Source organism: Gossypium raimondii, chromosome 2 (assembly GCF_025698545.1).
Source record: "Gossypium raimondii isolate GPD5lz chromosome 2, ASM2569854v1, whole genome shotgun sequence".
Taxonomy (NCBI): Eukaryota; Viridiplantae; Streptophyta; class Magnoliopsida; order Malvales; family Malvaceae; genus Gossypium; species Gossypium raimondii.
This window is the reverse complement of record NC_068566.1, coordinates 4006946-4071251: the sequence shown is the minus strand read 5'-3', so window position 1 is coordinate 4071251 and position 64306 is coordinate 4006946. Positions and strand designations below refer to the sequence as shown.

Below are 64306 nucleotides of genomic sequence, written 5' to 3'. Positions count from 1 at the left end.
ATCAAGATTCTAAAGTGTCAACTAGAGGTGTAAATGAGTTTGAATTTGAATTGAAAAAAAAAACTCAAACTCGATTCTGTAACTATTGACCTGAGCTCAAGCAACTCAAGTTATTAATTGAGTCGAATTTGAGCTTAGTAATACTCGACTTAAACGGCTTGAGAGTCTTATCGAGTTTTTCATTTTTAATATATGCTTTAAACACTTATACTATTAAATTACATTATTGCCCTTAATTTATATTATTGACCCTAAACTTAATTATTGATTCTAGTTCAAGCTTAAATACTTACACCCTTAGTCTAGCTCGAGTTCGTGTGTAAGTATGAAAATTGATAAACAAGCTTAACCAAATTGAAGTCGAGCTTAAAAATAGATGTTCAATTAAGCTCGAGCTAAGTATCAAGTTTTGAATTGCAAATTGAGCTCAAACTTAAGCTTGCCGGCAATCAAACTCAGCTCGGCTCAATTGCACCCATAGCCTCATTGGCTTTGATCCTTTATTATTAATAAATCAAATTAATAACACTGTTAACTGTGAAAAAATCATTCATTCATGCCATTATAATTGTAAAAATATCAAAAAATCAAGTCATTGTTTCTACAACAGCAGTAGCGGACAATGTATCGGTTTAGATTTATTAATAATATTATAAAAAGTAAAGGATTAAATTTTACCAAATTAAAAGGATTAAATTCAAATTTTAAGATAGTGGAGGACTAAAACCAGAAGCAGACGTTATAAATTCAATACTTTTTTCACACAATTTAACACCTTTTAACAATCAACTCGATTAACATTTGTCTAATTTTTTTCAATTAACGTTTGATTATTAATTAAAATTTATCCTAATTTGTAAAATATTTTTTTCCTATTTTATTCTTCAACTTGGATGATATCGAAATATTTTTTCCTTAATATTTATACCAAAACCATTAGCTTCACCATAAATATAATTATAATTTTCTAATCATCGTAATTGTCATTATCACATAAAGTATAACATTTAAAAAATTAAAATTAAAAAAAGCCAGCAGAATCATTAAATGTGATTATTTCAAAGTTAATATCATACAAATTAAAATCATAGTATGGACCGTCATTTTCCGTATATATGAAACATTAATCTTGTTGTTCGCATGAACCATAATTAAAAGATTGTCCAAAATCTCTTATGTATTATTTATTCTATATTTTGCCCATAATTTTTGTCTTACTGAATAATAAAATTTAAAAATAAAATTCCAAAACCTCGGAAAATGTTCAACAAAAAACCAAAACCGTAGCAATTGGAATCCCATGTTGATGAATTTAATGTTATATCATTTATAAAATTTAATATTTTTATATTTTTAATTTCTTTTATTGATTTTATATTTAATATAATTTCTATGTGTAGTTTTATAAAAAAAAGATAAACTATTAAAGTAGTTACTTTTGTTTGTCTCAGGTTATATTTTAGTTACTTATGTTTGAAAAGTTACGTTTTAGCCATTTATGTTATCGTTTTGTTATGAAATGGTCACTCTGCCATTAAGATATGTTACCTCCCAAATAGCAGTCCAGTGTGACAATTAAAATGGGTTTTAAATATCCACGTGGATGTCCAACTGGGATGAAAAATTTTAATTTTTTTAATGAAAATAGAATACAAAATTTTACCCTAAAATCCAATTTTCTTCTGTTTAAAAAGAAACAACAGTTGAATTTTTTTGTTACCATCAGAGAAGAGAAGAGTAAAACAACAGAGAAGAAGAAGAAATGGATGCACCAACCTCTATACCTACTTGCTATGGTGATTGCCCACACAAATAAATCAATATGGAGCATGTCCTTTTTGTTTGTCGCATATACAGAAAAAAAAAACATAAAAAGATGGACCACCTTTTTGCAAAAAAAAAAACTCATAATATCTGAACCCAAAATTCAAGTAAAGAAAAAAAAAAAACCCCCCATTACTTATTGTAACCCATGCCTGGACCCTCTATTGAATCGACCCTTTGTTCTTTCATTTTGAAAAAAAGAAAATCTAACCGGTTGATGGAACGCTCAATTTGGTTTTTACTGTTTCCAATCAACAAAGATGGCTAAGAAAATGGATGGTTTTTTTAAATCAAAATGGAAACGAAAACTAAAAGAAAAAGGAGACCAAGAGTTATTTTTTTGCAGTTCAAGGATTAATCCGATGCATTGGTTTTGATTATTTCAGAAAACCAAAGTAGCATTTTCCTTTAATTAATTTAGAAAGATCAATTACTTTACTTGGTTAAACATCCACGTTGACATCTAAAACCCATTTTAACTATCACGTCGAACTGTCGTTTGGGAGGTAACAGATTTTAATGGCAGAGTGATCGTTTCGTAACAAAACGATAACATAAGTAATTAAAACGTAACATTTCAAACATAAATGACTAAAATGTAACATGATATAAACAAAAGTGACTATTTTAATGGTTTACCCTAAAAAAAATATTCATAGTTGTTGCCATTGTCGTTATTTTCTTTCTTGTTTCATGTTTTTGGAATCTAACTGTAATATACACGTTTTTGGTTTAGCATACGGCTTATATGTCATATTAAGCTTTTTATTTTATAGATTAGATTCGGAAATTCTCATGATTTTGTCTAAAAGAATTTTTATTTTATTTTAAATATGATTTGAATCTTTATATTTGTACAAACCTGGAAAGCTGAAATTCGCATCATAAAAATAAATTATATAATAATTTTTCGAAATATTAAATTTCGTTTAATAGGGCCACGTTAGGGGTTTGCAGAGAACTTAACTCCTTAACATGAAAATTTTCAGTTTTCAATTTTAATATTTTAAAATTTTATGAACTTTTAAGTTAGTATATATTAAAATTGTATTTTAACCTCTAAAATGATAAAATTTTGATTTAATCTTTTAAAATTATAAAGATATAAACTATTAAAATGGTGAAATTGTATTTTAGCTCTCATAAAAATATATAACTAAAATTGTCACCCAAAAAATTTCTAACTTCACTCCTACCGTTTAATTTTAAGAAACAAATGTTATTTTCAAGGGTTTTTTGTAATTTTAGTTGAAAATTACAAAAATGATTTTGAAAAATAAAACGAAAATATGTGAAAATTAGAAAAAAAGTTATTTTCATTTATCTTGACTAAAACAATATACCCTAATTTTAACTCGTATAAACACAGAAAAAAATTTCAATAATTTTAAATATCAAATTTGTTTTTCTAGTTTGAATCCATGTAAAGTAGAATTTTTTATTTTATTTGTTGCTACCTACAATTGTTGTTTGCTTAATGGAAATAGGTAGTGGAAGGGCTTGACTGTAATTTATAGTGACAACTACAATTTAGTACTACGGAAAATTGTGCAAACAAAAATAAAAAACACAAAAGATTTATTTACGCAATTCGATTTCCTTACGTCTATGAATCCTAGCTCAGTTAGTAATTTCATTATCTTTTATTCACAATAGAACAAGTAAATCACATTCTATCACTCCCAAGTATAGAGATTTCACATTTGTACCTAAATACTAGAACTTACCTCCAAATTCTCTCATTGAGAACTTCGGCAATAAACACTCCATGTTTACAATTCAGCTTGCAGTTACTCACAAATCAGTTCCTCAATTAATAAATTCAAGTGCTCCCAATAATCTCTCATGCAAAAACCTAGACAAGCCTTCTAAACATATATCAATCTCGGCTTGCTAACGTAAAGTCTAAGTGAATATAAAGTAACTCCTTGAAATAGCTATTACAACATTAACATTCAAATCATATTTGATCGAAGATATGCTTTCCAAAACCGACAAGGCAATCTCAACTGAATCTTCACATTCCAAATATTTAATTGATTCGCTCATATCCAATTCAATCTTCAAAAATCAAAGATTGATTTTCATAGATCGACCATAATATCTTCTAAGTAACAACACATTAATAGATCTAAACATTTTTTTCATTAAATTACCTTAGTGACAACCTACAATAGACACTACCGACTACCACTCAATTTCATTCTTCACATATTACCTTAACATTATTTATCATGTTCTTTTTATAGAAAAATAGTTACCAAACATATTTTTATTATTAAAAATATTTTTTTTTCAATTTATCAACGTGTTTTTCAATTATGAAAAAAAAAATAAAAGCTAAATTTTCTTAAAAACCAAGAATACAAATCTCTGTGCCCAAACCCTACAAAATACAGGTCAATCATTTAAACTTACAGGACATGAGTGTAAATAAGATTTTAGTGTTACAAGTTATTCAAGTTCGAGTTGAAAAAAGCTTGAACTCGATTAATTAATTATAGATTCGAGCTTTTAATCAAGCTCGAGCTCAAGCTTTAACATGAGAATTAATAACCAGGCTTGATTATATCTCGAGCTAAGCTCAAACTTAAAAATAAATGTTCGATCGAATCCGAACTAAATATAGAGTTTTGAATTTAGAATCGAATTCGAACTTGACAATATTCGAACTCAGCTCAACTCGATTACACCCTTACTTAAACTCACGTACTACGATTCCAAGAATTATCATAAAAAGGCAAACTATGATTCAAATATATGATGATAGTTCAATGTCAAAAACCCCCCTTCAAGGGTTTTTATATACAAAAGGAGCATAAGATTTCTCACAAAAGCTTCATCACACCCTGCAAACAAAATGGTTCTCTACACTCCAAACTCTCGCTTTCTACAGTTGAAATTAACATTACCAAAATCAATAGGAAATAAGAAAAAAAAAACAAATAAGAAATGCTTGCAAAACAAAGTTCTTTTATCTCTAAATGAAAATGACCAAAACCAAAGCTTCACCACCTCTAACTTGCTTCGTCACTGAGCTAGATGTGACACCAACTTCTAAACGTGACTAGGCTATAGCTCTGCAACACGAAATAATAAATCCGAAACATATATCACGGTTGCTTTGGTTCGCTACACTGTCTACATCAATGCTGTTGGTCCTTCAACAGTTCACGGTTCATCTTCGGTGAGTTGTACGTTGAATCCATGCTTTATGTCTGTAAAAAAAAGTCGAGGAACCAATATGATGTTCGGGATTGATAGCCAAAAACAACAAAAGCGTTAAGATGTTAATTTTTTACCTTTCATTGAGGGTTTCTTGAATTTAGCTTTCCTTTCATCTTCATTCTTCCATTCACTATCATCGTCGTCCTCATCACCCATTTCATCCCTTCCATCATTTCCTATATCACTTTCGCTAGCTGTTTCCCACTCGGAGTCATCGGTATCTTGGCCATACATGTCACCTGCATCACCCTCACAGTGCACACCCCCGAGTTTGATAGCTGCCTCTCTAAATAACCAAGCTGCACGCATCTGCTTCTTGACTAATCGTTCCGCATAATCAGGAACCTTATTTTGCCTCAACGAGAGATCGGGGTCGTTTGATTGCGAGCATTCATTTATGAAGAGAATGGCATCTAGCAAACTCTCTTTAGCTAAACCAAGCATGTCATAAGCCTGAGCTCTTCTCCATAGGCTTTTGGCATGACAGTTCAATGGGTTATGAAGACATAATGCACGTGTAGCATCACTTATGGCAGCCAAGGGTTGCTGCAATAAAAGATGACACTGAGCTCGATTACTGTAGAGAACAACTCGCTCTTTCTTGGATCTCATCGGACATAACGATAATGCTTCTGAGTACTTCGATGCAGCTCCAGCTATATTGCCTGATGAGAAAAGAGAGTTTCCTTCAAGCTTGACCACTAAAGCAGCAGCCTGTTTAATGTGGAGATCCTCCTTTGGTATATTCTTTTCCCACTTCAATCTCTGCCTTGAACTCAATAGTTCTTCAATTAGCTCTTTTGTCCGGTTGCTGACAGAGCTCCGTCCCGTCCCTTGGGATTGAAGACATTCCTGAAGAACATTAACAATGGTATCTCCAAGCTTTTTGTGATCACCAAGAGTCGTAATCTCTGCAAGGTCTACAAGAGCAGGTACTGCCTTATCGATCACCTGTGTAACAAATGAAGATAACTTATACGGAGAACACCATACCAAACAAAAGGCAAAAAGTACATCGTATGCTTCGGAAGAAGCTTGTATAGTTCAGGAAGGGGTACCAATTTATATTAAATTATTCTCAACAATAATAAGATACCTTATGACATGTGCTTGGATCTTGAAGCAACCAAAGAAGACAATCAATTGCCATATACTGCCAATCATCAGACGAGCAAGCAATATTAACCAACGCTTCGATAATGCCAGGACAGCTGGCAACAGATCCCCTACCAATCTTATGATGACAGATGGTTCTTAACAAACCAATACCAGCAGGTGAGTTTTCATTAACAAGTCCACCCCACATTCCCGGTAGTTTTACAAGAAATTCAGGTTTGCATATGGTGGGAAGAAACTCAGGTTTGAATGCGAAGCAATTAATGAGTTGAAGGGACCAACATTGAAGCTGACTAGCCCATTCTTCAGCTTTTCTTGACTCCATTTCAACACCACCCATGCCACGAGTAAGCAGATCGCAGTGATAACTTAACCTTCTATCAACATACTGATAGAAGTGAGAGTAAACTATTTCCAGTGAACTCATTGCTAGCTGAATGGCGACCTCAAGAATTTCTCCGTGACTTGCTACAGAAGGAAAAGTGCTCGTATATGTAGCCAAGTGTCCTAAAGCTCGCACTGCCACTCTTTGTTCAACCCAAGTCAACCTCCCTCTCAAAAGCTCAACTAAGGGAGGAATTACACCAGCATGCACTGCACTTTCCGCAAACTCTTCCATGTTCATGGTGTAGGATCCAATAATATGTGCTGCATAATAAGGAATGTATATATTTTGGTCATGAGAAAGCCAGCGGCGGTTCTTGAGACCCTTCCATATTAGAGCAGACATACACTCAAAAATCCCTAACTCGATGAATTCAGGGTCATTAGGATGTGCCATAGCAGTATTCCAAAGGCCACTGATAGGAAGAACTTGACCATCATCATCTTGTGAAGGAAGATCTCGAAAGAATTTCAGAATACTGGCTCTGCGCTTGCTCGGGTTTCCTTCCTTCATGACACAGAAAAAGCACCCGGGGTACGGACAATCTGGAGATGCCTTATCCATGTTCAGATTATTACCAGCATAAGATTCTTATAGCATCACCACATGGGAGTTAATATCGAAAAGCCTCGACACTGCATAACAATGATGAACCGAATTAGCATACTAGCTCGCAAAGGAAGAAACTTGTTTAAACAACATCGTAACAGCAGTAGCAAGACAAAGCAAAGGAACTTGACTCCCTAGTAATGGCAAGTATGGACCATCTCCCATCACATAAACCTCGCTCCTCCATCCCAAAGATTCAAACACGAGCTCTAGGTTAAATTTTCAATTTTTAACAGCTTGCAGTGTCCACTCGGAGACAATAGCCTAAGTTCTAAATACAAACGAATCCATCATTTTCTTCAATATTGACAAATTTCGACTAACACACATCCCAACCTACAGTTCCAAAAATTAAAGGGTATAGCCCCTATAAGCATGCAGCATAAATCACTAGTCCTTTTCAGACTATGTAAACTGATAGTAACTGAAACCGGCCGGTTCGGCACCTAGCGTCTTTGACGTTACATACAAGTTCTGTTGCTCTTGTAAATGAAAGGGACATTTTTATTTCTTAGTCAACAGAATGTTCAACTGAGAACAGTATACTCATTGTATAAGCTAACACAAAACATTGCTGCAAAATCATTTCAATTACTCTACAATAATCTAAATTTGTATGAAAAATCCAAAGCATAGAATGAACAAACATAATGCATAGATTATTCTGTTTATCACTTACCGCATTTTGCAACCACTTGGATCTAAAGTAAAATGCTTTGATTAACTAAATTAATCAAATCAGGTTCTTAATTAACATCCCAAATTCCAAATAAATAAAAATAAAAGTACTCAAAAAAATCAAACAATCCAGTGTAAAAAACAAAACCCAGAATTTAATCTTGAGTTTACATAGGAAATTGAAGAGAACACTGAAACAGGACACCCAAAAAAAAAAAAAGAGTTTTAGAGCAAATAAAATCTCAAACAGTAAATAAGAAAGCAAACCCAGAAATTAAAAGACAAAGGAAACAAGATGATACCTTGTAAGAATCAGATGCTGAAAAAGAAAAAGTAACAGGCTTTTCCTTTTTTATTTGCCTGTGGTAGAGCTTTCAGTTCTTTGCTCAAAATGGGAGCTTTCAAGAACTTAGAACAGAGATTGTAATACCAAGAAACCTATGGAGATGCTTTGGTTTCAGGTTTTTCTTTTGCTCTTAAGTTTGATTTCAGGTTTGGATTCTGACAGAGCAAAGCGAAGATCTTGTGTTCATGTAATGAAAACTTGAAGAATCAAAAACTAAAAGGAAAGAAGGAAAAATAAATGCTCAATAATACTGATTTTAATGCAATTGAGAAACTTCATTTTATTTTTACCAAAAATTATAATTCAATTTCACGAGATTTTTTGTTCACGCGCTGTAGGACCTACTGGAAAAGGGCATTTAAGAGGGGTTTGATTGGATGGTGTTGTGATTGTCGGAGTATAGCGCGTGTTGGAGCTATATCGAAAGGGTTTGTGTTTAAATGGGCCAGGCTTTTTCCCTTTTTTTATTTCGTTTTTCGGATTATTTAATTTTGATGCCTAATTGGGAGAGTATATGGTCCCATTTCCTTACACGCCTGTCTCTGGTCTTTGTTACCGTTTTGAAATTATGCATTGGAAATTACTAGAATATCCTCTTTTATTTGGGTTTTTATACCCTCTTATGTTTTAAATAATTGAATTTTTTAGAAAATAAAAATAAAAAGCGCATTTAAGCAATAATAATAATAATAATTTTAAAAATGAATATATATTGTTCAACTCAAATTTATTAAAAGATTGATATATTTTAAGAGTAATAGATCATATATAAACTAAACTAATTTTAATTTTTTTTTAAAATTAATTTATAGATTGAGTCTTAGTTCAATTGGTATAGGTATTATTATCAACATAGGAAGACACGGGTTTGAGTCCATTGAAGCGCATTATCCTCCTATTTATGGAAATAAACTTAGATACCAAATCACATACAAACATCTTCCTCTAAAAATTTATTCTGCCCATATTTGGATATATTTGCTATTATCGACCTACGTTATAGTAATTTTTTGCCCATATTTCTTGACAGATTAAACCGAAATTCGATAAAAATATCATGAAGGTAATATATTTGATATTAGGTTGTATTTTACTTTTTCTATTTAAAAAACTAAGTAAATTAGTTTATATATATTAGATCAAAGAGAAAATTTGTCATTTTTGTTAAAACTTATATCAATTTTTACTATTAAAAACTAGTATGTCTGACAAAATAACCAAACATTGACACGTGACGTGCCATATGTACCTCATGCTAAGACCAATTTTTAACAGTAGAATAAATGAAATTTTTAGTAAAAAAACCAATGTACTCTTTGATCTAACAGATAATGACTAAATTACCTTCTTTTAATACAAAGACCTTCACGTTGAAGTACTATAATTAGATCTCTTAATATTACCAAGAATCTCGCTCCAAATCAATTCTTATCGATAAAATTTTATCTAAAAAGTTTGATTAATTTTATCAATTAACTTTTAGTCCACAATTAATGTATGAGTTTTATTCATCATTCAAAAATAACAATAAGATTTCTTTATCATTAGATATAACAAAATTAACGAAACACTTATAAATAAATGTTAATAATTTTATTTAAATATAAATTTTAATTATAATTATATCAAGTTTTAAGTTTAGAGTTTATGACTTAGGATTTAAAGATTAAGGTTGACATCGGGTTTTGAGTTTAAGGTTAAATTTTAGATTTTGAATTCAATTTCGAGTTTAGAGTTTATGTTTAAATAAAGTTATTAATATTTATTTATAAGTTCTATACTCTTTTTATTTCAAATACAATGCGATGACATATTGTTATTCATTGATGATTAATGAGACTAATGCACTAACAATATATCAAATATTTATCTACTCATGATGATCAAGTCTTAGTTCAATTGGCACAATTATTATAACAACAACTAAGAAGATAATAAGGTCACAATTGAACAAATCGCACAAGCTCAAATTGACGTAACATAAAACCTATTAGTCCGAAAGCATCGTAGAGAGCAACAAATGTCCACAAACCACCTATTTGACACCGACGAGTAAAATCTTCTTGTGCTTCAGGGCCCCATAGTAACAATAAAGAATGTGCTAAACTATTAGCAGGTAGAAACTGCGGCCTTCCAACTAGGAGCTAGTCAATTTATGAGTATACCACGAAGTTACAAAGGTTGTACCTGTAAACCAACCCCCTAAAGAAAAATAGGCACAAGAAAAGAGAAATAGGCCGGACCAACCTACAAAAACGAATCCATAATATCAAATAAATTATTTTCCTCTTTGGTAAATTTACCAAGGGCTATAGTCATAGCAATCCTCCTATTCAACTACTTCAACTATTTCAATACACCTTATGTTATGGGGGCGTTGAGGATATTTAAGTGCGTCTAAATACGTATTTTTATTATTATTTAAAATTTGGAAAAATTATAAATACTAAGCTTTGTTAATAATTTATGTAGATATAATTTTTTAGTAAATCATTATTATTAATAATATATAAATTCCATATAAGAGTACAATATCAGTAAAATATATGGCTGCTATGTATCAGTATGATAGCTATGATCGCAGTATATAGTACTACCAGAAATAATTAATAGCAATTTATCTAAGCTTTTAATTTGGTTTTGGTTGGTTCAATAATAAATATGTATTTTATTTAAATAGTTGAATTTAAATGTATATTTTTTTAGGTGAAACAATTAATGTAAATTTTGATGGTTTTTTTTAAAAGGTAAATTCATTAATTCATTCAATGAATGGAATCATATAATTCAGAGAAAAAAATAACAAACATTCGTCGTAGATGGTGAAGGATAAACTCCATCAACACAAAAAAAGCTTTAGCCTCAGCATCAATAGAATATTATGACATGTTGACAATTGACTTTGTCAAGAATTAAGCACGACGTATCTAGAGTGATTGCAAGCACTTAATACGGTAAGGAAATCAGTCCCGGACGGTCCAAAGCGGTGAGCAAAAATCGACAAAAGAATAAAGCATTCACCAAACTAGAGAGGACGACAACAAAATCGTCCCTAAAATTACTTGTAAAACTAAGATTACATGCATAAGCAAGATTTAAAAAACGTGCTACAAGATCAGACAAAAACTCCTAAAACTGAAGACTTATTAAACAATGAAAAAACAAACAAAAAACATATAAAACTTAAGACAACATAGGTCCAAATCGACACGTGAAATTATTTATCATTCTAAAATACTCTCAAAATAGAAACAGATTAAGAAGTTGACGAAGAGCCACCCACCTTCTAAGAAAAACTACTGGTGGCTGGTGGAGTTTTAGCGAACGACAAGTACCGTCATTTATCCATCACAACTTGTGAAGACAACAAAGATACCTACAAAATAGATCTGCAAACTGAAAAGAGAGAAGACATGTGTAGTGAATAAGAAGAAGAAAGAATTAAAGGGTTGATGGGAGAGGAAAAAGGAAGGTGATAGCTAGACCGGAGGCTGACACCGCCGCTGAGCAAAACAAAAGATAATAAACAATTGGCTTGGAGAAAAAAATAAAAAAGTTTTTAATTTTTTATGATTTTAAATGCATAACAAATAAAAATATATGACTTTTTATTATTTTTTGGATAAGTTTATTATCAAAATTTAAGCTCGAGTTGGAAATATTATTAATCCAATAAGATAAAAGAAAATAATGAATAATGTTAATGTCACAATGAAATTTTTTATGGAATCATCCTTCTTTTTATTTTTAAAATGTATGTTAATCTCAAAATTGATATTTTATTTATTAATATCAAAATACATCAATAATGTGATAGTAGCAACAATGGGTAGATCCAAAGATGCCATGTACCTTGAAAGTCTTTTTCATGTTGAGAGTTTATTGTGTGTGAAACAAAAGAAAAAATTGTAAGGGTGCTCATGGTGGTGTGGGACTATAATTGATGGCAATTTTTGATTTGTACTTCAAGCTACTTATTTTTGGAAGACAAATGGGGGACCCCATGGTTCATGGTGTATAGGAGAATTTTCTTTTTTCCATTTGTTTGTATTTGTATGCATGAAAGGGAAAGGAAGATTTTGGGTTCAAATCTCTTTTTTTTTTGTAAATTAGACTAAAGTGATTAAACTATTAATAAGTTTACATTTTGGTCATTTAGTTTTAAAAAGTTATAAAAATAATCATTAAACTATTTGAAAGTTTTTATTGAAGTTACTGAGCTGTTAAGTATTTTTTAAAGTTTAGCCAACAAACTTCAAGTGATGGTTCAACAATCTGTACGATGGATCAGTACTTATCGATGGGTAGAATAACATGCTTTAAATCCAAGTCAATCTAACAATCAATATCGGGGGTCAGTGAATAAAACTATTTAGATTTTGATTTACAATTCGTGACTTTTATAAAGAAAAAACTGAATTGTAGACGATAAGGGGAATAACAACTTTCAATCGAGCAATGCAAACCGACGATAAGGAGGACAACAACTATTGCAAAATCCATATTTGAGCAAAGCTTGGACAGCCTTGAACAACCCAACTAGGCTTCCTTCAACCTTTCCAAACGGGCTTCAACAAAACTTTTTAGACCCAATCACAGCCCAAATTTCACTAATTCTTTGCTTTAATTATTATATTACACTATATTAAAATTTTGTAGTAAATAATTATTTATTAATTATATATTATTATAATATATTTGATTGAGTTGATTTTATTCATCAATCGGATCTCAACTTGGTTGTGAAATTACCAAAAATTCATTCTTTTATAAAGTAACAAACATCATTTAAAAGACATTTACGTATTTTTATATTTTGATAAATCTAAAAAATAGGTATACATCATCGGAATCATGAGATTAGATTTTTGAACTCAAGGCATCATCATTTTTACAATATCGACTTTATCATTTCAACTAAAATCATGTTTAATTTTCATAAATTTATTACAGAATTTTCTTAACTCATATCATGAATTGTACCATAATCCAGTATTAGATTATAAATTTGTTTGATTATTTGAGTCTTGATTGAAAATTATTTAAATTTTTATTAATGCCAATCCAAAATTTAAATATGGAATATTTTTGGGTTAAATAATAATGATAGCTTGCCACAATCATTTCCACTATTGTGAATTTTATTTAGCTCACTTATTAAATTGAATTAAGCATATATTAATGAAAATAAAGGTCTAATTTTAGTAGTTAATCATTAAAGTAATGCCATAATTTTTTTATTTTTTATTTTGCTATTATTGAATCATATAGGCAGTGACAACACTAGGGTGCAAGTAGGGAGCCTCCCCCACTCCTCAAACACTCACTCTAATTATTGGTAAAATTGATATTTGTCCCCCTACAAAAATATTTGAAAAGATTACTTTTTGACTCCTTGTAAAAATTTAAAATTCAATTTTAGTCCTCTAAAATTCTTAGCTTCACCCTTGCACACAATTAAAGCACATGAAATTCAATAAACTTCATTTAATCAATAATAAATTTATCTACTCGATATTTAAATTCAACCTTTAAAGTTATTTAGAAAAAAACATGTTTATTTTATGATTCATAAAGGTTAATCCTTTCGAGAGTTCGTGATTGTCTTTTTAATAATATTGTCTTCAAAATTCGAATTTAAATTATTAATATAAAATTTAAAAAAATCAAATTTAATATAAATTAGGAAATATAATGTCTTTACAGCTTTAAAAAAATCTTTGCTTTGGCACATTTCACCAAAATGCATGAAACCAACACTTTGCCATGTCTCTTGGATGATTAAAATTAAAATAAATGGACATTTTTCTTTCTAAAAATAAATGTCAAGATCTTAATCAACCATCCTGATCTGCATAATAATGACATTTAGTGGGACCCATTATTAAGAAATTTTGTGATTTGATGCAATGAAAGGTCAAGATTTCATCATCCAATTGTCTTATCTATGATTGAAAATGAAATCTGGTGGGGTCCATAGTTTAGCTTACTGTAACCGGCTTCATTCGATAATTACTTGTATCTAACACAACGTAATATAATTACGGGTTAATACAAGACACGTAAGCACTTTACTGTCGGTTGTACAAAAATCCATGCAGTCACCGACACACGTCAATAAAATCCCGTCGGTCCCACATACAATTACAGAAATAAACTTGGGTTTTGCTCACTCAGGATCTTCACACATCTAGTCTAGGTATGAAACACTGTCCATTACAAACTGGTTCATAGATAAAAATATCATGCTAGTTTCTTTACGGAGACTCAAATATAACCCTTTTTACTATTTAGTTAAAAAGTAAATTATTTTTTATTAAAAATTTCATTTATTTATATTGTTAAAGATTAGTGTAACTGCTGGAATAAATAAATAATACGTGTACCTCATGTTGACATATATGAACTAATTTTTAATAATAGTAATGGATGAACTTTTTAACAAAATGATCGTTTACTCTTTCATCTAACATATAAGGACTAATTTGTTAATTTTTGAATAAAAAACTAAATTTAATACAACACTTAATATAAGGACCTTTATGGTACATTTATCTGGTGAGAGTTGAAAATGAGAATTTTTTTTATAAACTCTATGGGTTTTCTCTATAAAAATATAGTAAAATAAATAATTATTCAAAAAAATGTCACTTTTAGATTATTTGAAGAATGTAGATTTTATTTTGACCATGTTATGTTAGATGATAATTGTGCGTGTAACATGTGTCTTGCTTTAAATTTAAAAAAATTAGTCAAATTATTACGTGTCATCTTTCTGTGAAGCCAATACATTAGGTAATTTAAGATTTAATAGTAAGAGAGTGTGTGAAAATTGCTAAACAAAAAAGGTTATGGTAGAATTATATTTGAAATTTAATTGTCCAATACATTCCTATTACATTCACCGTTGGAACGTCTCTTTGGGCAGCATTTAGGATAATAAGTTTTATTTTTGTTCAAATAGCACTTGGTATAATAAGGGTGGGTTTGGATGGGCAATTGGGTACGGTGCGGTGCATTTAGCTTACTTTTTGTCTCACGCTACAGTATCGCTACAGTATCTAATCTCACCGCCACCGCTGTTTTTACACTAACCGCAGGTAAACGCACCGCCCATCCAAACTCACCCTAAGTTAGGACAACACTTAGGACAACATGTTGGGACCTGTAAAGTCCAGTAAGTGTGTTGGCATTTTTTACTTTATTCACCTCGGTTAGTTCTCTATTAACAAATGGTTCTTGGATTGAAGTTTAAATTAATTTTCTCTTGGTTAGTGGATTTAATTTCAAATGGAATAAGAGAGAAGAGAGGTTGATTGAATGCAAATCTTATTCATATCCATTCAGAATTAAATCAATTTATTTTCTTTGGTGATAAAGCTAGTCATATTTACTTGGAGAGGAAGCATTTATTTCGAAATTCAAAAGGAAGATTTTATGTGGATAATTCCTTTATTTAAAATGGTGATTTATCTTAGGTTATTTGAAGAAGTTGCCAATATCAGGCTATAAATAGGTTGCATTGATGCATATGTTATGTGCATATTAAGTGCTTTTGTTGAGTGTTTTATTAATCTTTTGTTGGGTATTTTGGAGAGTAAACATGGTTGTAAGTGAGGTTGTTTGGGGTGAGCTATTATAACATTGGAGGTACTTTGTTAGGGTTACGATTATCCAATGTGTATGGGTAGATTAGGTTTTAACCAATAAGGTTACGGATCCATTGTTGAATAAAACCATTCATTGAACAAGACTCTATAGAGTAGGATTGGTGAATTCGAACCGCGTTAACAAATCTCATAGGCCATTTACTCTTTACTTAACTCTTCTTAAGTATTGTTGTTAAATTGCCTTATTTCAAACAGTGTTGGAACATTGATGCGTCGTGACCTAACTAAAAATTTGACTAAGGTAAGTGCACCTATCAATTAATAGTATAGCTACGGTGAGCATAGATATCGTTCCCACGAAGACTAAAAGTACTAGTAATTACCGTCTTTCTATTATTTAACCGATAAATTTAAGTGATTGATTGAAAATTAAAATTAACTAAATTAATTGCTAACGAACACGACAAAGAACAAATCAGGAAAATAATTGAATAATAACCAAAAAGTAAAACAATACATAAGAAAGAATTCACCTAGATTTCATCTATCACTATCAATCTAAATTATACAATTCTTTACTCAATATCTTGATCCGTAGAAATCCCTAAATTATGCTAATATCTCTTATAGAGTAAGAGCGACTAAGTCTAGGTTAATTAATTGAAATTTATTTCTAATTAAAACCCTTATTATCACATTAACTCATGCTATGGATTCTCCTATTAGATTTGACTCTAATCCAGTAGATTCATGTCGTCCTATTTTTAAGATTGCACGTAACTCCACTCAATTATGCAAGATATACTCTTAAACAGGGTTTATTCCTCCTCTGATTTAAGCACATCAAACATGGATCAATAATCTAGAAATATCAAACTAAGAATTAATCACATATAATTGAGAACAATATTTAAATATTTATTGCGTAAAATAAAAATCAAAAGACAGAATTCATCATAGGGTTCATCTCCCCTAGGTATTTAGAAAATTAGTTCATGCTTGAAAATAAAAACATCCAAAACATAATATAACATAAAGAAACAAAGGAACTCATGATAATCTCCTAAGAAATCACGTGATGGAAATCTACTTCAAATTTGGCTTCAATGATGTTTTTCGAGTTGTTTTCTTGAATATTCTATGACGACTCACTCTTATCTTCTTATTTTTGTCATATATACATCTTAGAATGCCCAAAAAACCTAAAAAACACAATTTCCCACAATTTAGGGTGCAAATTCGTGAAATCGACACGACCTACCACGTGATCGCGTGGCAGGCCGTTTGGCCACACGGCCGTGTGTTTAGGACGTATGGAATGGGTCAGCCTGTGTGGGTATTGTAAGCTGCTCCGATTTTTCGGTTTTCACTCTTTTTTTGCTCCTTTTGCTCTCAAATGCTCTATTAAGCATAAAAACATGAATTTAAAGGATTAGGAGCTTAAAATTTACAATTAACATCGAATTATCACCCAAAAACGCATTGAAAATGAGGTTAAAACATATTACTTTTAGCACTTATCAAACATCGAATTAGGACATCCAGCAAATTGAACACTTCTTCAAAATTGATTTAAGGTTATTGGTATTTGACTTTAATATGAATAATTGAGAAGGCAATTGGAAGATATGACCAATAGTTAAGGATATTAGACCCCAAGCCTATAAGTTTGATGACATTGTGCTTATTTGGATTAGCAGAAAAACTAATAGGGCGACTGATTGGATTGCAAATCGATCAAAAAGGAGAATGTGAATTCAAAATTTGGTGTTAGCACCTCCATCATCCTTGGTGCACATTTTGAGCAAAGATGGTAAGGTCATTGTTTTCTTTTTAAAGCTATAGTCTTGATATAAAGTTACATGTTTTGAAGGTTTGATTGGTTGCAATGATAGATGTATTTCTTACAAAAAATTAAGGCTTGATTCTCAAATTGGGGCTAATTTTTTTAAGGGTTGCTTATTTAATGGCCAAACCTTTTAAAATAATCATACAATGAACTAACCTTTGCAAAAGTGCTTACATGGAGATCAAACTTTTCAAAATGGTCAAATAAGAGCCGAACCTTTTTAAAAGTGCCCAAATAAGGGCATTTCAAATGTCACATATGAGGTTTCAAATTACATTTTTATTATTTTCTTCTTCTTTTTTCAAGTAATATTTGATTAAGTTATTATGCATTTTATTCTAAACACGTCAATATTCATCTAATTTTTACTACAAACTAAGTTGAAGTGTGTGAAATTTCAGCATTTTGTAAAGGTTAAGCCATTATATGATCATTTGAAAGGTTTGGTGTTTACGTGAGCAATCCCTAAAAACCTGAGCCTAATTTAAACATTTAACCAAAATTAAATATTAAAATTAAAACATATTTTTAAAATAAATAGGTTTAATTAAATTCAATCATTACAAATACTAAATTAAATAATGATAATTAATTAATTATGACGATTAATATAGGATTCAATTCCAACATGAGATCTCAACATTCTCAATGTCACAAACGCTTTTATTCAAAGAAGAAAACCATAATGGTTAAAGTACATGGGAAGTCCTTGTAGTATAAGGACTATATCAAATTAGTCCTCTATTATTAAATACTTCAATTAAGCATTTATATTGTTAAAAGAAAATCAAATAAATCCAAATTGTAATGGAATTAATATTTATAATATAAAAAACATTTTGAAAAATATTTTTTCAATTATAGTTCAAATCTCAAACAAAAGATTTCATTTACAAAATTAGAAAAACTTTAAATATATAAATAACATTTTATATAGTAAATGTTAACTTTATTCCAATTTGGTCTTATTTAATTCTTTTCAATAGTACAGGGACTAAATTGATTCATTTAATAATAGAGGGATGAATTTGATCATACCCCTATAATAGAAGTACCTCTCAAATACATTCACCAAAAAATAATAAAGCACACTCCATGTTGCGCGCGTGAGAATCTGGTACAGTATTTCCTTTTTGTTCAAAGGCAAGTCTATCCCAGGAAAATAGATTCCTTAGTTTCAGTGTCATTTAAATGACTGTAATCTAAAACTTGAGATTTGTGCCATTTATTCTCTACAACTTATAATCAAAATCTAAAATTTTCAAGACCCAGAATTTTTCAGATTATCGATTTTTAATTAGATTAATGTAATTGAATAAATTATTAAAAATATTCTCAAAAATCGATTTAATTATTTTGATGGTTAGATGCAATTGCTCTGACTCTTTATTTTAAATCAATATCTGTTTTCGATTTAATTGATGTTTCAGTTAGTTCTCGATCTAATTTGCTGATTCGATTGAATTTTGAAATCAGTGTAAGAAATTGTGATCTCTTACTTAACATAGAGAAATATTATTCAGTAAACGAAATAAAAATAATAAAAGAATTTGTCAAAGAAGCTAGTCACATAATATTTAATTACAATATAACTCGAAATAATAATCTCAAAATTATTTTTGAGATTATTATTTAACCTTATTGTGCTAACATTTATACAATTGAAATAGGAAAATAAATTGCAAAAAGCCTTGTCTATTTTCAAAGGTAATTAAGAAAACATTACAGTGGGCAAATTACAATTGTGAATTTAAATATAAAACCATAAATAAAAATAAAGGGGAAAAAATGACAACAAAGGTCAAGATACCTTCGGAAATTTCTCAGCACAACTTTATGACAGCAAAATTTGTTCATTATTGCTACAAATTGTAAGTGGCTGAGATTATGACAAGTTTTTGGACCGACTAATTTAATAATAATAATAATAATGTACTCCCCCAAAAAATCTTTAATTAATTAATTAATTAATTAATTTTTCTTCCCCTCTTCACCGCCTTCTTCCAAGTAAGCCTTCTTTCTCCTATCAACACCAGCAAACAAACAAATCACAAGGAAAAACGTGGCGTACATCCCATGGACCTTCCAATTAGTCTTCGGCGGTTGATGCAAAACCACTCTATGAAACACCGCCACGTAGTAATGCAACCCGACGGCAAACCCCACGAATATCTGACCCAAACCCAACATCTTGGATCCGAGACCCGACTCCGTCGAGAAAACCAGTATCAAATACATCAACAGCAGCAACAAGTAAAGCACGTACCCAAGCGTTTGAAGCACTTGTAAACACACGTAGGTCGACGGCGAAGTGGCGTAAAAGAACTTAAGCGGCTCAAGTCCAGTGACGAGGGAGGTAAGGCAAAGGATTGAAAAGTAAATCGAGAGGTAAACTTGGATGAAGATGAGAATCTTTTGGAGTGAAAAATAAGCTTTGATGCGGTTAAAAATGAGGGAAACTAATAGTAACGGGATTAAAAGGAAAGCACAAGAGATTACAGTAGCAATGGTGGGAGCATGTTTGTTGCCGACATATGGTTTGAACTGTTTGGTGAACTCTTTGTTGTATTTGTTGATGTAAACTTTCGAGGTTGTCGAGATTTTCTCCAAGTCCGGTATAAGTGTTTGCTGGAACTTAGCCGGTAGATCCCGGAACTCCGACACTAAATCCGATTCATCATCGTCGTCTACCCAACTGGGTTGCTTCTTTTGTTGTTTCTGAATCTGGGTTGTTGTCGGTTTCTTTTCAGGTTTTGAAGATTGAACCGGTGTTTTCGTGGTTGGTTTGTTCTTGGGAGAGCTTAATTTGAGCAGATCCGAAGCTTTTGGTGTTGTGGAATTCAGTTTCTTCACCTTGGAAGTTGAATTAAGCTTCTTGGGAATGGGACTCGACACCGTTGGCTTTGCAGTTTTGGTCGAGTTGGTCGGTTTCAAAACCTTGGTTTGGTTCTTGGCCGACAAATTCGACGTTTTGGTTGATACATCCAATGATTTAACGAGCTTGGTTTGGTTCTTGGTCGATACATTCACTGATTTAACCAGCTTGGTTTGGTTCTTGGTGGATACATTTGATGGTTTAACAAGCTTGGTTTGGTTCTTCTTGTTGGAAAAATTGGAGCTTTTCTTCTTCAACACCAACTGTTCATCTTCTTCTTCGAGCTCCAACAATCTTCTTCCACCGCCACCAAACCGAGTGGTTCGAAGCTCGTGGCTATCAACAATGGAGGTACAAACCAGCAACGAAATCAACATAAAGAAAGCAAGGTAAAGCAAAAGTACCTTACGGAAACTGAAGTACAATAGTGGAGCCATTGTTGGTGAAAACTGAGAGCTCTCTCTATGCCTTTGAAAGATCAAAAAAAAGATCCAATGATTTTTTTTCTTTTAAGGCTTTGGATTGGATCTAAAAGTATTGAACTAAGAAAAAATAAAGAAGAGATAAAAGAGAAAAAATAAAATAAGTGTTTATATATAGGTGAGGGACTTTAATTGAAAAGTGGGAAAAAGATGAGGTCACACTCACATGGTACTAAAGTGAAAATTGTTAAAAAAGGTAATGAAAAACCAAAAATGTATGCTTTAATTACACTATTAAACGCGGTTTTCGCACTGTCCCCCTCGCTTCTTATATTGCTTCACTATCTCACTCTGTCAGTAAAAATATGGTTTTATTGTAAATTAGCCCCTAAACCATTCTTCAATTCCTATATTGGTCCTTAAAGTGTTTTAAGTCAGATGATTTCAAATGTATCATACAGCATCTCATAATAAAGTATTAATCGTCATGATATCGTTTTTTGATGAATTGAGGGTTTAGCGTCTAAATTTGACCCAAAAAAATTTAGGGATCAATCTAGGAATTGAAGTATTGTTTTAGGGGTAAAAAATAATTGTTAAAATAAAGGTTAATTCACTAGGCATTCTCCCACTATTCTGCATATTCTAAATTGGTTTGTAAAATTTTAAAACGATCCGGTTATGACCTTGAAGTGTCACCATTGTATGAATCAACAAGGGGTAGGTAACGGCTTCAATCCCTTTAATTTGGTGAAATTGTCTTTTAGGTCCTCAACATTTGTAATTTTATAGTTAATAAAATGGTGAAAATTTTGTTTAAGCCCCCAAAATTTTACAATTTAATTTTCCCCTCCGACTATAAAATTTGTAGCTTCAACCCTATCAATTATATCTCTCCATGAGTCTGATTGTCAACTTAAACATTAAATGTGAATTTGTAAATCTAACGTGGGTCAAATTATTAGGAAAAGATCCACCTCGTATTTAAGTAAAAAAAAAGAGTACTAATAATCCTTCAAGTTGAATAATGTAATTTAACTACGGTGCTTTGGAGTTTAGGCGACGACTTTTACATCACAGATCATCTTCCATTCCTTACATAGTGCAAAATTTTGACTGATTTTTGGGTTGAAAAAGAAAAGAAAAAGGAAAATTGCTCAGAATAAGCCAAAGAACCAACCACCTTTCTTATTAGGGTTGATAATTAATACCCTTTTGAAAGGGACAGAAGAAGACAGTCCTACATTTTTACTTAGGAAAACCAAACCTTCATCTAAATTGTTTGGACATTGATAATATTGGTGTTAGAAAATATTTTTGAAGTAGTCGAAATTAAATTGTATATTTTATGATAATAAAATATAATTTTATTATTATAATACTTTACATATTTATAACTTTTAAAGGATTAAATTAAAATTTTATTATTTTTGAAATGATAAAATGTAATTTTACCATTACTAATTTAAAATTTTATAAATTATAAAATACTTAAATAAAAAAAATTCATTTTAGGGAACTCTTAAACATTTTTGGAATTGTCAGATAAATGAAAAGAATACTAATAATAAACCTAAACATTTTGCCTAATTCCACTACTAGTTGGGTTAGTTTGACCTAAAAACTAAAAGGTACTTTTGGTTACTACGATTTCAATGGGTAAATGAAAAAGTTGAATGGGAATGGTATTCAGCGGCTGTTTTTGACTCCCTTTTTTTGGGGTTTGACCTTTGTGGTCCATTATTACAGTATACATAGCTTATGCAGAAATAACAAAACCCGATGTAAACAAATGGTTTCCAAATTAAAGCTGAAAATTCAATGGATTCACTCTTTTTATGCTAGAAGTTACAATGTTCGATGTGGGACTTTAGGCTGGGTTCTCACTTCTCATTGAATTCTCAAATATAAGTCATTTGTCAGCTCACCTACGCTAATTTATTATTTCACTTCACAAAATCGAATTAAAATTTTTAAAATATCACTATATATTTAATATTAAATTTCAAATAAATAAATTTAGAGCTAAAAATTAAATTTTGGGCTAAAAAGCATGAAAGATAAAAGAAAATATTGAAAATAATCAAAATGTCACAAATATAGGCACGATATATAATTAAACTTTCAACTTCAACTTTTTAGAGGAGATGGATAGAGATTGTTCTACTGGATGTGTCAAAAAATTTAATGCATAAATTAGGAGTCGTAAATTGATTTTAAAAATCTAGAGTCAAATTATACTTCTTACTTTGAAAAGATTACAACATCTTAAATTTCTTTAATACAGATAAAAATCCTCTGACTATTCTCTTTGATGGAGTTTCAATTTAATGGTTGTTTAGACTTGATCTTTGAAAGATGTGGTTTGCTTCAAGGGTCATCGAGACTTAATCGTAAATTAATAATATTCGCTTCAAGGGTTGTCAAGACTTGATCTTAAAAATGGGTTTAGGGAGAGTTTAGATCCAAAGGTCGTCAAGACTTGATTTTGGATGGTTGAACCTGCTTCAAGTGCCATGATGGCTTGCTCTTGAAATAGGTTCTAACCTCCTTCCTTTAGTTGAATCGAACTGATGCATCATTCTTCAAATTTTCTTCAAGTTCTTGAGTTTCTTCAGATACTTTTGCAGAAAATTTCTGGACTTCTTGAACTGGTGATGTGTGTTGAATGGTTTAGAGGTGACCCCTTTTTATAGTGCGAGTCGGTCGAGTAAAAGAGAGTTCTTGAAGAATTTAACTTCTTCATTTGAGTATTCTACAAAAATTAAGCTCTTTTTTATTTATTATTTTTCTCATATTAATAAAATTAATTAGAGATAAAATCATTCTTAAAAAACATGAGTTTTCTTGTAACACCTCTAACCCATATCGGTCGCCGAAATAGGGTTTCAAAGCATTACCGAAGTTTATCGATCAAACATGCAAAATTCTCAAACATTTTGTATCATCAAAACAAGTCATCAAAGCATCATTTTAATCCAAATTATAAACATACCAAATCCAAATCAATTTGCCTAGTTCATGAGCACTTAAACATAGAATTAAATTCACATGCACCTATCTAGATTTAGTTCAATTTACCATGCCATAATGTGGCTTCAAAAATAAACATATATTTATATGTATAAAACCAACCAATATTAAACTTATAATCTCATTTACATCCAATCTGCAAAATAACTATTATCTAGATAGCCTAGGTAGATGCCGACGCAAAAGAGTAATCATCACCACATTTGAGTTCGGGAGCGTTGTTGGATGCTAAATCGGCGATCAAAATTGAAGTACCTAACCTGCGCACGGAAAACAAAACTGTACGCTGAGTAAAACTCAGTGGTATTTCTATAATCCGAATATTTAAAGACAAGATAATATAATATGCATATTTTAATTATAAGCACATTTGAATATTTAAGACCACATTTATTCATACAATGGCATTAGCCATTCAATATTCAATTTATAAATACATCATTTCATATCATTCTCAAATCTCATTGCTTGCTGTATAATAGCTTTTCACAATTTAATATATATCATTTAAACAACAATATTTTTCAATCCATATCCAATTCATGAATACGTAATTCATGTCACATACAATATCATCTAATATCAATCATAGTACTATTTTATTTAATTACCCCTATTAACACGACTCGGACTCGAACGGATACACGGATCCAACCAACACACCAGTTTGGCACCAGTGCCTCATCAGATAAATCTGAAGTAATAACTGCGCCCAACGCTATATAAATTTGGCACCCAGTGTCTCATCGGTTAAACCGAAGTAAATTGGCACCCAGTGCCTCATCGACTCAAAGTTGAAGAAATCTCTAAACTCTTCCAATCCTATGGCATGCCATCTATATCCGACTCAGCCCGATACAGTTAATAGGGTTTAATTTCACTTTCCAAATACAACCAATATTCAATTATCATATTTGCACATATATATTCATTTCAATTCAAATAATCAATATATTCATAATATATATCAATTCAATCCATTCAATCAACTTTTAATTCAATTCAATATCAAAGTGTCAAATACTCGCCTCAACACTTACCATATGCATTAAATAAAAAATACAACAATTAATAACTAGTTTCGAATTATAAAAATACAAACCAAGAATTTCAAGCTATTCCACGTTAACTTTATCTTTCCCTTTTTTAGTTGAGGATTCTGGTACGGCGTTAGCTACAGAATTAAAACAATTAAAATTCATCAATACAACACAATTCAATTTCATATTGAATATTTCAATTTTATTCAATATTTGCCTAAATTCTAATTTAGTGCCTAAACCGAGACTAATTTTTATTCTTCACAATTAATTCTATATTTTCATACAATTTCCACTTTAAACTAAATTTAACTCCCTATTTTTCACTTAAATTCCTAAATTTTGATTTTTTCACAATTTAGTCCCTATTACTCAAAATTTACAATTCATTCTACAATTTAATCCTTTTCATTTCTAACTTAAAATCTATCAATTTAATCTCTAAAACTAAAATTATTCAATATTAACAACACTTAAAAACTCAATAATTGTTAAAATTTCGACATGGATCGGGTAATACTTAACACGAGATTCCAAAAACATAAAGGTTACAAGAAAATTAGACTAAATTGACTAACCAATTGAACTTGAAATTTTAAAACCCTAAGCTGTATGTTCTTCTTTCTTTCTCTTTTCTTTTTCTTTCTTTTGTTTCGTTTTGCTTTTGTCTTTCTTTATTTCTTTTATTACTATAATATATATTTATTTAAATATTAAGTAAAACATATTATAATATATATTTTAGCTTTAATTTATTAATAATATATATAATAATAATTTTACACTTTATGACCTCATTAAAGAACAATGACATAATTGATTCTTTAGTCCCTTTAATTTTTTAATCTATAATTCAACTTTTACCTTATATGCAATTTAGTCCTTATACTTAATTACTCTTAATTCATGCAAATTCACTTAACCAAAACCTAATTAACTACACAACTAGCTTCGTAAATATTTATTAAAAATACTTACAAGTCCAATTTACAAAAACAGTCCGAAAATACACTTTTGACACCTCTAATTATCGGGTCGTTACATTTCTATAAAAGAATTTAATTTTATTGATTTATGTCTTTATTAACAAATTTCAATTTAATTAAAGAAAAATAATAATGACAGATGATGAATCCTGGTGGTATAAAATTTTCTCCCTATACATTTTGGTATAATCAATTAGGTCATTCCATTGTTGGAAAAATTGTAATTTTTTGGAAATTTTGAGGCATAATCTTGATTGGTAAAGGTGGAGAGTTCAATTATAAAATTATGGTTTTATATTCTACTCCATGAGACCTTTACAACGATATATCATATGCTCAAAATGGTTGAGTGATGAATGAGAAATTGATGCTCAAAGTAATCAACTTGTGAATATTTGTTGAGGAAAAGAAAAGCTTAGATCACACAATGGTTAAATATCAAGTGTGAGATGTGTATATATATGAGAACCCACTTTAAATATAATTAAATGATTAAGTTTGAAACATTGTCTTGTGCACGGAGGTCCAAACCTATTAGGGTTGAAGTGCGCACCTACACGATGCGGGCGATACAAAATGTTAAGCCAATACAAAATTTGATTTAAAAAGATGTATATCCTAATTTTATTTGATTTCTTCAATCCGTGTGATTTGATTTTAATCAAATTGATTTAATTGTTTATTAATGTAGATTTTTTATCCTTATTCATGAATATTTCTAAAATTCCTCTATATTGAATGCCTATAAAAGCCTAAGAATTCTTCAGTTTTTTTTGACAATCACACTCTCTCACACCAAGTTTATTTTGCTCTCCAAAATTTTCTCTTTTCCTCTCTGTATATTCCAACGTTTCGGTGATAGAAAAATGCAATGTTTGTTCGTTGATCACTGTAGAGGTGTTACTGCTTCGATCATTGTATTGTTATATCCTGGGAGACAGTTGACCAACGTTTCTCTAAGTATCGTAGGAGCGGCTGAATCTGTCTTAAGGAAACTGTGTAAAACATGTCTCAACATCTAGTAAAACTCGATTCTTCTTTTCAATTTTTGGTTTTCGTTATGTTATTTATTGATTTTTCGTATTTGATCATTTAAATATAAATTATTTAATTTAATTTATATATAAATATTTGTTTATTTATATTAAAATATGTATTCGCTAACGTGTTTTGTCCAACATCCATCAACTTAGTTATCAATTTTGTGAATTAAATGGTAGTTTGGATATGACAAGTCGCTATTTAAAACATATAGATCAAATCGTAAATATGTGTGTACATACTGCATATATAATTTAAATTTGACATTTAAAAAAAAAAGACAATGTGGAGGGCTAATTTTTTTAATGCGTTAAATTCAAACTGTCTACATTTACAATTTCATCCATATGTTTTGAATATACTATTTGAGCTTGCAATTAGCAACCAAGCTGTAAAGTCAAACCAGGAAAAGCCTCAGAGTTCTTCAACTACAAGATTGTTTAAATTCAATTACATCCCTTCAAAATCTCTATATACATTTGTTTTGTACCGTCAACGTAGCTCCTATCACTAGAATAATGGCATACACATTACACTGCCAACTAAGATTCCTCGCAAGAGCAAGAAATGGGCGACATTGTTATCACTTCCACTATCAATTAGAACATTAAAAAAATAATTAAAAAGAAAAAAGAGAGTAAAACATGATAAAGAAAACAGGACCAGACATTCAATTTTTGGGCATGCATGTTCCTCCAGAGTTTCAGTTTGTATTATTGACCAAGGATATAGGAGATAATTTTTAATTGGGTAAATGTGTTACAGAATAGGATGAAGATCTATCTAAAATTTTTAAAGAGGAGAGACCAATAGTTGAAATGGTTGACTTTAACTACCTTGATCTGCATACATAAATTATTCTCATATTGGAAAATTAATTGAAAAAATAAACAAGTTGTAGGCTCGAGACAAAGGCCAATCTCTAAGAAAAGAAAAAGGACCAAATATTGAGAATTTTGTGAGGATACTGGGACATGAATAGGGTCCCATATAAGAAAATTGTGTCTAGTGCCATTTGCCTATCATCAAATACCAATATGGTTCTTGGGTCACCCAAAAAATAGGTGAAGGGAAGGACTAATACGTAAGTTTGATATTTTTTAGGGTAAAATATTAAAATAGTCACTTTTATTTACTTTATATTACATTTTAGTCACTTATGTTAACATGTTGTAACATTTTAGTCACTGAGCCATTGATTGCCATTAACAGTGTAAGGTAAGCTAACGTGGTACGTTAAATCATCATTTCAAACAAAAATTTTAGGTTAATTTATACAATTGGTCCCCATATTTTTTTCGTTTTGAGCAATTTAAACTTTTTTTCTTTTTTGTTCTTTTAATTTTTTTTTCTTTATTTTCCATTCTGTTCTGCTTCTCCCTTTGTTTTCCTCCCTTCTCCATCTCTTTTAACGTAATTTTTCTATGTTTTTCATTTGTTAAAATTAGTCCCTATACTTTTATTTTTTTGAACAATTTAAGTTTTTCTTTTTATTTATTTATTTTCCTTTTCTTCTTCCCCTTTAGTTTTAACAAATGGAAAACATAGAAAAACTACATTAAAAGAGATGGAGAAATGAGGAATACAGAGGAAAAAGCAGAAGAGAATGAAAAAACAAAGTTAAAAGAACATAAAAGAAAAAAAATTAAATTGCTCAAAACGAAAAAATATGGGGACAAATTGTATAATTTAGCCTATAATTTTTGTTTGAAATAATGATTTAACGTGCCACGTCAGCTTACCGTTCCATTGTTAACAACTCAATGACTAAAATGTTACAACATGCTAATGTAAGTGACTAAAACATAACATTTCAAACATAAGTGACTATTTTGGTAGTTTACCATTTTCTTTAATATGGTACATATATTTGATAAAAGTTATACATTTTAATAGTTAAAGGTAATACTATTAACTTTTTAGTTTTTAATTCAATTTTAGAGTTAATTTGATGAAAATTCATAATTGGTTAATAACATTAGCAATTAACTCTCATTGAATCAACCCTAAAACTTGAATTAAATCAAATTAATCAAAGTTGAATTAAATCAAATTAATCAAGTCGCATTTAACAAATTAAACACGAAATAAATAATTTCACAATTAACACTAAATTTATTCTATTAACAAGATCATGAAAAATTCTAACATGATAATATTAACTATAAATTTTCATCAAATCAACTCTAAAACTTCAATTAAACACTAAAAAGTTAACATTGTTACCTTTAACTAGACTTGTCCATGGGCCAGGTCGAGAGCCTACCCGAAAAGTGGGAGGGTTTGGGTAAAAATATAGGCCTGAAAAATGGGTTGGGCAAAAAAAAGGCCCGTTTAGAAAACAGGTCGGGCCTCAGGTAATGCTTTTGTGGCCCGAGCCCAGCCCGACCCAAATATGGAACTGCTTTTTTTATTATTTTGTTGTTTTTTTTTCACTATTTTGCTACTATTTCACAATTATGTTGCTACTAATTTGTTGTTATTATTTGGAAATTGTATAACTCTTATTTTATTATTAATTTTGTTACTATTTTAGAGGTATTTGCTTATTAAGTTGCACATATCTTAGTGTTATTTAAGTATACATATTTTTAAAAAAAATTATTTTCAATTTGTTGAGAAATATTTATTTTAATGTTTTTAGTATTTTTGATGTATTATATATATTTTTAAAATTAATATGAATTGGGCCCAAGTTTTAGCATTTTTTATTCGGGCTAGGCTTAGACAAAATTTTAGGCTCATTTTTCAGGCCGGGCCTAAAATTTTAGTTGGGCCCAGCCCAACCCATGGACACCTCTACCTTTAACTATCAAAATATATAACTTTTGTCAAATACATGTATCAAATTAGACAAAAAATTACACAAGTATCACATTAAAAAGAAATATCAAACTTAGATACCAAATGATATATTAAGTCGAAGGAAAAACCGTTTTGATTATTAAAGGTGAAACATGTGATTAAGCTTTAAGAGTTTAATTAATTTTAAAAAAAAAATTAGAAATGAATAAGAATTTGAAAATTTTAGGGAATCTAATTAAAATTTTTAAAACTATGTTTGTTTTTCTATATATCTTATAAAGGAAAGGGTAAATTCCTTTTTCCTCAAAATCTAGAGGTGACATGTCTTTATCATATGAACAAAGGTGGAACTTTCAGACTTTATATAATCATTTGAGGATATGACATGGACATTAAGCTAGCTGTTAGTCACTATAAAAATTTCAGTCCAATGGAGAGGTTATAACTTAGATATGAAAGGTAGAAAAACAAGATTAATGGAGATAGATAGATCAAACAACATGCAACCATCGTTCCTAATAATATTATAAATACTTAAAATATTTATGATTGTTGAGTATTTATCTTTCTCTCTCTTGAATGGTGGTGTTTGTCTATTTATATTATCTGGGTAGTAGGTTCTATGCATATCAACATGTATCTCACCCTAGACTTAACACGTGTTTATGCAGTCTCATGCGCAATCTCATGTGTGATTTCGTAGGAGAACATAGGTAACATTGGTACCCATCCTACGGGCTCAATCTGTGAGATCGATGGAAATTGACCCATTTGACTCGAACCCATTCGAGTCTTAGTTCGGTGATAACAAAGATTATTATTTTAAAAAATAATAATTATATGAATTAATGGAATTGATGTAGCTTTGATTTACAAATAATAATGGATCAGATGAAAGAAGCAAATGTGAATGGAGATTGAGAATTGTATGCAAAGTCTGCTTGTCTTTATTAAAGTCATGCATTTGCTTCTTCATATCTCCACATGCTGTTGGATCCAATGTCTTTTGGTCCCATCAATCATGCTTTTAAATATTATATGATGTATTGATGGTGGGATTTTTAAATATCAAAGAGTAAAAATTAAAAAATTACATATCAAGTATGAATATGTAAATAAATGTTAGGTCATATCGAGAAAAACGTCTAACTTAAGTTCATCGTTTTAAAGGAAACGAGTCACTATGAATTTGAAAAACTCTTTTTTTTTAAGTTAATTAATACATCATTTACCATAATTAACACTTGATGATAAATTTAAGTAAAAATATTATTTTTAAGAAAGAATGAGTAAGCACTTATTCACAAAATTGATATGAATACTTGTTTTTAAGTTTACTCATTTTGATTAAATGATAATTAATACGTAAACCCTTAATTAATACATTGAAAGAAAATAATAAATTGAATCAGTGGTTAAAACATCGATAAAAGTAATCATGGACCGTCCTTAATTAAAACATCTTAATTAGTGTTTTCTTAATTAAGATAGAGAAACCAGAATTAGATGCATTCAATGAAGCAAAAGAAGTAAATGTGGAGGGTCAAATGATGATATGACTTAAAACTATAAGCTTTGGAATTTACAATTAATTAAAGAAAAAACATAAAAACGTGGAAGGTCAGGCAAACGTTAAATCAGGGAACAAAGTACTAGACAGCCGTCAAAGTTTATTTTGCTTATAAATCACCGCCAACCGACATTGATTTTTTAGTTTTTCTCTTTTCTTTTTTTCGGTAAGCATACACTTATACTAAACTATTAAATAATTTATGTTTTAATCATTTAATTTTAAAAAGTTATAAAATATCATTAATCATTAAGTTTTTAAGCTTATATTTTAAAATTTAGTCAGTGAGCTCTAAGTTATGATTTGACGATTGGTATAGTAGATTTGTACCTGTCAACAAGTTAAAAAATATAACTTAAATCTAAGTTGATCTGACGGTCAGTGTTCAAGATAAAAAAAATAGAGCTGTTTAGATTTTGGTTTGCATATTCTTGACTGTATTAGAGAGGGAGAAGGAGAGCTTTTGAGTAGTACATGAGGTGCGAACAGAGAAGGCCATAGAATAACGATTTTAACAACTCAGTGACTTTAATAAAAATTTTTGAATACTTTAATTGCCATTTTATAACTTTTTGAAATTGAATGACCAAAACGTAAGCTTATTAATAGTTTAGTAATATTAGGTGTAGTTTATCTTTTTTAAGTGTTCAAAGTTTGAAAATGTTAAATGTTGGGTGAAAGAGGTTTCAATGTAAATAGACTTGTTCATGTTTTATGCCTTGGGTTATTCAACCAAACTCGAGTATTTGTTTGAAATTTGAAAGTATTTGGGCAAAAAAAATATTAAGTTCAATAAGAGAGTTCAAATAAAAAATAAGGTCTGTTTAAAATATGAGCTAGACTCAGCACAAGCATTCAAAGCATAAGCTTGGCTTGACCCGGTATGTTTTTTAAGTTTGTAATATATTATATTATGTTATTTTAATATTTTATATATTTTATAACAAATAAAAATGAAATCTATAGTAACATATAATACTATATTGTAAACATTAAAAAATGTTAAGTTATATACCCATAAAATTTTAATAAATGAGAAATATATAATTTTCAAATATTAAATTAAAAATAATATGGGTGAAATTAAAATATACTTGAATTAGCCATTTATAAATATAGGCGTTTGAGAAAAATTTTAAACTCATATTTTAGGCGGAACTAAACTTTAGCAAAAAATAAAAGTGTATTCATATCATGTTTAAACCCAAATCGACTTATGAACATCTCTAAATGTAAATAAGTGATTCATAATTTATTAGATTGGGTGGTAAAAAATTAATTAGAAGTAAATTCCCTCAATAAAAACGGTTTTGTCTTTCTAAAATGTTATTAATTCGATTTACACCCTTTTAATATAATATTTTTTTACTTTGACCTCTCAACAATGAATTATTTTATCTCAATCCTTTAATAATAAATTTCTCCGAATTTAATGTCTCTTAAGCAATGACTAGAATTTAAATTTTATGAATAAAACAATATTAAAAAAAATTGCTCCTGTTAACTTCAAATTAATATAAATTCTTGGACCCTAAATCAGTAGTTAAATAGCATTTTAGTGAATCTAAAGGGTTGTAAGAAATACTAGGTAGTTTTGCATGCATGGTCTGGAGTTGGGGTAATGCCATTGCACAATTTGCTCTGCATTTGAATATGTCAGGTCTCTACATTCTTTTATTTCTTGATCAGAGGTGTTATCTTATCTCCATGCTCAGAGCATGCTACAGGATTATTATGGGGTTTTTCAGACCCTTCGAGTGATGAATTTAAAGGGTTTATCTATTTATCTTCTATCAACAAGATTCGAATTTAAGTGGTGTGCACACAACGTATTAATCATTTATGTAGAGGATTAGTAATAGGGGTGTAATTTTATTTTTTTAGGGTAAAAATGAAATTTTATTATTAATTTAAAATTTTATAAATTATAAAGAGTTTAAATAAAAAAAATTCTATTTTAAAAGGGGTTGAAACTCTTGCACCCCTTGTCTCTGCACTTGTATTTATGCTAAACCCTGTTGGCTAAAAAACTATCTATGCAAGAATTGAATTGCATTGATCTTGACGAGGTAATGTCAACTTTAAAGGTAATACCCATTTTTCTATGTTGGTTTTTTTTTTTTATATGCAAGTACAATCCAGTCTTTAATTAGGAGTTAGTAGTAGGGGTGTTTAAATTTCAGTTAAAATTGAATTGACCAACCGAATAGATTTAATTCAGTTAATCGATCTAATTCGGTCAGAAGTCAATTAATAATTTTTTGGAAGTTCAGTTATCGGTTAATTCGGTTCGGAATTTGATATTTAACTGAATTAATCAAAATTAATAATTAATAATACAAATTATATGTAGTTTTAATTCGGTTAATTCGAATAATTCGGTCAAATGAAAATTATTAATTTATTTTTTTGATATGTTTTATACTTGTTTTAACAAAAAAACCCACATAAATTTCGGTTCGGTTAATTTTTTTTTAAATTTCGGTTTGATTAACAGTTAAAGAGTTAAAAAGTTTGATTAATTCAGTTAATACTAGTTCGGTTCGATTAACTATTCGGTTAACCATTTGAACACCCCTAATTAGTAATGAAGGGTGTAATTTTTAAAAATTCAATTCAATTAGACCATTTCACATAAATTTTTTATATTTTTTATCATCAAAATATCATTCATGAAGAAAAAAAAGACTTTGATTCCTAATAATTTATATTTTTATCTCAAAATTTTTTAATAAAAAATTTCTTAATTTCGTCCCTGCCTCAACCGGAACAACTTTTGCATTGTCCAGGAAAAAGAAGTTTTAATTAACCAGAGTATAGAAAGAAAAGTTGTTCGGCGGAGAATTAGGCCCAGCGAACCAATAAGCGAAGGCCAGGCAAACCCATAAACATAAAGCCCAGGGAAAAAATTATGTCATTTAACATAAATTATTTAGGGTAAATTCAAGAATAGTCATCAAATTATTCAGTTGGTTCTATTTTAGTCATTTAACTTTTTTTTTTGGTTTTAATCACTTAATTTTTTGAAATTAAATATATTAGTCACCCTTTTGTTAGTTGCCTAATGGAAGTCTAACGTGAGCTTTGTATTATTGGTCTAATAACAAGTTTAGCCTTTTCTTGTTTACAAATTCTATCAATTTGATCTTAAATCTAAAAAACTAAAACGAAAGTTTACAGTGGTAACAAGATTTGTCATTTTAATCCTAATTATAATAAATATAAAATATATTTTAATGAATATATAATCAATAATTGTTAACTTTTACATAAAAAATTTAAATCAATTTTTAAAAAATAATCAATAATTTTCCAAGTACAAAATAATTTGTAACACCCCATACTTAGTCTGGTTGCCGAACACGAGCTATGGAATGCCACATTAACCACCCAAGTGACTCTCCATTTAAACCCAACCTACCCTTCAGCACACCACAAGTTAAAACATAAAACATGTATAGATTTAAGGAAAAACAAGCTTGCGAACTCACTTTGCTTGTTTCATAATATGTAGCGAAAGTAACATGCGAACCTACTTCGCTTGCAAGAACTTAACTTACTCTTTACTTGAAGTCATAAATACTTGAAGAAAGAAAGAAATAAAGAACATGCGAACCCTAAGTTTTGCAAAACAATGTACCTCGCAGAACACAACTATTCATCTATTTGACATAAGGGTTCGCACCCCTACATAGCTCGCACAATCTAAAACTTTCATGGGTAAGTTTCTTTAACCATGGTAAGTCTCGCGAACTACCTCTATGTGTTTGGATACTACGAGCATAATTCGCCGGGTTTCTCTTATAGCACATATCAAAATCCATTAAAGGTTCGCGAATAGCAATTCACCAATCGTTAAGGTTCGCACTTAGTATAGTTCACAACCTTATTACTTTGCAACAATTTTGGCGAACTTTGCAAAGTTTTGTCAGTTTTGAATACTTCATGTCCTTTCTTATGGCGAACACTATGTTATAAATAAATTACTTAAGAGTGAGCTTGTAAAATTAAGATAACATCAATAAAATTTGGTTTATATTTATATACTTAAAATCCAGATGTGTTTATAAAACATTGTCGTCTCGCAATTATAGACATAAAGAAAAATATAAGAAATTATAAAAATAACTAAGACCTAAAACAATTTGCGAAGTCAACAAAATTATATCTTTAAGCCCAAGCAGAATTCCCACATTGCCTTTAATATAGAGTTTGCTTGTACTACCTTTACAGCATGTTTACTTCGCCTGGATCACTCACTTCGCCGCTGCTCACTTTGCGATCTAGCTGTTTGTAGTGAATAGAAAAGATTGTGTGAGTTTGTAACACCCATAATGTAACAACCCGTTTTCAGTGAAATCGGAATAGTGGTTTCGGGACCACAAATCTGAGTCCGTAAGAAAAATTATTTTAATATTATTTCATGATATGCATTATAATAGGAATATCGTACAGAAATTTTGTTAAGAAAAAATTTACCGATTTTATGTTTAATTGATTCAAGGATGAAATTGCATAAAATGTAAAAGTTGAATTCTAGTAGCTAAAAGGATCAAATAACTGTGAAATTCAAAATTTGAGGTCCTTATATGACAAATAGACCATTAAAAGGATTTAGTAGATAAGTTTGATGATTCATCCATGGAAAATTAGAAAAGAAAAGGACTAAATTGGAAATTAAAATAATTAAAGATGATAATAAAATAATATCATCTTATTTCATCATCTTCCCAAATTAAAATACATGAAAACCCTAGCTAAGAAAAAAAATTCAAGCAAGCTTATTTGGCTTAATTAGGTAAGCAATCTTGTCTCGCTTTTTAGTAATTTTTATATTTTCAAATCGTAATAACCTAATCTAGCTATTTTGGGGATTAATTTGCAAAGTTATCAAAGTATTAAAATTTTTCCATGGATGAATATGCATGAATTATGAAGTTTTATGGTAGAAATGGAAAGGTTGTTGATAGATAAACAACTTTTGTAAAGGAAATTTTCATGAAATTCTAATTTAGGGACTAAATTGTAAGGATGTAAAATTCATAGAAAAAATTCTGAATTTTATGAATTTCATGGGCTGAAAATGTTATATGTAAAAATTGGATAGGCTTGGAATAATGATTAAATTGCATGGATTTCATTTTCTGAGCTTAGGGATGAAATCATCATTAATTAAAAGAATAGGGGCAAAATAGTAATTTTGTCTAGGATGTGAATTGGATTGAATTGAATATGAAATGTATTAAATTGAGCTAAATTTACTTGTATAGATTCGGATAACTCAAATACAAAGTTAGATCAAAGAAAAGGGAAGTGTCGGATTAGTAGACAACAAATCAACGAACACTTGTCAAGGTAAGTTCGTGTAACTAAATTGTGTATATTTATATGTTTGAATTGAATGTTGTATATGTGAATTGTATAAATGTCATATGTATGAAATTGATCACATATTCGATAATACCCGATAAATAATAAGTCTCGTTTGGATAAATGAGATTCGATGGATACATGGTTTTTGAATTGGCTGTGGTTCTGCATATATTGCGGGCACACCATAGCTTGAAAGAGCGTCCCGTTATTAGCTTTCATGAGCATCTCGATATATGGCCCTCTCGAGCTTCCTGTTGTATGATTCCTATCGCTTCTCGTTAATAACTCTTTGGAGCATCCTAATTGGTTATGATCCTGCATGTGTTGCGAACACACCACAACTCTTATGAGCGTCCCGATATATGGCTCTTCATGAGCTTCCCGATTAAAGGCTCTTTGTGAGCTTCTTGATTGATGGCTCTCCAGAGCTTCCTGATATGGCTCGCTTGAACTTCCCGATATATAGCTATTCGAAGCTTCTCGTTAATGGCTCTTTGGAGCTACCCGTTATTGGCTCGCATGAGCTTCTTGGTTATGACTCTTATGAGCTTCCCGTATTATAGCCTGGATAAGCTTCCCGATATATGGCTCACATGAGCTTCTCGTTCTATGGCTCGAGAGAGGGCTTCCCGATCATGTACTTTAACGAGCACTCTCGAATAGGAATTGACGGATTATAGATCCGTACACTTCGTGTGTACTACTTGTGTATCCATCGATATTTCAAATGGTTCAACGGACAAAGTTCTGATATAATTTAAGATGAATTCTGAATGAAATGTTACCTGTATACACCTAAAAATATATGGAAATTTGATATTTGATGAGCTCATCCCTAATTATTGATATTCACATGAAATACTTGACTAACATGTTTGATGAAGTTGTGTGTTTAGGCTATTAGCCAAATTTGCTTAGATGCATTTTTTTTGTATGCTTACATTAAATGTAAATGGATGGTAAGTTAATTTCCTATTATACGAACTTACTAAGCATTAAATGTTTACTCTGTCTTATTTTCTTTATTTTATAGTACTCGGAAGCTCATAAATTTTGGACGTGGGTCAGAGTAACATCACACTATCTTTCAGCTTGATTCGGTATAAATAACAAACTTATTTTTGGGTATAATGGCATGTATATGTTAAATTGGCCAAATGATGGCATAATAATATTTGGTTGAAACTAGCCATTGGTATGGTTTGTGTTTGGTATATTTTGGGATGTAAATATATGGCCTAAACATGTTTGATGTGTGTGTTTGAAATGGTTGAATGGTAGAAGTTACATAAGTATGTTAAGGGTTGCATGAATTGGTAAAATATACTTATATATATTTATATGGCCAATTAGGTAAGATTGAATACTTGGAAATATGGGATGTTATGACATGTATTGAGTTTGAAATTTTCCTGAATTAAAGGTCTTATTATGACTTGTAATGGTGCAAAATTGGTTGGTTAGGTTGATGCCAAGTTGGGTGAGAAATATGGCCTTGGAAATGACCTATTTTTGTCCACACAGGCAGAGACGCAGGTGTGTGACTCAGCCGTGTGTGACACAAGATCATGCACACGGGCGTATGGTTTGGTCGTGTGTCCCTTGCATCTTAAAAATTGAGAAACAGAATGCTCAGAATTGTTCACACGAGCAGAGACACGAGCGTGTGTGTGTCTAAGCCGTGTGTGACACACGACCTAACACATGGGCGTGTGTCTTGGCCTTGTGATCCCTGTACCTAATTAATGCAATTTAAATTGTTCACACGGCCGAGTACACGGGCGTGTGGCTTGGCCGTGTGACCCAAGTCAGTAAGCAACCTAAATTGGACACGGGCTAGGACACGGCCGTGTGCCGTATTTTGAATGCCCACATGGCCTGAGACATGAGCATGTGTCCCCTGCACCTAGGAAAAGTTTTGAAATTTTGCGAAAAATTTCTCTGAGTTCCCAGTTTAGTCCCGACTTGTTTTAAATGCATATTTTGGGCCTCGAGGGCCCATTTAAGGGACAATAAGATTGTTTTCGGATATGAATAGTAAAGGATATAAATTAACTGTATTTGATCTGTAAACTTCGCTAATGCTCTGTAACCCTGTTCCAGTGACGGATATAGGTTAAGGATGTTACACATAACCCGTACCCGTCGTCAGATTAGGGTTACGACGTATTATAGTACAATTTAGAACAATAAATAACAAATAGCATCAAGTTGCATATTTAATTAACAGAATTTCATAATAATTCAGATTGAAGTATTACATTCATTTATGGGCCTTAATCGAGCCTATGAGGACTCAAAATTTTTTCTTCAAAGTGTTGGACAAAATAAACATTTAAAAAGCCTTGAATTAATTTAAGTTTTAACAAGTTTTTGAAGTAAGAATGATTTCTACCGATACTTAGGTGGACAAATATCGGTAAAACTCAAAAAGGGAAAGATCTTGAAAAGGCTACCGATACAAGTCAAGACAATAGCCAAAGTTCAACATTGTAACACCGTAAAACACATCTAGGGCAACCAAAACATGCCAATTATGCTCACCTAAATTTAACTAAGTTGTCTTTCAAATTCACATCACATAGTACTTATAATCTTCATCTCTTAAATCAAACATACAAGCCACCATACACACACATTGAATTTGCTTACCTTCACCTCAAACACCATGCCTAGATCCAAACCAATTACTACCATTCATGATTAAACATTAAGCACAACTTAAGAGTTAGCATGACATACTGTAGGAACTTCTAAAGTTTATATCATCAAAAACATGCCAACCAACCAACACATAGCTATAAACTTATAACAATTTCATTAACCCTACTACATGCCATATAAGCCTAGTTGTTTACAAAATCTACCAAAAGAGTTCTCGGGAGAGAGTGAATCTTCGAGTTGATCCGATTGCCCGATTATTCACAAAATGTTATCTATAAGAAAACATAACAAAACACGAGTAAGCTTTTATAAAGCTTAGTAAGTTCGTTGATTAAATGATAAAGCTTATTGAATTAAACATCATAATTCAAATAATAAGATTAATAAACCGAGTTCCTGCCAACAAGGTTCTTAACAAAATTCTTGTCAACCACAGATCACAACAAGTGAGTTTTTACATAAACAAGTATGAGATCATTCATTATCAAGCCACAATGCTATCTGGAGATTCATGAATAATCTTTTAACAATTATATAACAAGACATTTAACGCAAGAACATTACCGATGAATGATATACGAATACGAGTACACGGTTAACCATCCAAGAACACGCCATACGCTCATGTGAGCTAATCCAATTGATAACACGCCTCGACACTAAGTGCCTAACCCGTAGGCTAACATCCACCCCCAGTAACATGCCAAAAAACGCTGCAATATAACAAAAGTCCGCAACAAATGCAGAACTTTGGTATATTTAGTGAACAGGAAATATACAGAAATCCTCATCACATCTCATATCAAGCCCATGCTGCGCACAAAATAATCTATTGGCATGCCAATCGTACTCTATCCTACGTTCATTGGCTCAGGAGCTATTGACAGTAACCAGTGTTTTATCAACCATTGTTTCAATTCTCGATTATCAAATATCAACACATTAATCAAAAATCAACAGATAAATTTAATTTAATATATAAATTAAAACATATAGAATTAACCGAACAAACTTACCTGACTAAATTGCAGCAATGACAAAGGTACAGGGACTATTCGATAATTTTCTCTTTTCCTCAGTTTTCCACTCGTTCTTGATCTAAAAGAATATTTTCATTCAATTAACTAATTTCAACAATAAAACTAACTCATTTTATGCAATTAAGTCCTTTTTTACATTTTTACAAAATTACCCCCAATATTTCATTTTTATGCAATTTAGTCCCTAGGTCCAAATCATGCAATTTAACCATTTTCTATTAAATCTAAGCTTAGCTGATCTGTTAACCCCTTCATTACAATCCATACTTGCTGTTATTTTGCATCAAGTCCTTGTACTTTTACTATTCTCACATTTTAGTCCTTGAACATTAAAATAAACAAAACTACTTTACAAAATAGTCCTATCTAGCAACCAAACTCAATAATTTTTCATAAAACTTCAAGAAAATACAAAACTCATCAATGGCATAACTCATAACATTTGACAGTTTTACAAATTAGTCATCGGGTTAACTAGATCAAGCTAATACGAACTCAAAAACATAAAAATTATTAAAAACAGACAAGTTTTCACTTACCTATCGAAGGGCCTAAGCTTGGCCGAAGCTTTCTAGTCCCTAGCTATGGTGCTTCGGCTTGGGGAAGAAGAACATAAGAAATAAAAATGGTATTTCTTTCTCTTTTTTTTATTATTTATTTTTACTCAACTTAGTAATGTTTTAAAATATAAAATTAACATATTTTTTTTACACTAAAGACAAATGCCACCACTCACCATGTTTAATTACGGGTTAACTACCATTTTAATCCCCCGCTCATGGTTTCATAATTAATTAACTCAAATAAACTAATAGTAATTAAGTTTTATGACTTTTATAATTTAGTCGTTTTTCTTTAATTACTAATTAATAAGGATCTAATAGCAATTAGCCACAAACTAGAATTCCACACCATTCATACTATTTGACATTTAAGGAGGGTCCAATTGCACAATTGGTCTTTCAATTATTTCTAATTATTTATTAAACAAGCTTAATTTCAATTTAATCCTAAACTAATTACGACTAAATGAGAAAATAGCCCCAAGATTAGTGGATTTAATCATGCCACCACCACTTGGACTTTTTGACCATGGTTTAATTACCATTTTGGTCATTTTATTATATTAAATCTATAACAATTGACTTTTACCTCTTTTACAATTTAATCCTTTTACCGTAATTAAGCAATAAATCATAAAAATTACCGGACCAAACTTCGATTCACATATAATATGACTCTGTAAATATTTAATAAAAATATTTACAACCTTAAATTACAGAAACAAGGTCCTAATACTTCGTTTTCAATAACCACTTGACTTTTGAATCAAACCACTCATGCTAACTTTTAATTCAATTGGTTAAAATTCCTCAAATCAGAATTCAATAAAAATTATTATTAACTCGTATAATTTAAATACTAATTATACAAACTCACTCATTAGATTTGTAGTCCCAAAACTACTTTTTTCGACACCACTAAAAAAGGGCTGTTACAGAGTTCTTGTGAACTTAGTGAATTTACAAGAAATAATAACCACAAAGAACGCACAAAACATAAGTTAAACAACAACTTAGCAAGGTCATATAACTTACGACTCGGTTTGCCATATTCACACAAAACCTAGTTCGCCAATACTTACTATTAGACAGCTTTAAAATGCAAAACATGATATTTCGGAAAATATAAACTTGTTCATATGTTCTTTATTGTTGGATAAGCAGATCTCTTTATAACGCCACAGAATGACTTAGTGAATCTTAACATGTCTCATAAGTGTAGCATAAAGCTAAGCACTTTCCAACACACCAACATGTCCTATTGAGTAGAGCTTGGCTCGGCACTCCCTTATCTCTCCAACCTGTCTTAGGCCTCTCGCCCAACACACAAAACATAAAGATGAGCAATCACAATCCTATGACATATTATATCCAACAAGTCATAATTTTTTCGTTAAAACAATTACTTAAAACATAATAATTGATGAAGAATTTAAGAGAGCTTTGTTGTTTAACAAAATATGATATTTCTAACGGAAAGGGCTTAATTTATAGACACTTAGTGTTCTAGTGTTCTTAAGATACCATAATTGTAGTAAAAGTAGGAAATAGTTACGTGTATGAACGGTGTTGTGCAAAGAAAAGTAAGTTTGCTTCCTAGTTTTGGTATAATTCCCTTTTAGCTACTCTTGTAACACTCTTAACCCGTATTCGATGCCGGAATAAAGTACGAGGTATTACCAGAACACATACACTTTTAACCATATTAAACCGAGTTGTAAAATTTCATCTAAACTAAAACTTTCAAATTGTTATTCTTGATTTGCTAATTAGGGTTTACGTGGCCCAATATACTCACAATCTTTCACTTCCTCATTGTATGAATTTATAAATTTCCACTTACTTGTTGAATTCATCATGAGTACTTGAATTGATCCGTATCATTACATATTCTCACGTCGTCACATTTTCCTATTTAACTATTGTCATATATCAAATACTCAATATCTCATAAGCTAAGTGTCACATATACATTATCCATTCATCTCCCATACAACTATCAATATTAGCCACAAAGATATTACAAATTTTCTCTATTCGATGTTAAACCAAAACATGTTACTTCATTACCAACTAACCTTACTAAATATACGCCTTATACTAGCCCAAGTGTTTAATCATTCACCTATGACATAAATATATTTTATCTATTATTGCAGAATATAGATGTGCTACCCAAATCATAATTCACCTCACATAGTAACCGAGTTAATTTTTATCATTTGTCAAATAAATTACAAAACAAGTTATATAACAAAATATAGATACATTTTAAACCTCACCAATAAACAAATTCTCATGGCATTAAATAATCATCACGCATCAAAGACAAACATACTTGACATTTCCATCACATAAACCGAATTAATCAGTGCAACCTCAAAGGTATAATCATCCTTTTAACTTACTTAACCAAGTCAAATTATATCATCATCTCAAACATAGAATGACCCACCTATCATACTTCTCAATTATGTCACTTAATAGACCAAATATACCTAACCTTTATCATCAAGATTAATCCACAACTAAAATACATCCATATATCAAAATTACCACACACATATATATACCATGACTAAATTTCTTAAACATTTGATCAATTGCTTTTTAATACCGCAATAATTCTTTAAATACCAATACATATTTACCATTCAATTTACCATTGACCGATTATAATCGGGCATATAACCATTATACACAATTCATTCATATATTTTATTATCCTCCTCCTCCTCTCCATTCCACATCTTTAATGTATATAACACGCTTAATAACATTATACATAATTTCATTACTCACTTATATGTAAATTTAAAGCTGTCCATCTGATTCAGAGTCACTAAACTATTTTATTCCGGAGCTACGGAGCTCCAAATTAAAATCCGTTAATTTTACCTAAAACTAGATTCATATATATTTTTACCATAAAAATTTCAGAATTTTTTACTTAGCCAATAAGTACAGTTTATTCTTTAAAGTTTCCCCTGTTGCACTGCTCCACAGTTCTGACCTCTCTTTACTAAAACTTGATTATTTCACTGTGTAGAATTTGGATGGTATTCCCGTTTATTTCTCATGAAAATAGACTCGTTCAGGATTCTAAAAATATAAAGTTTAATGCATAATTAATTTTTTTACAATTTTTAATGATTTTCCAAATTCAGAACAGGGGATTTTGAAATTATTCTGACTCTGTCTCACAAAATTTATTATATCTCATGATTTACAATTTCGTTGCTTACACCGTTTCTTCTATGAGAAATTAGACTCAATAAGCTTTAATTTCATATTTTATTCATCTTATAATTCGATTCCCACGATTTTTGGTAATTTTTCAAAGTTGGCACACTGCTGCTGCCCAAAACTGTTTTAGTGCAATATATTGATTACCATTTTGACCCTAAACTTTTAACACATGACAGTTTCGTCCCTAGGCTCAAAAAATGGAATTCTTGAAATTTAATCCTTGATCCAACCCTAATAATTCTCATACATATCAATAATAACCCATGGATTCCATGAAATTTCAGAACTTTTCCACAATTTCAATACTTTTCAACTTAATCCCTAAAACATGTTTTCATCCAAAATTCTTGAATAAAACACCTTTAAACATCCATTAACATATCAATTTCATCATCAAATAACAAAAATAATATGAACTTATCAATGGTATCTTCCTAAACTTTCAACAAAATGAGAAACTAGTAGAATACTAAGTTGGACCTAATTGTAAAAGTCTAAAAATATAAAAATTTCAAGGAAAAAGTAAGAAATACACTTACTTGAAGCTAAAATATGGAATACTAGCTCTAAACCCTCTTCCATGGCTATTTTCCACCGAAATTTCAAGAAGAAATGGTCTTAAAATCCTTAAAATAAATTTTGGCCACATAAACTTTATTGTAATTCCAATTTTGTCCTTAAATACATAAAAATCTTTGATTTTTTTAACGGTATGCCGTCTCTGCCACTTAAGTTGGTCCTTTTACTCTTTTAGTCCTTTCTTATTTAATTGTTAAGCTATTTAATCACTTTAGCAAGTTTTGCATCTTTTCAATTTAGTCTTTTTTAATTAATTGACTGCCGAAACGTTAAAATTTTCTGACGAAACTTTAACACTACTATATTGACACTCCGTAAATATTTTTAATATTTATGGCTCGATTTATAACATCGAGGTCTCGATACCTCTTTTCCTCAATTTCTTGACTTAATAAATTTTTATAAAACACAAATTACTAATTCAAAAATCTCTTAAAAATCATATTTGACTCGTAATTATTAAATAATAAAATTTACGAGCTTATTTTCTGAATTTGGTGGTCTCGTACCACTGTTTTCAACATTTCTAAAAATCGGGCTATTACAACTCTTACTTTTGACTTTCGGCCTAAAATAATTATCACAGCTTGCCTGACCTACTAGCGATCTCAGTTTGCTGAATCCACTGGCGAACATTAGCTCGCCAAACCAACTTTCGAATACTAACTCGCCAGACCTACTGGCGTATACCATCTCACCAGACTTGTTGGCGTAACCATCTTGCCATACCTACTGGTGTTATACCGCCACCACAATATGACATGTGGCAAGTTATTGGAAAGTCTGTAAGTGACCCTCCATTTGGAGTGGCCCGCATATAATCCTCAATTAGGAATGGTCTGTAAGCAACTTTCGCACCATCAGGTAACTATTTGTGAATCCTGTCTAAGTTAGCTTAGATATAGCTCGCTACACATCCTTCGCTAGGACCACTAAGACATAATTTCCTTGTACAACCCCAAGGACGAGAATGTTAAAGCAAGACCACACAGTACACTTTATGGTGACAACTGATTTGCAACGACACTAGCACCTAGCTGACTTGTACAACCATGTAGGACAAAGTACTGTCACGTGACATTACAAGACAAGGGGTAACCCCGTATATAACCTTAAGTGCACAAGGAACCAAGGATTGACTCTTTTCTTTAGCAACCCTAGAGCATCATTCTCTTTCTCCTTCTCCTATTTCTTATTCTTGATATCGATTCTCCATTTAACACAGGTGAATCAATACTCCCCTCTACCATCCTTTCCGCCTTGTTATCAACTCGTATCAACAAACTTATATTTCAAAAGTTGTTCAAATACCACAGTTCGAGTTGATATTTGATTTCTTGTTTTCTTTTTAGCCCTAAATACAAATGTGACGGTAATACTTTTAGGAATCGGTCTCATTAGCAACAAAGAAATGGCTAATTTCATTGTATTTAGTCAAATTGTAATATAGATTTTAAGTTGGGTCTCAAACTTTAATATATTTTAATTGAATCCTCAAAATATCCTATTATACCAACTAATTGTTTTGTTAGCCTTGTCGTTAGTTTGAGCATTGAATTATAATTTGGACATGACATAAATCACGTTTAAAATAATTGGATCAAATTTTAATTATGTTAACACTTACTACACAATCAATTTGTATCTAATGTACGTTGGAAAAAACGAGTTTGGAAAACGTTGCAGAAAATAAATTTAGGGAAAAACCAGAGTTATAATTTTTTTTCTAAAGCAAGATCTTGGTTGTGATATCTAAAGTAATAAACACTTAATCAAAATTGTACATTTTCAATTTGTTTAGGATAAGCGCTTCGACTAAGTAGTTTTTTCCATTATCCTCAAGCTCACATTTTCAGAGAATGGGCTCGCTTCGAATTAAACTTTTTTCACAAAAATTACCAGTGGGGTAATTTCATAATTTCTCTAAACTTTTGGGTCAAGTTGTAAATCAAAAGAATATCTCTAGAAATTTTCTGAAATAATCTCTTTAGAGAATTTTATCTCTACAACTTTCTTTTGAATTCAAGTATGTGTAAAATAATGATCCAATGTTTTTTATATAGGAGAGTTTAGATAGTTTAACTACGAGTAAACTTAATCACTTTAATATTAAATTAATATAATAATTATCAAGATAAATATTAAATTAAATTTAATATTGAATCTTATTAAAATAATAGAAAGTTTATTTACTAGATAAACATTAAATTAAATTTAATATTAAGATAATCACTTTAATATTAAATTAATAAAATACTATTAAGATAAGTATTAAATTAAATTAAATATTAAACTATTAAAATAATATTAATTTTAGAATAATTAATTTGAAATTAAATTCTTTCGTAGAATCCTAGTAGAAGTGTAACTCTTCCATTACTCAACCATCGAAGACCAACCACCGCCGGCCAATAGAACGTCGCCATCGCAGCTGCAGGCACCGCCGTGTCTCGATAATGCAAGTGCGACACCTTTACGGCACCCCGAGATGGTTTGGTTACTGTCAGTTCGGTTTGAGTCAGTGACAACTCAACCGGTTCGGTCTAGCCACTGATTAGATTGTTGGCCCATTATCATATACCGAGCCCAGTTTGACCAATTTTTGGTTCTTAGTCTCGATTACAGGCTCCCGGTCCCAATTTATGATCTTAGGTCCAAATTTCAAGTTCAATTACCCATTGGGCCAATTGTCCGACTTGAAAATTAATTTCTAAAAATATCTTATTAATTTTAATTAATTTTAATTTATTTGATCAAAATTAATTTTCCCAAAAATTACTTAGATTTTCCAAATTAATTTTTCAAGAAAATTCTTTAAATAAATTTTCTAGTTGAACAATTTTTATGACCACCTAATTTAATTCCACATTAAATAAATCGACTCAATTAAATTATTTCCAAAAATCGTAGAATTTCTTTTGATTCAAATGCAGTTCGATTGAGTTTTTGTTGAGCTAGCGGATGTACCAATCAGACATATACAATTAGGCTCTAGTAATTGCAATTATGTCCAAAAACATTGTTTTGATAATTCGCAACTACTTAATTGTGGAGTCAGTCCATAAGAAGTACTATGATTGAAAACTCATTATTGTATACTCTTTACGAAAATAATTTATCCAAATGTTCTGTCCAATGACCTCGTCATGTGTGTGTTACCCTCATATGATATCCTTGATTCTTTTGAGTTAAATCCGTTACTCAATACAATCCTATTTTATCTCATTGTCACCATTGTGTCTTCTTAATGATTAATATGACCACTGTCAACAAATGACTGTGATAAATTACTCGTTCAAGAATAAGCAACCTGTGGCCACATTCCATATTTATCAATTCACACAATGCCAATGAGAGGATATCATTAACTCTTTGATTGAGCTATGAATTCCATTGCTCCTAGCAAAGTCATGCCATATACAAGTCATGTATCTTTAGAATATAAGCCTCCACTTATATCAAAGCACATGAGTTACATACGCATGGTCAGTGACTAACTTAAGATTTAGGTAAATCACACCATGAACATCACAAGTGAATTAATTCACAAACATATTCAGAATTAATTCATCTTGAGTCCAGTCCAATGTATCAGTTTACCAATGAATACATCTATGTTTCTACTTATGGAGTCAACTGCTCCGATAACCAGGACTAACCATCTCCCCAATTAGAATTGTAGACGACATAATAATCTTTCTTGGTATTTGAATCAAATGTTCACTTCAATTCTTTTACGGGACTACGAACTTATTTAGATTATCTACTGAAGTAAGTTGTCTTTCTCGCAATGTAAACGTTCTTGCAATGCCACTTATATTCAGTTTCAACTTAGATAATCAATGAGCTAATATTTGCTTGTTACAATTTCGCTATGCATGTAAAATATAAAAGACATAAATACAAATGACATAATAGTGAAATATGAAATTAACTTTATTTATCGTTCAAATATATAGAAAATAATTACATATTTACTACAATATGAGCACATTTCTCAACAATGTCATATTCGTGATAGTATTTAACGCTCAAGATGACATCTAAAATGATAAAAAAAAAACTTGATTAATAAATATTTGATACTCTAGAAATTTTTTTTATACAAGTGAACAATTATAATACAAAGGAGCAGGGGGAAAGTGTTTATAAACATATGGATCAAACCCTGGACCTCATACTAATTAACTTGAAACCTACACAAGTTTGTCACTGAGCTAGTGACATGATTTTGGCAATTCAAATATTTTGAAATTTAGGATGAATTTAAAATATATTAATTAAAACAATGACAATTTAAAATATATGTTACTTTTGAAGGCCCTTTTAGCAAAGTTGTTTGAACCAAGATCAAATTGACCGGTTGAATTGGGAATTGGACTGGTATTGTTTTGAAGAAAGGGTGTTGAACTAATTGATTTGGAAACTGGTATGAATACATTGATTCGGATTTTTAATTTTTTAATTTTATGAAATTTTAATGATTTATTTAATTGAACTGGACGGACCGATTGGATCAATTAATTGATGGCCTAACCAATTCAACCACTAATTGCTTTTTAGTTACACATATCGTATCACTAGCTTGAAATTAATTAGCAAAATAGTTAAAACTTTGAATTGAACTTGATTACTACTATATTTTATTGCTTAATGTCATTGTTTTTAGAACTGGATTAGATCCGTCAATCATATCAAGAATGGGTTGGGGTATTAGTCCAAAATAAACATTGTTTTTAGAATCGAATTAGATCGATTGATTAGACATATAATCAATTTGGATACCAATTCAGAATAAAGAATTGAATCAATTGGCTCAAAAATCAATTATATCAACCAATTTTCTCTCTTCATCGCTAGGTTTTATTTAATGATTCAATTAATTGTAATTTTCGATTAAAAATTTAATTAATTAATTATTTTATTAGGATTTTAATTTAAGTATAATGATAAAGAATTCTAATTTAAAAGAGCTGAGTAAATAGTAAATGCATTTATTTTATTAAAATATAAACTTGGTCTCTGGGCATGTTTCAACTAGAGAAGAAGCTGCTGCCCTGCCTTCCTTCTATTGTGCTTCTTCATATTTTGCCTGCACAAGCATAAATACGAAGGAATCACAAATGGGCTTTTGCTCCGAATAGTAATTTCTCTTAAATACTTGCCTAAAATTCATTAATATGCCCATTTCCCGCTTCATTTTCTTTTCCGCCAAGCACCGCTTCGCCCATGCTTCCAATCTTCTTCCAAGGTCACACTCTAATCTCTTTTTCTTTTTCTTTTTCTTTTTTCTCTCTTCCTTTTTGATGTTAGAATAAAAATGGGTTTTCATTTTCGACATTGTATATGCAAACAAAAAAAAAAAGAACAAAAAAGGGAGAAAGTTATGATCTTTATGCTCTTGAGTTTTCTTTTTAAGTGACATTCTAGAATTTCGTTCAATCCATGATATGCGATATTGTTTTTTAGTCGAATGTTAGTTTAAATTGGTATTAGTCCCGAGTTTGTGAGTTCCTTTTTAATGGTTTTAATGCTAGAATTGTTCTTCAATGAGTATTTTTGTATATATTTCATGTATTTTGACCATGAATGGTGATTTGGGTTTTTGCTGTAATTATCATTTGAACTTTTTTCGTTATATGTGAAGCATTCTGTTTATAGGTTTAGTCTTTTAGGCAGTATGAAACAATGCTTAGTATAATTGTTGAAGCTGTAGGTTCTAATGTTTATATGGATATGTAGGTTTGGTTCATCTAAGAGAATTCAATCTTGTGGCTATACCAAATCAGCAAAGAACAATTATTACAAAAAGCCAACTGGTCATCCTGTTGTGAATGTTGAAACACAGGCTTCTCGCTCGTCGGGTGCTTATATTATTGTATGCTGCATTAGCCTATTCGCGATTGCTTGTTTGTATATGAACTTTTTTGTTGGATAATAGAAAGTAGGAACATGTAGCTAACGGTTATGTGGATCCTTATTTTTTGCAGCCACCTATTATACTAGGATTTGGTGGATTGCTAGCTTTTCTGCATTATAATGACGAGCGAAGAGCAGTTAAAATAGGTACATGTTTATCTTCTATTGTTGTTATTGACCAGGAGATGGGAACTAGGTTTTTCGGATATGTACAAACTCCGCATTTTCTGTTCTTTCATGTAATGAAGTTTCATAATTTGTTTATGGTTGGTATTTTTCCAAAGCAAAACTATGTGATTTGATGAGACAGGCAATGATTTGCTTGAGCTAATGGTTGGTTGATCATGAGTTTCATATGTATGGTTCAGATGACTTCTTCTGCAGTTGTGCTTAAATACATGTGCTCGAAATTGTTGGGAAGCTTCTGCCAACCAGTTTTGATTCAACTTACTTATTTTTGTTATTGTGCTTCTTTGTTTATGCTCGTACTAAAATGTAACAAGATTTTTTTCCGTTTGTGTAGCATTGTGTTACTAGTTTTCTAAGAAAGGCCCCAATAGGAGGTCTTCAAACAGCTTTATGGCATTTGTTTGTTTTACGATACTTTCTTAAATGGTTAATAGGTGAGGGAGGTTGACTAAAAGAGAGGCTAATTGAACCAAAATGCTGTCATCGTAGGTCCATTTGACGCTTTCGGAAGTTTCTTTTGAATTACTATGTTTGTCCCATGACTTTGGAATTTCGTGGTAAGGAAATTCTTTAGTGTAGCTCTTCCATTTTATCTGTCTCATGGACGAGTTCGTGACATATCACTACTATGAGAAATTGGGCATTAGAAGTTGTCTCTATGTATTATATTGTTTGTGGCCGTACATGATGAATAGTACGGAATAAGTGTCCAGTTGTGGGATACCTTAAATCTGTCTATAAGAATGAACTTGAGGTCAAAGGTTGCAAAAACCTTTGGAGTCGATAAATCAACAACTGACACGGTGTGCGTTACTAAATTTGTTCATAGATAGTCTATTGTTTGGTTCTTATTAGGGTGTGTTGCAAAATACATGCATGTATATCTTCATTTACTTGAAGTGATTTGTCTTTACATAATTCAAAAATAATCTTTTGCTTGCATCAATTTGTGTTTTAAAGATCCATCCAAAATTTGTATGTAATTTTTGGTATTTAGTCGTATTGCTGATGTAGAAAGGACTCTCTATAAGCATGACTAGTCCTATCTTTAACATGCTTCTTTGTTTATGTTCGGCAGGCAAGGACAGCTATACCGGTAGTGATACTGCAGCAGCTCCAATTATTGGCGGCCCATTCACTTTGGTTAATTCGGAAAATCAGATTGTTAATGAACAGGACTTTCTTGGAAACTGGGTTCTCTTGTACTTTGGCTATACATCGTCTCCTGATATCGGACCTGATCAAGTTCGGATAATGGCAAAGGCTATAGATACATTAGGTATAACCCTTCGACAAAGATTTAGTTATATATATCTGTTAGACTCATAATATTAGTCTTTAACATTCTGCGTTTTATTTGGTTCAAGAATCGAAAGAGAATTTGAAGGTTTTACCTGTATTCGTGACAATAGATCCTCAGCGTGATACTCCAGCGCAACTCCGGGCTTACCTCAAAGGTTCGTACAACTTGTAACTGAATGCATGATGATAATAACCTACTTGTGCTTAAATTACATGTATTGAGCAATTTTACATTCAAAGTGCAGAGTTTGATCCAAGAATAGTGGGATTGGGAGGACCTGTTAGTGCTGTAAGGCAAATGGCACAAGAATATCGTGTTTATTTCAAGAAGGTTGAAGAAGAAGGAGATGATTACCTCGTCGAGTCTTCTCACAGCATGTACGTACCAAACATTAACACTTAGAAATCCCTTTTCTCATTTTATTTTAAATATATATTTAACTCAAGAACCCGATGCAACTTGGTTTTAAATACTTCAGGTATTTGATAAACCCGAAAATGAAGGTTGTAAGATGCTTTGGAGTAGAGTACAATGCTGAACAACTATCAAAGGAAATATTGAAGGAATTGAAGAAACACCAAGTTAATGCTTGAGTAGCACAAAAACTGTTGGCACCAACCCTTACCCTACGATTTTCTCCGGAATAGCTCGATTTTCTCATAGGACAATTCAAATTTTGAATATGAATAGGATGTAGTTCATGAACTTGATTGGCGGAATTGAATTCGAAATCATAAGAAGATTTAAAGATGTTGAGAATTTGGCTGACAAGCTGGTGATCCTTGGTTTAATTTCCTTTTCCTGAGTGTTGCTATTGTGTGAGGCTAAGTGTCTGTTTGATAAGAGAAAAACTGATGTAAAGAACAAAAGAATGACGTCTCTGTTTCCAGTTTCCAACAAGAACAAATTTTAACTCACAGACACACATATGTATGTCATGTCATGTGAACCTTAATTTAATCTAAATTAAAAAAAAAATTCCCGTAAAATGACGAAACTGTAGCTGATGATATGATTAAGAGACCATAATCCCCACTAATCAACAGCCCTCATCAGGTGCTTGATCTACTAGGCACCTCCTGAGAATTTTGTTGATTGGTGCGAAGCTCAGCCGAACAATAGTTCCTAATGGCGGTGAGGTCGAAAGGTAAAGTATCGAATGCCAACCATTGCTCCACTGCGAACATCTGTTGGCTACAAGGGGTATGGATGCCAGTCATGGTGACTTCCACATAATTACAGTACCATCCGTGCTGAGGACCCGTACCGTCTGATGTTAAGTTCATGGCACATACAGGCGAGGCCAAACAACGTCCTCTGCCTGCGAAAATATCCAAGTTTCCACGTTCGTAATAGTCGTGCCCCTCCCCCATTAACCCTCCCCACGCTTCTAGGTTTTCAATCTCGACGTATTCACCTTTGGCATCATAGAGTTTCAAGCTGATGATGGAGTTGGTTCCACCTTTGATGATGGTTCCGGTTCTTATATAGATCGTGTAAACGCAATCTTCGCCTTCCTACATGCACAAAAAAGAGAAGTTAGAGATGTAGATGCGACGGAGATAACGGAGTAACAGTAGCAATGGTGGAGGCGTTGAGGGATACTTACGGAAAGAGCAATGGAGGATAAGGAGAGGAGGAAGAAGAAAGGCAATATCAGCTGCTTTGGGGTCGCCATTGGTACTTTTGAAAGCTTTTTTTTTTTGTATAAATATGCTTTTTACTTTTGAAAGTTCTTACAAATATGCAATTTATGAATATATATAGCATAAATTAGATTGTAATTTAAGAATAGTGATATAGATCCTAATAATTAGGATTCAACTTTAAATTTGTCAAATGTTATTTTTATATGTGATTATAAAACATGAATATGTGATATAGAGTGTCCTTAGGGAGAGAAGGGGGTCTTTGAAAAGATCAAAAGGAGGATTGTGCAAAATTGGAGGTTTAGGGAGCAAAAAAGATAACAGATTTTATTAACTTTCTTTTTTAAAACATTTTTAAATATATTTCTTATTAATAAATTATTAATTAAATATCATTTTTTATATCACGTAATTTTAATTAATTTTATGAAATGATAAACCATCAATAAAATTTTTTTAATAATATTTTGAAAGCATTTATAAGTAACTAATTTACTAGAGGTTGGTGCCCCTTCTTAGAGAATGCTAAGGGCTATAGACATTGTTACTAATGACAAGGGTATATGTAATTCTCTCTTAGTGAATATTGTTGGGATCAGAGATTATAAGGGATAGGTTGAGGTTTTTTAGAGACTTCTAGCAATAGTTAATTGATTAATCGGTGTTTGTCGTTAAGTTGCTTTGATAATGGTGGGATATGATATAATTATAGCCTCTTTTTTTTTATATCTATGTGGTGCATCTTTTTTCAGTGTTTTAATTATTGTTAGTTTGCCTTTCTCTTCTATTGGGCTCTTTTTGCAAATAATGCCATTTGTGAATTAATTTGTACGCTTTTATTTATTGTTTGTGTTATTATGTGTGATTGTTGTTTATGGTTCCTGTTAATTTAAGTATTTTTCTTAAAAAAAATCACTTCTTAAATCAAACACCCATTATTATAGACCTATAAATTATAAACCTAATTTGAAGATCCAATCCGATCAATTCCAACTCAAATATGATAAAATTCAATATTTAACTATAAAAAGTCAGTAACCTGAATCTATTTCACTCAAATTCGAATTGACCCAAACTCAAACTAACTTGAACATGAAAAATGGTTCAAACATGAAAACTTTAAGCCTCATTCTCAAATCATCCAAGTATAAAATGATTTGAACTCAAGATAACTTAATCCAAAAAATTCGAACCTCTGAATTAACTAAATCCCAAAATTATTAATTAAAATAATCAAAATTCAAAATAACCCAAAAGACACTAAAATTAACTTTAACTCAAATCCTAGTTGCATTATTCAATTGATAAGATGAACATTATTTTATATAACTTCTCATCCCTAAATATATATAATATAAGTTGAGGTATAGATAAAAGGAGAATATTTAGTACAAAAAATGCAATGTGTAACCCAAAGATCACAACACCAAAAACAGAACCCTATTTTTTAGGACCTAAATGTAAAACTAAATTGAATAGAATTTGATATTTGATATTTGAAAAAAATACCAAAAAAAGAAAGAAAAAAATAATGAGTTGTCTTTACCAAATACAAACCTCCGTTCAATCTCAACGCAAAACCAACCACTCAACTTCATAGAAACAAGCAAACCTCCCATGCAAGCCCTAAAAATTACTCCTCTTTTCCCTTTTATCTTTTTCCACCTTTGTCACCCTCCCATTTCTTTCGCACCCCATCTCTCCCATGGAGGATGAGCGGGTCGTCGCGTCTTCCGCCGGGGACCCTCGGTTGCTGTCGTCGACACCCCATGCCCCCACCACCCCCCACAACAATCGCCTCATGAATTTACCTCCCCCTCCAGGCCATCCTTTAGCTACCTACGTTGTTCAAGTCCCTAAGGACCAAATTTACCGAGTACCGCCACCTGAAAACGCTGGTATCGTCGAACGTCACCGTGAAGCTGCTAAGAATAAAGGCAAAAAATCCAAAGGGAAATGCTCTAGGTACTTGATTTGCATCGCCATTGTGTTGCTTGTCATTGGTGTTCTCGTCAGCGGTGCTATAGCGGCTGTTTACTTCATTTTCACCCCTAAAGCTCCTAATTTCACCGTTTCTAAACTCCACGTTAAACAACAAAAACAAGGCAGTCCACCTACGTATGATGTCACGTTGAAAGCTAAGAACCCTAATGAAAAAATGGGTATCCATTATAAATCCGATGAAGACGGTGCCACCCTAACTTTCTGGACTAAAAACCTAGGCTTCGGCGATTTTCCCGGTCTCGAACAAAAACCCGGGGACGATTCGAGCATTTTCGCCATCAAAATCCGTGCCTTGAAAACCAAAGCTGTTCCCCCTAATGTCCAGAAAAGCATCAGCGACAAGAAAACAAAACGTCAAATCTCTTTGAAACTCAAACTCGAATCACCATTGGTGTTTAACGTTTGGTTCTTAAAGCTTTGGAAAAAAGACATGACGGTCAACTGTGCTTTTAGGGTGAGCACGATGGCGCAAGGAACCAAAATTCTGTCCCAAAATTGTAAGACCAAATTGTCTTAAAAACAAAAAACATCGATACCAAAAAGGTAAACTAATTAATGTTACTGTAATGAAAAATTTTATAAATTTCATACCATAAGTGGGTTCAACACATTTCATATTTCTGTTTATGTACTAACTTTGTTACAATATTTTGCATTTAGGTACGGCCAAAGACCAGATCGCTCCATGCACAAAAAAAAAAAAACCCTCTTTTTTTTTCCCTTTATATACTATATATTTTAAATGTCATTAAAGGATTTGTACTTTCAAACTTTTTTTTTTTTATTTGGGGCAAGAAAAAAAAAGTTGTGACAACAAACCCGGCTATGCATTATTTTATATTTTGTTTATAAAGGAGGTCGCAACCCGAGATATGATTTGAATATTCGAATCTCAAATTGATCGGATATTATGATTATACCTTCTTCATTCTTCCTTTTTCTTCTTTAAGTTTTAAGCATGTAATAGTTTTTATTTTTCTTTTTCTCCCTTGTAATTAGTACATTGGTATTGATTATATTTGGGATATTTGAGGTGTTTGATACCATGCCATGCAATAGGATGAGATATACAATATGAACATCAATAGAAAAGAACTCCTCCATATCTTTTAAATAAGTTATCGAGTTTGTGTTTTTAAAAGAAAAAAATAGTACTAGAGAGTTTATTCCAACTCAATTCAACCTCGAATTTAAAAATTTATTTTCAGACCTGTTTGACTTTCAATATCCATAGATCGAAAATATGGAACAAAACTAAAATATGGTCTCAAGAAAAATAAATTAACAATAATTTATTTTAGTTTTTGAAGAAAATTACACAAGATATTAATTTGGCAAATGTGGTTCACATTCAAGACCTCAGGAAAAGCTAAATTTTCGTTATTTAGCATATATTAAAATATTTTACATTAGAATTAAATAAGTAGGAGAAAATGTAGCACTAATTTCATTTAAGAGCCCATCACAATTTGGGCCTGACCATCATGGGTTTGGTTTTAGATGAAAATTAGGCTTCTAAATTTTATCCAAATTTTTTAAGTTTGTAAATGGATAGCATAAGCATATTGAGGTCAATTTATATATTTTAAAAATAAAAATAAAAAGCATTATTTTTAATATTTATTAATTTTAAAATTTATATTATATATTTTAGTGCTTTCAAATATTATTAGATACTCTTTTTTTATATATATACGTATTATGTAATTAAAATGGGTTGAACTAGCTTTTGTTTTTATCCAAATTAATTTTGGGTAAAACTACATTTAATGTCGTTAAAATATTAGTAAATTTATGTTTTGGTCACTTATCGAACTATTCAATATTTTTCATTTATTGTTAAAATCATAGTTATATGGCCGCCTTTTTTGGCACCGTCTACATCAATTGAAAACGCTCTTTCCCTTTCTCTACTATAGATTAGTTTAGTTTTTTTTTTCCATGAAACAATTTTGAACATCACAAATCTACAAAGCAACATCCAAGCAACTTTCTTTTCTAATATTTAACACTTTCCATTAGATCAATTTGGATCTAATATATGTTCTACTTGTCGATGGGTACTAATATCCACCATAACAATATTCAAATTGTGCTTGGAGCTTGCTAGCTGGACTTTTTAAAAAAAAAAGTTTAACAAACCAATTACTTGAATAAAAACTTTCAAATAGTGTAATGACTTAAATGAAAACTTTAGAATAGTTCAGTGACCATTTTGTAACTTTGTTGAAGTTGAGTGACCAAAACGTAAACTTACTAATAATTTAGTGACCTTGTATGTAGTTCACCTATTAATGTTTCAACCTTATATTTTTATTATCGATAAAAAAAAAGCTTATATTTTTCCAAATTGATACCTGAGTTTGGCTTCAATGTTCACTTTAGTACCTGAAATTTTTTTTTTTCAATTTGATACTTGAGTTTTTTGTCCCAATTTAAGTACTTGAGTTTAGCTTTAATGTTCAATTTGATACTTTAGTTTTTTGTCCTAATTACATATCTATATTTTTTACTAAAGCACACATCTCGTACTTTCATTGGGCCACATGATGATATTCTATCAAATTGAAACATTAAAGCTAAACTCAAGTACCAAATTAGAATAAAAAAAATCAAGTATCAAATTGGACATTAAAACTAAGGTCAGATACCAAATTATATATTAACCCAATTTATCATAACATAGAAAAGGGTCCTCCTTTTCTTGCAACTGCCAATAATTGAGGGCTTACCAAACAATATTTCAATCACAGTGAATAGGGTCTACATATTTTGAACATTAAATCATAATAAAATATTTACTTAGAATTCATGCATGATTTACACATAATAAAAATTAGATATGGGTTAAATAATTTTTAGGGTTAATATATTATTTGATACTTAAATTTAGTTTTAATGTTTAATTTGGTATGTAATTTTAGTTTCAATGTTCACTTTGGTATATAAGTTTTTTAATTTGATACTAGATTTATTTTGTCCTAATTAAATACCCAAGTTTTACTTTAATGTTCAATTTGATACTCGAGTTTTTTTATCTCAATTAAGCACCTATGTTTTTAATTTTACTAAAGCAATGTATCATACTAATTTCATTGGGTCACATGATGACATTTGATCTGAATATCAAATTGAATATTGAAATTAAATTCAAATACCAAATTAAACATTAAAACTAAATTCATGTAGCAAATGATATATTAATCCAAATTTTGATGTAGGAAAGGTGTTCTCCTTTTCCTACAACTGCCAATAATTGAGGGTTTACCAAGACTTGGTTTGAATTCAGTTAAGGCAGCACTAATGTGAATGGACTCCACCTTTCCACGTACGAAAGAGCCGAAGTTGCCAAAGAAACCTTTTGGAACCCATGTTAATGTCCCACAGCTAGCTAGCTGTGCCAAAATATCAGTATGTGTGCAGGGAAGTGCATGCATGCATGCATGTATGTGTGTTCTATTATTATTATTTGCATATGAAAACAAAGGCCTCTTAAGTGGATTCCAACTCCTCTTTCAACCAAAGATTCCCCCCTTCAACTTTAGTGTGTGGGGTTTGTTTCCCTTTCAAAATCCTAAACCCAACATCATATAAAGGATTTATTCTACCCTTCATCTTTGAAAACCAAGGCAAGAGGCTCTATAACACATTGTAGAACATTGGGGGGCAGCTGTCCTTTCAATTAATTCCTTTTGGTGGTATAGTGAAGGGAAATGTTTAAATTGAAAGAGATACAACTTGTAAAGTTTACGAGAGAAATATTAATAAAATGCTTAACATTAATTATGTAAATTATCTATGTATACGAGATTTGAATCGGAAGTAGGTCAAGTACTTACAAATATAGTATCACTCGAACTAATTATTATTATTTGATTTAAAATGTAAATTAAAAATAACAAAGAAAATTGTGCTTTTGGTAAGGTGTGAAGCATGCACATGTTGTTAAAGGAGGAAAGCTTTTATTTTTTTCTATTTTTTCCAATATTTATCTGATAACTTATCCAGTTATCCTTTTGACTCAGCAGATATACAATTTTAAGTAAAAATAAAAATAAAAAAATAAAACAGTTATCTGACCCAAAATGGGGCCAAATCTTCCTTCATCCAATCATAAATGCCTTGATCCATCATCTTATCTCCAATATTACTGTTCCATTTCTAAGGTACAAACCAATTTTCGTTTTTTCTTTAACGGAAATATTGACTAAAATATTATTTACATCAACAAATAATTTAAAATGATAAAAATATTTAAAAATAAAACAAAAACAAAAAAAATAAAAACGTAGATAAAAATTAAAGAAAAACATGAAATACATATGAATTGCCATCCGGTGGTCATGTTTAAAAATTTAATATTGTAGTTAATATTTCCATTAAAAAATCAATTTGACTCTTTTAAAAGGTTGATTGTCAAATCTACTTTTTTTTTAAAACAAAAAAACTAAAGGTCAAATTTAACTAGGAAAAGGATCAAATTGATAAAATCTATAAATATTAAAGATTAAATTTATTATTTTTAATTTTTAATTCTTTGCTAGCATCATATAATGGGAGGGCATTGAAGCATCTTTACCTACATGTTGGAATTTGAGTATCGAGATTTTATTCAGTTAAAATTAGTGATAATTTTGGGTTAAAAAGAGAATGTCAAAATTCTTGAAAAACTTATGGGAAACAAATTTACATATCCATTTATATCTGATTTTATAATGTGGATTCGGTCTGTGGATAAGTAAATTTACTAAAATTCGGTCATAAAATCTTCAAAAAGAAAAAAAGAAGAAGCATAAACAAGTTAATTTTCGATTTTGATCCTTATATTATGCTCAAACTTAAGTTTTAGTCTTTCATCAAAAAGTGGTAAAAGTATTGGGGGGGTCCCTATACCTCCCTAGTACTAAGACTCAGATTTCATTTAACCCCCTTCAGTAAAAAAAATAGACAAACTAGTCCCTATATGTTAGATCAAACAGCAAACTACTCCTTTCTATTAAAAAATTCATCCATTTTGACTATTAAAAATTGGTGTGTCTGACGAAATAACTAGACAATTATATGTGGCGTGCCACATTTACCTCATGCTAACATATATGAACCAGTTTTTAATGGTAGATTTGGTTGAATTTTTAACAAATGATTAGTTTGCTCTTTGATCTAACGTACATGGATTAATTTGTCCACATTTTTAGTAGAGGGGGCAAAATGCAGTTCGACTCTTAGTACAAAGGCCTCTATGATATTTTGACCTCAAAAAGTTTATCTCAATTAAAATGATGATGTGAATTATTTTTAAAAGTACTTATTCTAATAATAATAAAAAAGGATAAAGTAACGTTTAGCCCTTGAACTTGGCAGCTTTTCTCACTTAGGTTCCTAAACTTATTTTTGGTCCATATTAATCTTGGAAAAGAGATGACATGGCCAAGGGCGAAGCCAAAACTTTTTTTGGGGGAGTCTGAAACTAAGTGGTATACTTTTACGATAGTAAAAAGTGCAATTTTATTATTTTAATGGCTGTGTCTTTATAATTTTTAAAGAGTTAAATTAAACTTTTATCATTTGGGGGGCAAAGTGCAATATTACCATTACTAATTTAAAATTTTGTAAACTATAAAGGGGCTTAAATGAATTTTTTTTCCATTTTAGAGGGGCCGAAGCCCTTGCCAGCCCTTTGGCTCCACCACTAGACATGGCACAATCTTAAAGTTCCATGTCATTATAACAATCTTAAAGTGTCATGTCATCATACCTTAAGGAAATCCAAGTTCAATGGCTAAATTGAGAAGAACTGCCAAGTTTCGAGGATTAATGTGGACAAAAAAAAAATAGAGATTAAGTTGAAAAAAGTTGACAAGTTTAAGGAGTAAATATCATTGTATCCTTAAAAAAACCCATACCTTGGGATGAACCAAAAAGAGTTTTTTTTCTTCTAATCCGCATTAGTAAGGGTAATACTAAGGAAAAGTAGGTGTCACAAGGCACGTATGATGAAATGTACAACGCACCGTTTATATATTTGAGGACTCTTCCTTTCCATTCTAATGTGGGATTAGTGCACCACTCTACTTCTTTAGAGCGTTTGGCATGACACATGCCTTGCCCCCCTAGTTTGGTATGGTTACCCTTTAGGACATTGAAATTTGTAAAGTTATAGCTAATAAAATAGTAAAATTTATGTTTTAACCCCTTAAAAAATTTACAATTTAATTTTGCCCTCAATATTAAATCTCTAGCTTCACCCCATCATATTAGCATTATTGAGTATTTAGGCTAACTAATAACATTACAAAAAAGGCTAAAGGGTCTTTAAAACTCCTAAATTTTTCCAAAAAATCAATTAAACCCTATACCATTTTTGCACTCAATTGAGCCCCTAAGCTAAGCCGTTTTAGGGTTGTTTCTGCCACATGGAACACCAAGATTACGCCACGTGGCAAAATATATTATTGTATATTTAAAATCATGAAAAATTATAAAAAAATAAAAGTAATAAAAAATTACGAAATAAAGAATCTTAATTATCTTTGTTTTTGAAAAAAAATAAAGAGCTAACCTTATAAAAAACCAAAACCATAAATTATCCGACATAAAATAGTTAAGGTGTACGCAGAGTTATAGATTCGTAAGCTTTGTATTTTGTTGAATAAAAAAAATACTAGAAACAGATATGAAGACCCAAAGAAATGGGCAATTATATGAGGGTTTTTCAATTTTGCATAAGATCAATAATGGAGGAATATAAAAAGGCAACTAAATTATACATACACTATGTTCTTTGATCCCTCAAAAGATGATAAGCTTTTTCTCCATTCCCTAAAGAAGCCAAAATGGAATTTTTGCTATTTCAAGGCATTGATTTTTCCTCACTCCATTCCTACTTTACTTGGTATTTATCTTTACCATCATTGATTATATATCATAATTTTGTGACTTTAACATTAATTCCATTTTTTAGAGATAATATTACATTAATTTAGATTTCAATTTTTGATATATTAGTTTTGTCCTTCTATTATGCTCAAATTTTAATTTGGACCCTATACTTTAATTTAATGTAATTTGATGCATCTACTTTTACAATGTTAATAGTTAATCCAAATAGTTAACTATTTCAGTTAAGATTCTGACGTGGTTTTTTTCCTTAAAAATACTACTCCTAACTCATTCTGTTGACTTGGGTTAACTAATGATATTATAAAATAGAAAATAAAATTATAGGGACAAAATCCCAAATTGGGGTAAAGTAGAGGGACCAAAACATAATTTAACCAATTTTGTATATTATTTGAAAACTACTCCTAAACCCAAAACCGCTAAATTGGAGGATATAACACACTTAATCTTGCTTAAACTCACGAACTCCAAATTATTACAACAGCAATGGGGCCAACTAAGTAAATATATCGTCGACAAATTAAAATGAATCCCACACATAAGCTCTCTCTTTTGAGTTTTTTTCCCTTAAAAGAACATTAATTAACATCAACTAAATTCGTAGATAAATGGATGTCAACCAAAACTTCAAACCAACTCGAGTCTTTTACCGATTAACAGTTGACTATTTAAAATATATTTATTAACATACCAATTTGTGTTTATGTGATAAAATCTCTTTTGTCCATGTTAGTTAAATTATTGATTTTCATTTGATATTAAATTCTAAACTATCCAATTATATTATTTAAATCTAAAAATAGAAATATACTCGTATTAAACAAATACACATATGTAACATTAATCCGAAACCATTGCTTTCCTATGCATTAATAGACAAGTTATGAAGCTACAAGACTTGACCCTTTGTACCCCAACTAGTTACAAAGATGTACAAAGCTTTTATAATCATTTCTCTCATCTTAAAACAATAATTTTACTACTTTAATCTCACACCCCCCTTTACAATTTCTTTGCTAGGGTGCACAAATATTTACTTCCACTGTCTTATTTTCTTCTACATTCTCGACTGAGTTCTTAGAGATAATTCTTTCCATTCAACCAGACGTCGTAAAAAGTCCATGACCTATAAAAATATCCAAAAGAAAAATGAGTTGATCAAAAACCAACTGAACTAAAACTCGTGTTATTACAATAATTCAGAGCTTACCTCATCTGGTTCTTGTAATGAATAGGATGCATTAGTGTCCTTGGGGAACTTGGATACAAGAATACCAAAACCTTGGCCTCTGTCCCTCAATATCTAAAAATGGAAATCAGACGTATTAACCTAAAATATCCACTGGGTTTCATAGGAAAAAAAAGTGCTTATTCATTGTATACCTTGAATGCATCTTCATCGGTCCGATCATCTCCGATATAAACGGGAAAGACATCGGTACAGTTAGCAAATCCTA

At 30.7% G+C, this 64306-nt stretch overlaps 6 protein-coding genes across 6 annotated transcripts in view; 2 read left to right on the top strand and 4 right to left on the bottom strand.

The window, feature by feature from the left end:
- Positions 1-4551: 4551 nt before the first annotated feature.
- LOC105787764 (uncharacterized) lies at positions 4552-8434 on the bottom strand. Its single transcript, XM_012614322.2, has 4 exons — positions 8143-8434; positions 6149-7188; positions 5127-6003; positions 4552-5042 (listed from the first exon to the last, which is right to left on the bottom strand). Exons 2-4 carry the CDS (start codon positions 7115-7117, stop codon positions 4996-4998), a joined length of 1893 nt encoding a protein of 630 aa, XP_012469776.1. The 5' UTR covers positions 7118-7188; positions 8143-8434; the 3' UTR covers positions 4552-4995.
- Positions 8435-19324: 10890 nt separating this feature from the next.
- LOC105787763 (uncharacterized) lies at positions 19325-21085 on the bottom strand. The gene has a single exon (XM_012614321.2). It carries the CDS (start codon positions 20955-20957, stop codon positions 19617-19619), a length of 1341 nt encoding a protein of 446 aa, XP_012469775.1. The 5' UTR covers positions 20958-21085; the 3' UTR covers positions 19325-19616.
- A 28820-nt stretch (positions 21086-49905) lies between these two features.
- Positions 49906-53067, top strand: LOC105787760 (protein SCO1 homolog 2, mitochondrial). The gene is made up of 7 exons (XM_012614319.2): positions 49906-50136; positions 50628-50763; positions 50876-50951; positions 52072-52272; positions 52361-52450; positions 52541-52673; positions 52775-53067. Exons 1-7 carry the CDS (start codon positions 50066-50068, stop codon positions 52887-52889), a joined length of 822 nt encoding a protein of 273 aa, XP_012469773.1. The 5' UTR covers positions 49906-50065; the 3' UTR covers positions 52890-53067.
- An 86-nt stretch (positions 53068-53153) lies between these two features.
- LOC105787762 (PLAT domain-containing protein 3) lies at positions 53154-53974 on the bottom strand. Its single transcript, XM_012614320.2, has 2 exons — positions 53906-53974; positions 53154-53813 (listed from the first exon to the last, which is right to left on the bottom strand). Exons 1-2 carry the CDS (start codon positions 53972-53974, stop codon positions 53349-53351), a joined length of 534 nt encoding a protein of 177 aa, XP_012469774.1. The 3' UTR covers positions 53154-53348.
- A 1551-nt stretch (positions 53975-55525) lies between these two features.
- On the top strand, positions 55526-56673 carry LOC105787759 (NDR1/HIN1-like protein 13). The gene is made up of 2 exons (XM_012614318.2): positions 55526-56492; positions 56610-56673. Exon 1 carries the CDS (start codon positions 55651-55653, stop codon positions 56464-56466), a length of 816 nt encoding a protein of 271 aa, XP_012469772.1. The 5' UTR covers positions 55526-55650; the 3' UTR covers positions 56467-56492; positions 56610-56673.
- Positions 56674-63684: 7011 nt separating this feature from the next.
- Positions 63685-64306, bottom strand: part of LOC105787758 (probable trehalose-phosphate phosphatase J) — a 2647-nt gene continuing 2025 nt past the window's right edge. The window contains exons 8-10 of the mRNA XM_012614317.2: positions 64233-64303; positions 64060-64152; positions 63685-63975 (exon numbers count right to left, since the gene is read on the bottom strand). Of these exons, the coding sequence (XP_012469771.1) occupies positions 63907-63975; positions 64060-64152; positions 64233-64303 (233 nt within the window). The 3' untranslated portion in view covers positions 63685-63906. The remainder of the gene's footprint in view (positions 63976-64059; positions 64153-64232; positions 64304-64306) is intronic.

Coding starts and splice junctions, on each gene's coding strand:
- LOC105787763 (XM_012614321.2), bottom strand. CDS start 20,957: ATGGCTCCACTATTGTACTTCAGTTTCCGTAAGGTACTTTTGCTTTAC.
- LOC105787764 (XM_012614322.2), bottom strand. CDS start 7,117: ATGGATAAGGCATCTCCAGATTGTCCGTACCCCGGGTGCTTTTTCTGT. Junction 6,004..6,148: donor ATCCAAGCACATGTCATAAG/GTATCTTATTAT, acceptor TTTGTTACACAG/GTGATCGATAAGGCAGTACC. Junction 5,043..5,126: donor CAAGAAACCCTCAATGAAAG/GTAAAAAATTAA, acceptor TTTTTTTTACAG/ACATAAAGCATGGATTCAAC.
- LOC105787762 (XM_012614320.2), bottom strand. CDS start 53,974: ATGGCGACCCCAAAGCAGCTGATATTGCCTTTCTTCTTCCTCCTCTCC. Junction 53,814..53,905: donor TATCCTCCATTGCTCTTTCC/GTAAGTATCCCT, acceptor TTGTGCATGTAG/GAAGGCGAAGATTGCGTTTA.
- LOC105787760 (XM_012614319.2), top strand. CDS start 50,066: ATGCCCATTTCCCGCTTCATTTTCTTTTCCGCCAAGCACCGCTTCGCC. Junction 50,952..52,071: donor GCGAAGAGCAGTTAAAATAG/GTACATGTTTAT, acceptor TATGTTCGGCAG/GCAAGGACAGCTATACCGGT. Junction 52,451..52,540: donor ACTCCGGGCTTACCTCAAAG/GTTCGTACAACT, acceptor TTCAAAGTGCAG/AGTTTGATCCAAGAATAGTG.
- LOC105787759 (XM_012614318.2), top strand. CDS start 55,651: ATGGAGGATGAGCGGGTCGTCGCGTCTTCCGCCGGGGACCCTCGGTTG.